At 49.2% G+C, this 68,710-nt stretch overlaps 5 protein-coding genes across 8 annotated transcripts in view; 3 read left to right on the top strand and 2 right to left on the bottom strand.

The window, feature by feature from the left end:
* The window catches only part of Zp1 (zona pellucida glycoprotein 1), a 6,371-nt gene extending 6,166 nt beyond the window's left edge, over positions 1 to 205 (top strand). Inside the window, exon 12 of one of the 2 annotated variants that reach the window (XM_032895350.1) lies at positions 35 to 205. In XM_032895350.1, coding sequence (XP_032751241.1) covers positions 35 to 147 — 113 coding nt within the window. In that variant the 3' untranslated portion in view covers positions 148 to 205. The remainder of the gene's footprint in view (positions 1 to 34) is intronic. The other variant, XM_032895351.1, reaches the window with a different exon arrangement.
* Positions 206 to 8,421: 8,216 nt separating this feature from the next.
* On the bottom strand, positions 8,422 to 19,193 carry Prpf19 (pre-mRNA processing factor 19). Of its 2 annotated transcripts, none has more exons than XM_032891641.1 (16): positions 18,937 to 19,193; positions 16,760 to 16,909; positions 16,524 to 16,600; positions 15,325 to 15,466; positions 15,156 to 15,229; positions 15,001 to 15,063; positions 14,248 to 14,289; positions 14,076 to 14,150; positions 13,728 to 13,803; positions 13,454 to 13,563; positions 11,619 to 11,774; positions 11,339 to 11,408; positions 11,058 to 11,143; positions 10,650 to 10,820; positions 10,409 to 10,514; positions 8,422 to 8,932 (listed from the first exon to the last, which is right to left on the bottom strand). In XM_032891641.1, the coding sequence occupies exons 1-16, from the start codon at positions 18,953 to 18,955 to the stop codon at positions 8,835 to 8,837; spliced, it is 1,515 nt and encodes a 504-aa protein (XP_032747532.1). In that variant the 5' UTR covers positions 18,956 to 19,193; the 3' UTR covers positions 8,422 to 8,834. The 2 variants fall into 2 exon arrangements, with proteins under 2 accessions (XP_032747532.1, XP_032747530.1); XM_032891639.1 differs by having other exon boundaries at positions 15,325 to 15,523; positions 18,937 to 19,168.
* An 11,189-nt stretch (positions 19,194 to 30,382) lies between these two features.
* Tmem109 (transmembrane protein 109) lies at positions 30,383 to 41,006 on the top strand. The gene is made up of 4 exons (XM_032891636.1): positions 30,383 to 30,572; positions 37,282 to 37,526; positions 38,991 to 39,093; positions 39,530 to 41,006. The coding sequence occupies exons 2-4, from the start codon at positions 37,290 to 37,292 to the stop codon at positions 39,919 to 39,921; spliced, it is 732 nt and encodes a 243-aa protein (XP_032747527.1). The 5' UTR covers positions 30,383 to 30,572; positions 37,282 to 37,289; the 3' UTR covers positions 39,922 to 41,006.
* An 857-nt stretch (positions 41,007 to 41,863) lies between these two features.
* On the top strand, positions 41,864 to 53,458 carry Tmem132a (transmembrane protein 132A). Of its 2 annotated transcripts, none has more exons than XM_032891638.1 (11): positions 41,864 to 42,107; positions 44,403 to 44,617; positions 44,900 to 45,118; positions 45,724 to 46,055; positions 47,244 to 47,393; positions 47,708 to 47,906; positions 48,005 to 48,148; positions 49,622 to 49,824; positions 50,925 to 51,198; positions 51,532 to 51,723; positions 52,132 to 53,458. In XM_032891638.1, exons 1-11 carry the CDS (start codon positions 42,020 to 42,022, stop codon positions 53,182 to 53,184), a joined length of 3,069 nt encoding a protein of 1,022 aa, XP_032747529.1. In that variant the 5' UTR covers positions 41,864 to 42,019; the 3' UTR covers positions 53,185 to 53,458. The 2 variants fall into 2 exon arrangements, with proteins under 2 accessions (XP_032747529.1, XP_032747528.1); XM_032891637.1 differs by having other exon boundaries at positions 41,977 to 42,107; positions 47,711 to 47,906.
* Slc15a3 (solute carrier family 15 member 3) lies at positions 53,374 to 68,101 on the bottom strand. The gene is made up of 8 exons (XM_032891635.1): positions 67,122 to 68,101; positions 62,522 to 62,817; positions 58,008 to 58,155; positions 56,939 to 57,046; positions 56,327 to 56,495; positions 55,348 to 55,506; positions 53,972 to 54,127; positions 53,374 to 53,661 (listed from the first exon to the last, which is right to left on the bottom strand). The coding sequence occupies exons 1-8, from the start codon at positions 67,677 to 67,679 to the stop codon at positions 53,507 to 53,509; spliced, it is 1,749 nt and encodes a 582-aa protein (XP_032747526.1). The 5' UTR covers positions 67,680 to 68,101; the 3' UTR covers positions 53,374 to 53,506.
* Between the last annotated feature and the right edge of the window lie 609 nt (positions 68,102 to 68,710).

The raw sequence follows: 68,710 nt of genomic DNA, 5'->3' as shown, positions 1-68,710 counted from the left end.
GCTCCAGGCAACCCTCCCCCTGCTTCTCTGACAGGTTCCCTCAGGAACTCCGGTTCAAGACCCTTATTCTGGGTGCTCCAACTGCTGGCCCTCACCCTAGTCCTGGGGGATGGTGTCTTGGTGGGTCTGAGTAGGGCCTGGGCCTAGAAGTTCTGGGAAGGCACCGGAAATTAAATGGGCTCAATAAACCATTGTTTGAAAACTGAAAGCTGATGTGGGGAAGTTATTTACAAAACCTGATGTGTGTCTTTTCCAAGAGTGTGGGGTGTTTGAGGAGGAACAGGGTCTTCTCACTCTACAGCTAAGACTGGTTTTGAACCCAGTGATTCTTCTGCCTCAGCGTGCTGGGATTACAGGGGTGAACCACATGAGAAACTTGTTCCTGGGAGTCAGTAGTGTCCTCTCAGAATCGTGACCCCTATTATACAGTCACGTTATATTTCACCATTTATGGCAGCTTCTCTGTTAAATTACCACAGAGGTGAGATGTTCCTGTCACCCATGATGCCACAGCCACCATCACAGTGAGATGCAGTGCCACAGATATGTATAAGCTTGTGCCGAGTGTATACCAGTAGAGCATGTATATGCAAGCATACACACAGTACAGAATACTTGACTACATCAAAGGACTGAAAACTGACTTACATATTCCCTGTACTACCTTTTTAACCACTATTTTAATCTTTTAACTTTTTTTTAACTTGTACATGTAGAGGTCAGAGGACAACTTTGTGGAGTCATTTCTCTCCTTCCCCCTTGACACGGGTTCTGGGAATTGAACTCGGGTCACTTGCAGAGCAAGTGTCTTTATGTGAGGAAGTCACCTCATGACCTCTGCCACTAATTTATAGTGTAACTCCTGCTTGAAACAACTAAAACCGGACATTCATGCCAGTAGGTTACTCGTGTGTAGCTTTCCAGTCTCAGGTTTACCACATTCCTGACTGGATCAATAGGCTACAGGAAAACCGAGCATGGTGACCCCTGCCTTTAATCCCAGCAGGGGCAGAGCAGGCAGATCTGAGTTTGAGGTCAACATGGTCTACTTCTGACTTTCTGTACAGCCAAGGTCATAAGACTGTCCCAAAAAACTAAAGACTACGTGGAACAATTGACAAAACGTTTTGTTCCTAGGGGAGAGGTGCACATGTGTGGGAGTCAGAAGACACACTATGGGGTCAGTTCTCTCCTTTTACCTTTAAATGAGCACAAGGGATGGAACTCAAGTTGTCGGTTTTGTTTTGTTTTTTTGTTTTTTTGTTTTTTTGTTTTTTTGTTTTTGTGGGCTGAATCCCACTAACCCACACAATGATATCTAATGCCATCCTCAAAGCAACTTAACATATGCCACAGCCTGGCATTTCTCTTTCCCAGGGCAGGGTCTGGAGAGAATGCCACTAGGCAAGGGAAGGTGGTCATTCAGGCACAACAGCAAAAGCAGAGGTGTAGGAGGGAACATTTAAAACCTGGCAGTCAGCAAATAGCAGCTGGGAGCTGATGGCCTGGCAGGAACTTATCTAGATGTGGGTGTCCTCAGAGCACCCGCAAAGCTGCCTTCCCGACCGGAGGAAGTCAGAAGTCCCACGGACAGCAGAATCGTCAAGCCTGAACTAACTCCCCAGTCCCACTGCATCCACCAAAGGATACGGGATGTACACAGCTGACTCCCAGCCTCCCAAAGCCAACCTATGCAGAGCCTACTGGCAGCACAGGGTAGCAACAGGCTGGCCTTGATCTTTCCTGCCACTTGGGAATAGCCACCATCCCATAGGTCAGGGCCAGGCTATGTTCTCATCAATCAATAGCATACTGATTGATGTAGGCTGGGAGGAAAGCCAGTTCAGCAAGGGATACAAGAAGAATCTGGAGAAGCTAGAGAAATCTCTGGGCCTCTGGCAGGGTATGAGCTTAGCTGCCACAAAGGCAACCAGCCAGCCACCCTCATTTGATACAAGGTCCCTTCTCCACCCTAGTTTAGGCTTATTCCACCTTTCCAGGATAAACATGGCCTCCAATACCTGACTCAGGGCATCTTTGCTTCTCCCTGGGCCTTGTGGCAGTTGTTGCACTTCCCTGAGTCTGTTTTATCTTGTTAATGAGACTAGTGTCTAATGCACAGGAATACCAATGCAAACCAGTTGATAAAGAGACCTAGAATCATGTGTGATACCAGCCAGCACTTTCCGGATATTAGCCACTGACTGGAATTTCTCTTCTTCATACTCCAAGCTATTGCTTACTTAGTTTTTTGTTTTTGTTGTTTTTAGTTTTGTTTGGGTTTGAGGTCAAGTCCACAACCAAGACCCGGCACTGGGAAAACTCCATTTTTTTTTCTTTTCTAGAAGAGGCAGCACACCACCAGGAGCGCACCAGCCAGGGCAGGAGACCAGATACTGGCCATAAAGCAAATGTCCCTTCTTGAGGCTGCCTCCCAGCTGTGCCTAGTGACATCATGGCCCAGGCCAGTGGAGGATATATTCATGGCAGGAGAATCAGCATGGCTGGGAGAGAAAGCTGATTCCATCAACTCCTGCCGAGCTGGAGTAGGATTGGCGTCCACACCGTTTAAACAAGAGCATTACTCACCCAACAGGTGCCAGAGGAGTCCCTTCCAAGCTAAAAACAGAACAGTAAATGCTTGAACCATTCTTTTGTTTCCTACTTACCACTGTGTATACACACTGGAGGATAAGGCATGGCATGGTGTATACATGGAGGCCAGAGAGTAACGGTCAGTCAGTTCTCTCCTACCTCTATATGGATTCTGGGGATCAAATCCAGATTGTCTGTCTTACAGACCCAGCACCTGACCCACTGAACCATCTTGCTGACCCCTTATGTTTTTTATTTTTTGAGAAAATTGAATTTTCCTCTTCCCTTTCCTCTTCCCATATAAACCCTTGTTCTTGTGTGTGTGTGTGTGTGTGTGTGTGTGTGTGTAATTATGAAAATGTATAATGTATATTTTGGAGAGCTCACAATCACCACTTAACTAAGCCAGCATCATCTCTAACTACATTCTAAGTATTTATCCTTCTTATTTTTTGACACAGGATCTGCTAGAACCGAGGCCAACCTGATGGCCTTGAACTTCTGAGCCTCCTGCTGAGATTACAGCCCTGTGCCTGATTTCACTCAGTACTGGGTACAGGTAGGGAAATCACTGTCAGCTGAGTGAGCTATGCTCCCAGCCCCAGTGCCTCATCCTGTATCATTTTAAGCATCTGTGTTTTATGGCTTTCTGTTGAACTAGGACACATCTGATCTGTTAGAGGAAACTGGGCCTATCACGTCAGGTATCAAGTGTGAATGCAGTTATGTAAGTGTGGACCTCTTGGCGAGTTGCTTTCTCAGAAGAAATTCTTAGATAGAACTCCTGGGCCAGATAGAAGCCACATCCCTTCTGACTGTGGGCTGAGATCCGCCCTCTCTGCCCCTCCAGATCGTGCACCAGAGGCAGCACTAAAGTGATTCTGCTGTTAGCTTTGCATTTCCATAGCCACTTGCATCTTCAACCTGCTGGGGTCCCTCTCCATTTCTTTGTACATAGAGCATTCAGAAACACAGAGGCTTTGAACTTGTTCATCGTTCCCAGCAACTGGCCATGGGGTTTCCTTCGTGTCCCATTTCCCTCTCATTTTTATCTTTGACTATGGCAGACCTCCTGTAGAACCATAAACATACCCATTTGCCCTTTGCAGCTCTTATTTTACCAGTGCAATGGTTGCTCGGTCCATGAGCACGATTTCTGATAGGGAACTTTGTACTGAATGAAATGGTTTACAGGTTCTGTCAATACCTCCCTCTCCTTTGATAGGGAGGGTTCTGTGGACAAAAACACGTAAACACCACAAAGCTCTCTGCAAAACTAGCTTTCCTACACTGTCAGCACTGTGAGCTGAGTGAGCTATGTTCCCAGAGCCTCATCCTGTATCATTTCAAGCATCTGTGTTTTATAGCTTTCTGTTGAACTCAGTCTCGATGGTGGAAGACACATTCCTAGATACCAAATCTTATGAATTGAGCTCAGAAACAGGAAACAGCTCCCCTTCTTCCTCTCATTTCCACCTGGTAGCCTGGGCCTATGACAAGGGAAATCAGAGCTGATGGGGAGGAAGGCAGGCCACCATTCCTGAGGAAGAAGCAGGGCTGCTTGCAGTCCATCAGATTTCCTCTTCCTGCCTTTCGGCCACAGCTACAGGAGACCCAAGGGTTCCCTGCCTCTCCAGTCTCCCCAACAAGGCACTGAGAACACATTATCTCCATGTGTTTCCATAAGGAAGTGAGCGAGGGCTGACCTCAGCTCAGTGGCTATCAGGTAAAGGAACTTGCTACCAAGACAGCAAGCGGACTCCAGTTTGGTCTCTGGGACCCACATGGTGGGAGAGGACCAAACCCTGCAAGCTGTGATCTGACTTCCACACGTGCCATGGTGACAGGGCGCATACCACACACATATAAGATAAAAATAAATGATATAAAAAGGAGTATGCAGAGTTCACTGCTGCAGCCTAAGATATGTGGCTTCCATCCAGGCATTCCTGCAGGAATGCTTAATGCAAAAGTCCTTTTCTGTTGCAATAATGGGCAACACCAGACCAGTCTTTAAAAGTAAACAACAAAAATACCAAGTTATCTTTTTATAAGCACTTAAGTCACTGTTGAACTAATGTGAGGGGGGAAAAAGTCACACAGATGGGATGAAAATAAAAACCAAAACCTCTGGGAAGTAAACAGCTTCTAATTTGGGAACTCTGGGGGCAGGGGCACTTCTTCAGAATCCTGGCCATGTTGACATCCGCCTGGATGAGAACAGGGGGCCTGCCAGAGGCAGAAGTCTAGATGTAGACCTCTGCGAGAGGACACTGCCGAGCTCAATCCAGAGTTAGGGCAATGAGGAATCTTGCCTGTCTTGGTGCTGGTGGACTAAAAGAACTGCCTTAAAGAGAACTGTGATCGCTCTCTCTCCAATGTGCCCGTCCAAATTCTTAGTATGCAAGTGGGGAGACAGAGGAATCCTTCCAGCTTCAGTCCTGGCTGATCTGCTTCTTCATGCCTCCCTGGCTCGACGGATGAGCTTTTGGTTTTGTGGCGCCTGCTATTTGTTTTTCCAAGATAGGGTTTCTCTACGTAGTCCTAGTTGTCCTGGAGTTCACTCTGTAGACCAGGCTGGCCTTGAACTCAGATCTGTCTACCTCTGAATGCTGGGATTAAAAGTGTTTACCACCACACCCAGCTGGATTGATGAGTTTTTTTTTTAAGATTTATTTTATTTTATTTACTATATATAAGTACACTGTAGCTGTCCTCAGATACACCAGAAGAGGGCATCGGATCTCTTTACAGATGGTTGTGAGCCACCATGTGGTTGCTGGGAATTGAACTCAGGACCTCTGGAAGAGCAGTCGGGTGCTCTTAACCTCTGAGCCATCTCTCCAGCCCGATTGATGAGTTTTAATGTCAGGCTTGAAGATGGAGAAGTTAGGTCAACCTTAACACCACGGGTGTCAAGCACTGAGGGTCACTGAAACTGTTACTAGCAGCCATCCCGAAGCATGGCAACAGTCACTAGTCACCGAGGGGTACCACGTGCTCACTCCTTGCAATAGCTCACTTAGCCCTCAGGTAGGCACCACACAGGACTCAGGAGTCATTGTAAAAGGAGTTAGGAGTCAAACTGAGGCTTGATGCAAGAGATCATACTAGCCATGACCCTACACTCCAAGACCCACAGAGGAGGTCATTAGCGGTCCACTGCTGTCTCAGCTTTGTCTCTGAAACTGTGCTTTAAAGTCCCAATTCAAGGCCACGTCTCAGGACAAGAGGCTTCTCTGACACTCACCTGCAGAAGGGGACTAGCACCGCCTGCTGGCTAGAGGCATGCTTTGCAGGAGCTCCGCCAAGGTACTAGGTTAGTTGGTAGCTAGAGTTAATTTCCCTGCCCCTAGGTGACCATGGTTGGTGCTTCAAGTTCAAGCAGTGTAGACAGACTGTCAGTTCAACAGCAAAGGAGCATGGTTTTGAACATCCAGAGGCTTGACTGTTCATAGGGTGGAGTAAGCACTGATTCACATCATAGCAAACACATTCCCTTTGGGCACCTGGCTCTGTGACGCTCCTAGACCCTAAGTAATAGGATTGGTGTGGTCCAGGAAGATGGAGCCCTTTAGGATCCTTGAAGCCCCAAATGAAAGCTTGCTTTTTTAGTGGCATCTTCCATCAGAGTACTTGCAACCACTACCAAGAAACCCAAGACTAGGCCTGTTGACTAGGAATGTTCCCTCATACAAAGGGTAGGTGGGGAGAATCACTGGACCCTCAGTTGATGTCCAGACATTTGTTCCTACACTTCCTGGCAAACTGTATAAAATTCTGCCCTAATTGCATGCGATCTCACTGTCCTGTGAAATACTCTACAAACTGTGCCCTATTAGGAGGGGTGGCTATTTGTTTACTTCTCTGGTGTATGCCAGGACTCCCTACCTGTATTGTGGGACATACACACACGTCCCACAATTTCAAGATGACCATGGTGCTGTGCCCAGAAAGGGTTCCCTAATCTTGTCTCTCACCATCTTTGTAGGTGGATCATAAAAATGCACATTACCATCTAACAGAAATTGCTCAGTAACAGAAATTGCTCAGTGGCTTTGCACTGGCCAGCTTTAGGGACCAGCTTAGGCCCAGGATGTCCCCAGGCATCCCCTCCCGCCCCCCTACATTGGCACTCCACTACCACCTGCAGACAGCTGTTATCGGCTCATCTCTAACTTTGCTGTTGAAACTTTTTATTTTATATTTACCTCGTTACTAAAGAACTGTAAGACTCAAGTTTTTAAAAAATCACTTTCACTGGGCAGTGTTGGCACATGCCTTTAATCCCAGCACTCAGGAGGCAGAGTGAGTTCTAGGACAGCCGGGGCTATACAGAGAAACCCTGCCTCAAAAGAAAAGAGAAAACTGCTTGAGGGCATGTTAGACCAGAGCAATCCTATGAGAAGTCATAGCTTCTTCAGTCCAAAGTGGATGTCAATGTCAGGAACTCACCCATCAGAACTCAGCAAACCACTGGCCTTCATGGCCAGGATGCCCACTGACCCTAGCATGCTCACTGCTGCTTCACCAGTCTAGAGCAAGCTCCGTCACAGCGAACTATCTCTCAGTTACCTCTTGGTCCATTTACTTTAAGTCCCTGTATTCGTAGGGGGTGTATACATACGTACACATGCATGTAGAGGGCAGAGGATTACTTTGAGTGTCATCCTCAGGAAATTCTTTTGAAATAGGGTTCTTAGTTTAGAGCCCACTAACTAGGCTAGTACAGATTGTGTGTGAACTCCCAGGATCCTTGTCTCTGCCTCCCCAGCACTGGTTAAAGGGCTCACCATGCCTGGCTTTTTACAATAGGTGCTGGGGACTGAATTCAGCTCAGGCTTGCCTAGAAAGCACTTTATCAACTGTGCCGTCTCCCCAGCCTGTAACAGTTTACTGGATACACTTCTGGGGAGCAGTGGGCTGCACAGTAACTGCAGCAGGTGGTTTCTCTACTATAGATCTTCCATCCTGGCAGTAAGGTAAGTCTGAATCTCCTTGCCCACAGGACGCCCTGACAGAACATACCCAGTTGCTCTGTTGCGTTGTCAGGACTCCCTAGCTTGCCCTCACCCCTCTAGGTGATTCCTCACTTCTCAGATCTTCTTTTCCAAGAGCTTCTTTGTGGACTCACCAACACTGCCCCCACCCCTTCCTCCCTCATCTCACTACACTCCTAGCCTCAAAACAGGCTCCCAGTGCCAACATTCTATTGGGGTGGCCCTACTAGGGCACTATGGACCCCTGGGCACAGCTAATGGTAACTCACCCTTGGACAGTGGCATGTATCTCCCACCCACACACAGCTCCCTCACCTCAACCTCAGAACCTTCTTTCCTTCTACCTACGGCTGTCCTCCTCTCCTCCAGTACCAGGTAACTCCTACATTAATCTCCTGTTTATCATCTAATGTTTTATTTATTGTGCTCTAGCTGTCTGCCCAGGGAACAGCTCTACTTCAACAGATTAGCTGCCAGTCAACAAAGTCTTTTTGGTCAAGCCATCCAGGAATCAGTTTATATCATCTCCCTCTGAAGGATTACCCTAGCAATCCACTCACAGCAACCATCAGCAGGTTAAGGCTAATCTTCTAGCTCCCCGCTACCTTTCAGGCTTGTGTAAGAGAAGCCAAGCCAGGCAGCTAGCACAGCACAAGTGACAGGGGCACTGGGAACAAGGGCAAGGCCTTCAGGATTGGAGACTTCTGGCAGACAGCTTTTAGGTTGCAGGGGAAGTTTCCTGGTAGCCAGTGCTCCACACTGTGCTCCCTCTCCCATGACCTCCCCGAATCAGGGTTTCTGGCAGACAGACACAAGAAGCTGACTGTTTACTGTGTGGCTTTTTTTTTTAATGAAACTAGATCACTGCTTACAAAAACCTGCAAGAGCCCTCCTGCCCCTCCCCTTCACAGTTCCCTTGGCTCACCTCCCTGTCTCAGAAGAGCTGAAACAGAGCAGGCATGGAACAGCTGCCACCACTGGGGGAGGTGCTGGACTCCGACTCTGAGCATTTTACAGGGTGACAGTTCCTCCACGTCCGTTCCCTGGGGCCCAAAGGCTGCATGGATAGCAGTGTTCCATGTGCCCTGGCTCAGACCATCATCCAGACCAGAATGAAATGATGTAAATGTCCCCCCCTACCAGACCTCCCTCTCCTCCTAAAGTCCCACCCCCCACCCCCACCCTCTAACTCTAACCCACTACTGAGATGAGGCCCAGAACTGTGACAAGGCATAGGGCCTACAGACTGTAGAATTTGAGGCTCCTGTCCATGCCGGTTGAAGCGATGAACTTGGCGTGGTGCCCAAAGGCCACTCCAGTGGTCAGGCCACTATGCTCTGAGGAGAGAAGGAAAGGGAGTGTGAGAAGGTTGTTCCTTCAGGACTGAACAATGATTTTGTTTGAATAGCATGTTCCTGGCACAAACCCAGACTGCACTTTATGGCAATCCCCTCAACAGCAGGATTCTGCACACTATTTATCTTTAGCCAGCACTCAGCACCTGGCAGGAGGCAGCAATCTTTGTTGGGTGAATGAACATCTGAATACTAATCCCGCTCTCATCTGAGATTTTGGGCAAGATTATTTCAATCTGGCTGAAAGTCTTGGCATGTATGTTTAGCTTCAGCTCATTACTTGGGCCTGGAATAGTCCATTAGCCTGTTCTAGCTCATAGGTGTCAAAGTTCAGGGCACGCAGCACAGGGCTAGATCCAGAATAGACAAAGCTGAGCTATCCTCTTCACAGGACTCCGACAGTTGGAGAACATATCAGATGTAGGATAACACTGGAGCTTCAAAGCTCCCCAGAGAAAAGCCCTCTTGCGCTCCTAGCTGGCCCAAACTCAAGGTGATCCTCTAGCGTCAGCCACTAAGTGTTGGGATTACAGGTATGAACTACCACACGCAGCAAGATCCCCACCCTAAAGATTGCTAACGCAACTCAGGGCCACAGGGGGACTCCAAGGTGAGAAAACCTCTTGCACAGCACTGTGTCATTGCCCTTGAGTACTTGTGTTGGGGCCTGAAGACCTGCTACTGTGGGAAAGGCCCTGAACTCCATCTCCACACAAATCGAAACAAGCGTACCGAATTGCCTTCCATCTGTTTTTCCCAACTTGATGTATAAGCTTCATTACTCATCCATGACAGCCCCCAATAAAAAGTTCACGAAGAAAAGAAAAGGCCAGGCACTGTGGTGCACACCTTTAATCCCAGCACCCAGAAGGCAACAGCAGCGTATCTCTGTGAATTTGAGGCCAGCCTGGTCTAGAGTGAGTTCCAGAACTGCCAATGCTTGTTACCCAGAGACACCCTCTCAAAAAGCTAAAATAAATAAAAACTTCATCACTGCCCATTACTTCATTACTGTTCTTATTCATTACGCAAATCAAGACCCATTACCAAATATACCATAAAACACTTCTAACCTATGGGTGTCATGCACTTTCATGTAAGCCCTCATGATCCCCACTAAGTGTCTCTTAATGTATTCCAATTTTCCTGGAACACCAGAGAGATCAGTTTGCTCAACACACAGCTTGGGAGAGGCCAGCTAGTAGCAGTATTCTGGGACAAACAGACTCACAAGTACTTTTCCTAGGCCACAATGCTCTACTCCCCCAGCCATAAGTAAACACTACTGGGTGGGGATGGGGGTTGAGAGCTCAGTGACAGAAACCTCGACTGTGTTCTAGTCCCAGGACAGCAAGACGGGAAGGAAAGCCTATCTAAGCCAAGCCCAGAGCTTTATCCCCACTTCTCGCCAGAGCAGACACACAAGGCCCTGGGAAGCCCCAGGCAGGCGTCCTCTACCTGTAAAGTGAAGAATCTCTGTCCACTGTTTGCAGATGTAGATCTGGACATCTGTACCCCCAAGCGCCAGGTAGGTGCCACTCTGGTCAAAGATTAGTGACTTCACCTGCCAAACCCCAAAGAGAGGCAATTACACAAATGAACAGGAGACACGAAACTGGGAGCAAACAGGAGCGGCCTGCATGAACTCAGAAACTATCGCCGAGTAAGGAGAAACAACTGAGACTGAGGAGGAACACACCTCAAAGTTGTTGTCTAGCTGCAATGTCTTGAAGTTCTTCAACTTGCGTAAGTCCCAGAGCTTGACTGAGGAGTCATCAGCTGCCGTGGCCAGGTAGTACCCATTCTCAGAGAAGGCAATGCTGGTAATGGGGCCGGAGTGGCCAGGGAAGTTCGCCACATTGGTGCGTTCCTGCAGGTGGGGGTTGGGCAATAAAACAGCATTCACTGGTCAAGACAGGAAAAAAAGCAGGGCTTACCAAACTCCTATTGTGAGATGTCCTATATATCCACAGTTCCTTGATCACACTTATGCCACACAAACGGAGCTAGGTACTCCTCTCCCAAGCCCTGAGATAACTCAGGGCTTGCCATCACAGCTCATAAGTTCCTTCTCCTTTGGGCCCCAGATGAGGCCTGCATGTCCTACCTTCAAGTCCCAGATCTTGATCTGGGAATCCATGGTTCCTGTTCCAAAGATGAGGCCATCAGGGTGGAACTGTGCACAGGTAAGAGCTGAGGAAAGGGAAGAGGTCTGCAGTCAGGAGTTTGCGGGAGAGTGAGAGCGCTTCATTCCTCACTGGGCCAGCACAAGAGTGGCACTACACTACTGCCAGTGGTAAACAGTCTTTAGAACACATAAGCAAATGACTGAACGAAACACACCAACAAACTGCAAACAAAAGAGCTCAATGCCTCTAGGCCACTTACAGCAGCCGGAAGTCTCATCTGTCACCTTGGTGAGCACACGCCCTGTCTGAATGTCAGAGAACGCCCAGTACTGAAAATGAGATGAAAGAAAAAAAAAAAAAAAAAAAAAAGCCAATGAGAAAGTGGGTCTTGTGGTCTTCAAGACAGATCCTACTTCAGTATCCCCTTGCAGAGTTAGCTCCCATAGAGAAGAAACATTTCCCGAACTCTGGGAACCTTGCTGCCCCCTCCTCCCGGGATGAGAAAGCAGCTTCCTCAAGGCCCCTGACTGTGACTGCACCTGATCATCAGAGGAGCTCAGTAGATAGTCTCCAGTGGCATGGAGGCTGAGTCCTGTCACCGCACTCTCATGGGCCCGAACAACCTGTACACAAGAAGTGTTTGGGACGGACCAAATCCTGATAGTAGCATCAGGGGACGCAGAAAACACCAATTCCTGAAAGGAAAGAGAGCAAGAATCAGAGTCCAAGAAGTGAGATGCATTTTAACACTTTTCCAGAGTGATGAGGACAGTCACAACTGCCAGCAACTACTTCTAGCCCAGTCCTGCCTGTAACCTTCTATCTAAACAACAAAGTCTGGGGCTGGAAAGAGGGCTCAGTGGTTAAGAGTGCTGACTGCCCTTCCAGAGGTCCTGAGTTCAATTCCCAGCAACCACATGGTGGCTCACAACCATCTGTAATGGGATCTGGTGCCCTCTTCTGGTGTGTCTGAAGATGAAAGTGTCATATACATAAAATAAATCTTAAAAAAACAAAAAGCAAAACAGAGCCTAAGAAAGCCAAGGAAGAAAGTGCTGCTGAAGCAGCACCAGGCCAGGCGAGAGCTTCACTACTTAGTAGGACAAGCAGCAACTGCATCAGAGAGCACTTGGGGCCCATTTTCAGGCTGGGTGAAATATGGCTCGTATAACTGAGACTGCAGTCGTGTGCCGCCTGCAGCTAAAGATGGCTGTAATAGACGGCCCAGATGGGAGCAGCACTGAGCCTAAAGGAAAGCCATGGGCCCTGTTCCTTCCACTTAGACCTCAAGAGCAAGTTGATTATCCAAAAGACTTGGGGCAGAAAGAACTTATTTAGTTTCCTTAACAAATTATTCCAACTAGTTAGGATAGCAACAGCTAAAAGATAAAAGCAACTATTCTTTCATTAACACATTTTCATAAAAGCCAATAGTGGCACTAATATCAAATAAATAAGAAAATAGTGCTGCCAATTATACCTAATTTTTTCAGTTTGTCACAGTTGTGGTGGTTTGAATTAAAAACGGCCCCCATAGGCTCATGCTTAGTCCCCCAAAGTGGCACTATTTGAAAGGATTAGAAGGATGCTGCTATCAGAGGAAGTAGGGTGTGGGGTGTGGGGTGTGGTGGGGTCAAAGGCCCACACCAACCCCAGTGCTCTGCATGCATGCTGCACACGTATCTGTCTGTCTCCTTTCAGCTATAGCTCTCAGCTACTGCTCCAGTACCATGCTTGCCACCTGCTCCCTGCCATGATCATGGACTGACCCTCTGAAACTGTAAGCAAGCACCAGTTAAATGCTTTCTTTTATAGGAGTTGCCACGATCATGGTGCCTCTTTACAGCAAGAGAACACTGACAAACATAAATTCCTCTATTTCTCAGTTTCCTTTTTTTAAATATTATATATGAGTACACTATAGCTGTCTTCAGACACACCAGAAGAGGGCATCAGATCCCATTACAGATGGTTGTGAGCCACCATGTGGTTGCTGGGAATTGAACTCAGGACCTCTGGAAGAGCAGTCAGTGCTCTTAACCGCTGAGCCGTCGCTCCAGTCCTACATCTAAGTTTCCTAACATATGAAGAAAAGACTACCTGGGAGGCTGCTCAAGTACCTGAGGCAGCAGCATACCAAAGCCACTGTATTCTATGAAACCATTAATCTCATCTAATAAGCTACCTTTATCCTCTAAATCAAGGGTTCTCATCTATTAGAACTCACACAACTTTCAACAGTCTTGGGGGTCAGCATGGGAACATCAATCCCTGTTTCACCAAAACACTAGAGGTTGGGCAATTAGTTCTGAGACTCAAAACCACTGGATCTGGACTTAGAAATAAGACAAGGGTGACTTCGAGAGTGTCTTACCTGAGAAGGATGAAACACCACACTGGTGACCTTCTTGGTATGGCCTTTGAGAGTGGCCAGGATTTGCTCAGTACTCTTATCAAAGACAACAACGTTTTTATCTGCCCCACCTGAAGATGATACAAAGAAGACAAAAATGAGGCAGGCCTTAAAGTATCCCTGGGCCACAGAAGGTCTTTCTGTCCTTAAATCCATGCAAAGGACCAAGGGGGGTTATACCTTCCCTGGGTCCTGCCATCCCTCATCTTGGCTGTCAGGCCAGACCTAGACTCACCAGTAAGAATCTTGTTGGTATCTGAGGGACACAGGTCCAGAGCGAGAATCCCAGGAATGCTAGCACTGTGTAGCCCCTTTGCAGACAGAGACACATGAAACCCAGTCACAGCCAAATCCAAGCCATACAGGTCCTCCACTCCCCTTCCCCACACCCCTCATTTTCCTCCCCAGCCAGGAAAGAAGAGTGAGTTCTATTCCTTATCCACCCAGCTTGGCTGGCTGCCTGGATGCACCAATTCCCCCCACTGCATGGCAGGACAGAAGAGCAGCCAGGGTGAGACACTCTGCCAGGGACCCAGGTAGCATTTCCCATGACTCCGCAGGCTGGCCACCTTCAGCCACTTACCACATGGGATGCCACCTGCCGGTACTTGCTGAGCTCTTCAGGCTTCACCAGCTCCTCAGGGACAGTTTTTCCTCTCTGAGAAAACAAAAAGCCCCCAAGAGCAGCAATGAAAGCAGGCTTCAACGAGCCCTTTCTCCAAGAAGGTGGGTGTTCCCAGCAGGCAACAACTCACCTTCTTACGCTCCGTGGTTAGTACAGTGGCCTTGTCTTGAAGCTGTGGAGAACATAAATAATTTTGTGACACAAAGCACACTGGGTGCTAGTCACATCTGATACATCACCAAAACACGCCATCTGCCAAACTGTGGGCTAAAAGCTGACACACCTCCACCCCCATCTTATAAGGTGAGGTATCCACAACCTTATGGTATAGCTGAGAAACTGAACATCAAGAGAACTCCCTTGCCACAGCAGGTAGGGACAGGAACCAGGTTGTAGTGCTCTAGGCTACAAACATGAGAACTCAGATGAGCGCTCACACTCCGTTGACCCACAAATGGAGACTACATCCAACAGAACCTAGCTGTAGTCTGGAGTCTGCTCTGCCTCTTCTCAGCCGTCTGACTTGCCACCTCAGACTCCTCATCTTATACAAAGATAACTCTTGCCCTAAGGCAAAACGATCAAAATCTATAACGAAATGACTTAATATCAACAAGGACTGCAATAACTGCAAGAGCTAAAAACTTCCCTCATAGGTAATTAAATCTTTCCCACAGTAAGCCTACGAAACACACACCCCTCATTCTATTCAGAAGCCAGGGAAATGAGACACAGGAAGCCAGACTAAAGTAAGTGTCATCAGGAAGCTCTTGATTGGCAGTACAGGCTCCTCTCATTGCCCACTGTGAGAGTCTTACAGGCCCCCAGTGCCTACAGTACTAAGGGAGAGACTGCAGTCCCATCAGAAGAGCACACAACTTACCTTCTGGATAATCTCAGGGGTCATTCCCACAAGCTCACCCAAATCCATGGGCTCTCCTGCACCCTGTAGAAAAGAAAGGGAGAGTAGGAGGGGCTCACAATACCAAAACTGTCTGTGTAAGGGACAGCTACTGGGGCCTGGAAGGGAACACTTACCACAACACTGGGCTGTGAGCTTGGCACAGCCTGAGGTACAATAAGACCAGCCTGTGGTTTCAGAGTAGCCAGAGCTGAGAGAAAAGATGAGGTTAGAAATGGGACATAACAAAGCAGGGCCAGCAGCAGGGCCAGAAGAGGGCGGGGAGCAGCAGGGAACACCAGAGACCTTCTCGAGCAGCAGTGACCTCCTTGGTGAGCCGGGCAATGACTCGGCAGGCAGCATCGTGCTGGTACAGAGCGTGGGACAGTTCCTGGCGGGTTGTCTGCAGCTGCTGGCGAAGAGTGAAGCTGTGCAGCATGACTGCATCCTGGGAGAGGGTAGGCCACTGTGAGGACTGGGGGAGAGCCGGAGAATTCGGCCAACCCTAGAGAAGAGGACACCACCTCCTATTCTACACTGAAACCAACCTGAGCTACTCAGAGACCCAAGCCAACATCTGAGTGACCCTGAATGCCCTGTACGACATTCAGGCTCCTACCCCATACCACACCCTGAACACACACACAGAGTGAGAATTAGCTCCTTCCCACCCCAACCTTTGCAATTCACCAGCAAATCACAGGCATTAATGTTATCACCTCTCTGAAAGGAAATAATTATACTGCTGTGATTATTTACTGGCTATCCTCAGCAAATGCAGAGCCCAGTAATGAAAAAGGGTCCCTGGTGTCACAAGGCAAATATGTCGACTGCATTCTACTTACAGAATCCAGATAGACAAGACTAATGAGTGTCCTGTAGTCAGGAAGTCAAGTCTCAGAGACTGAGCAGTGTGTCCTAAGTCACAAAGGCTGACAGTGGAGAAAACTTTGGAATCTAGGTCTGCAAGAGTTCCAACAACCAGGCTCCTCTTGTATTGCTATCCTGTTCCTCACAAATGAAATAAGGCCAGCACAAAATGAGGGGGGCTGCTCAGTGGTACAGGGATTACATTAACCCTGTGTTCATCACCCCCAAGAGTCAGGCCTGGTGGTTGGCACTTATAATCCTAGCACTAGAAGGCTGAGGCAAAAGGATCAAAGTTTCAGACTAGTCTAACAAAGCGAAGTCCTATCTCAAGACAGTAAGAGGGCCTGCAGAGAGTTGAGAGCCCGGAAATTAAGAGCACTTGCTATTCTTCCAGAGGACTCAGATCCAAGTCCCAAACCCCACAGGGTAGTTCACAACTGTTCATAACTACAGTTCAAGGGATCACACACCAACTCCTACCTCCCAAGCACCAGGCACGTAAGTCATACACAGTCATACATGTAAGCAAAAGGCCATACACAACATAAAACTACATTAAAAGAGGGAGGGAGGGAGGTCTCATCTGTTCAATCCTCAGGTCCTAGCCCGGAGGTGCATTCTTTTCACAGACTCACCCACTCATCCTGCAAGGCTTTCAGAATGGCTGGGATGCTGGTGGCAGAGGGAGGCTTGGGCCGGATTGGATGAGCAACTGCCAAGAGAGGCAGCAAAGCAGGTATGAAGAACTAGAACCCGGGAACTCTTCCCCTCCCCCACTCACAGCCACCATCTTCTCCACCAGATTGGCACCACCTCCCACTCTTGAAGGCTGAGCTGAGATGGCCTTGGACCAAGGCTATTGGGCAGGCACCTTTGATGTCGATGAGCTGCTCCTCTGAGAGAGGCTGGTTGTTGATAGGATCTGTGCCATTCTCTGCAATGTACTTCTCAATGAGTCGCCGCTCATACACATGATTAGAGACAGGGGACACGCATGGGTGCTCTGGCACTTCGTTGGAGACTATAGAGAAAGACAGGTAGTGAACCACAGGGTAAAAGGAGACTCTTCACTGTGTCAGCCCCAACAAGACCCTGTCCTTATTCAGCTATCAGGAAGCAAGGTCTGTGACAGCAAGCCTGCCTGTACTTGGTCCCACAATGCTTGCCAACTACTTACCTAGAGTCTCTGGTCTGCTGATAATAAAAGTCAATAAATAATAACTGCCCAGATCCTATGTGCCAGTGCGGTATAGAGTGGTCGGTAAGCCCTGCCCATCTCTTTTTTGAACCCAGATGACTAGGCACATGACAAAGAAGTACACAGAGCACAACTCAAACTTCTGTCATCCATCGGGAGCCCGAGATGGATCAACAGGAGAAATTACAAAGCCACGTGACAAGCACTGATAAATTAAAAACAAACAAAAACCTTCCATTGCTCTGCTACTACGTGCCAGGCAGAATTCTATTCTAAGCGCTCGACAGAATAGTCTGTGTACCCTTGAAGATGGGCCTTACAGCTGTCACTGACCTCAGGACAATGCAGAAGCGAAGCAGACACTTGATAAACATCAGAGCAGATTAAATAAGTGCAAAAGTACTGGGGCTCAGAAAAGAATATCCCAAAGTATGGAGCCTTGGGCATGCCAAACTACCAAAAAAAAAAAAAAAAAGGCCTCAAAAGCAAGCTGAGAACCAAGGTCTCTCTGACCTTCTCAGACCCCCCTTGCTTCTCTACCTTCCCCTAAAAGAGACAACTGGATCACTCAAGCAGACAAGTGAAAGCTACCTCCACATCAGACTCTTCTGAAGGCCGCTCTAAGATAGTGACTTATCACATCACAAAACAGCTCTTATTCATCACATAATTCTATTCGCCCTCCCATAGGTTGTGAGTCAACAACCCAAGGCTTCAAGCTCCTATCCTTCTCAGTGGCTTCCTTTAGAGTCACCTAATTTTGCAGGACTCCATGCACATGTAATTAAGTATGGATTTGTTTCAGTACTTAAAATCTGTATTTTTGTATATGGCTTTCCTGTCCTATTCTGTAGGTTTATCTCACTACTCAACAACTGAAGCTTTCTGAGAGCTTTCCCTCTCCTACCAGAGGAAGGATGGCCCTGGGCATGTAAGAGTGTTGTCTCAAAGATGAAAAGGAAACAAATCGTTCATAAATACTTTGCAAACTGGTATTTCTTCACTATGAGACTTCCTTTTCTGTTTGTCATTTCCCTCCTTCCTTTCCCTCTTTGAATTAATGGCAACGTTCTGAGAGGGAAAGAGAGAAAGTGAGGAAACTAGTAATGGAGTAAACAACTGGGAGAACACCCGCAATGCCGTAATACAACACCCAAAGACAAGACCGTATACTGCATGGGAAAACCATGGATCCAGGCTCAAAAAACCGAGCTCCATGGCTTAGCTTCGTCGCACACCCCTGGATAAACCCATTCTTCAAGACTTCCGACACCCTCTGTAACACACGGATCTTTATTTCCTTTCAGACAATTCTTGTAAGCATAAAATGAGATCACCGTTTGGAAATGCATCGTAAATCAATACAGGTTTTCTAAACATTCGCTGTTTTCATTAGTCATACTGCGCGAGGCTAGAAGCCAGACACCTGGCTTCCAGCCCTGGTCTCAAAGTCACTGCATGATCTCTGCAAATCGGAAACTCCAATTCCTAAGCGAGGTTTCCCAAGCAATATCCATTGCAATGCTTTCAATTTTGCAGATGGGGAAACTGAGGCCCAAACCCGCTAGAGCCCAGATCACAGTCGGAGGCGGATCCTGGACACGTCCTCGGGTTTTTGACACCAAGAGCTGTTTTTCACTGCACCAGCTCCTCCCCCCACTTCTGCTCAGGCCTGTCTCAGCTCTGTAAAACGACGCTGGCTTCAAAAGACCCCTGAGACAGTCATTCTTCCCAGCTACGTGAATTGCGCATCACTGCGCAAATGCACCCTGCACGCAGGGCTGGGGGCTCCAGGGCCCGAGCCACAGCGGCCGCACACGCTCCCGCCTCCCGCCGCAGCCAGCACTCACTCGAGCAGATCAGGGACATGGCGCCGTCGTAGCGCTGCTGCCAGTCGCCTCACAGCGGGTTCCCGGACTAGCTCTGCAGCCTCCGCGGGCCACTTCCGGTCCCCCGCCGCTTCCGGAGCGCTCGGACGCGGGTAGACAGCTGCCCGGCGTGGCGATGCTCGCACAACTGCTTCACGTGGGGAGGTGGCCGGTGGCGCGCCTCAGCCTTCTGCAGCTAACGGAAACTGCCCTTTCCCAGCATGCAACCGAGCAGGAAAAGGCCCGCCTCGGAACACTCGGCTGTTTCCGCATTGGCTCGGCTTCTTCCGGCGAGTTCTCCAAGAGGCCTGAGGCGGGAAGGAGAGCAGAAACTACATTTCCCATGAGGCTGCGGGGATCTTAAACCTAGGAATCTGGCCAAGGCTGTTTTTGAGGCGGAGCTGCTGTCACCCAGGGAACACTAGTCTTTGAAATGTTAGTGTGCAGGTCAGATTTCTCAGGAGCTTGTAAAAAAGCAGATTCCTAGGGTCTGCCTTAGAGAGTCTGTAGGTATGATTCTGAGCCTGTGTTCCTTGGCTGCCTTTTGAGAAACAATGTGATCCCGTAAATAAAGCACAAATGGGTAAAGAAGCTAACACTGTCTAGGTTCTGTCTCTTGCTCTGGGAATTTGGGCAAGTCCCTGGCTTCGTTGCCTGCTACGTTTTAAATATAGTCTGTTTTCTAAACTCGAGGGAATTTAATTCCTGGCGTTTATGTGAATATTTAAAAGAATGGAAAGTTGATGTGTTTGCACAAGTCTTTAAGCACAGGCACTGAGCTGCAGAGCCAGGCGGATCTCGGTGTTCAAGTCCAGCCTGATCTGTACAGCGAGTTCTAATCCAGGACAATCAGGGCTGTGTAGAAAAAGCATGTCCCAATAAACAAATAAACCATAAGAGTGGAAAGTTAACACGACTATGGTGTTTTTCTGTGGTTTCATTTTTGTTTCTGTTTTTCAAGACAGGGTTTGTGTGTGTGTGTGTGTGTGTGTGTGTGTGTGTGTGTGTGTGTGTGTGTGTGTGTAGCCCTTGGCTGCCGTGGAACTCAGTCTGTAGACAAGACTTGACTCAAACTCAAAGATCTTCCTGTCTCTGCCTTTTGAGTGCTAAAATCAAAGGGATGTGTCATTACTATCCGGCTTAACTGTGGCATTTAGAGGTGGGATCTTTGGAATTAGAATAGGACATAACAAGATCCTGGTGGGGTTCTTATAGGGAAAGAAAGTGAACAGGCACAAATGCATGAGTTGACTTCCATAGTTGTGACACCAGAAGAGGCCCTAGACAATGCCTGTGTCATTCCCTGTGAACCTTGTGCTTCTAGAACTTTGAGCCAAGAGGGCCCTCTTTTCTTTAAAGTAGCCTGCCTCCGATATTTGTTAGAATAACGGTTCCCTGCCACCTACCAACTGTTTATGTTTTCTCTAACAAAGACCAGACCGGCCGCTGGGCCTGATACCTGAGTTCAGTCACCAAGACCCACGTGGCAGAAGGAGAGAACTGACTTCTGCATATTATCCTCCAACACACACACACACACACATACACACACATACACACACACATACACACATACACACACATACACACACACATACACACATACACACACACACTAAAATAAATAAATAGTCTGGGCTTGGTGGCACATTGAGAACTTACCTCAGAAAAAAAGGTAAGTAGATAAATTAAAACTAAAATGGAGTGAGTCACACTGGAGTTCCATGTTACCAAATTAAAACTAGCTTTCTGACCTTCTGAGAAACCAGGACAGAAAGAGGCAAAGGCCACATTTTCTAGCCATGCCAACTGCAGCAAGCATAACTCTGTTCTGCCTGCCATTGTCCTTATGAAAAGTAAGCAGGAGGGATCTGATCTATTAACCAGCTAGCTCTGTGTTTCCCTCCTCTTCTCCCAATCTCCCAAGGAAAACATACTCCGTCCTTTTCCTTTGTTTTATTCCTGCTTCCTGTCTAGGAAATCACTCCCCTCCAAGCCGTCAGAACACATTCTGGCTTACGGAATGAAGTTTTACCCAATTCTAGAATCACAAAATATAGCCAAGGTAAACCTTGAATGTGATCTAATTGGTCTAAGAGGCAGAAATGAGATGAAGAAAAAAACTGCCAACATAGATTTCAGTCTATGGGATGATGGGCACATAAACAATAAGAAGAAAATTCCAGACAGGGGTAGGTGCTCTAAATACAAGATAAATTAGAGTAGGTTGAGAAGATGGTACTGGGGATTGGAGGGGCGACTGCTTTAGGCAGGGTATGGGAAAGGTATGCCCCCTGGAGAAATGATGTTTATTTTTAGCACTTGAATTTTATTTTAGTGTGTATGTGTATGCATGTGCCACAGCAAATGTATAGAAGTAAAAGGAGACCTTGAGAGAAGTGGTTCACTCCTACCATGTTGGTCTTGGGATCGAAGTCAGGTTGTTAGACTTGACAGGAAGTTTCTCTCCCCAGTGAGCTGTCTTACCAGCCCAAAGGGTGGCAACATTTTTGCTGAGACCTAAATAAAGGACATGTGTCAGTTCAGAAACCACAGATATCTGATAAACCAAGCTCCTACCGTCTCACCTCATCTTCCTCTCAGCCACACTGGCCCTTCAGTGGCCCCAGCAGTCCCTGCAGTAGGTGGCTCAAAATGTTTATGTGGCTTCCTTTCATCAACTCCTTCCCCATCTCCAGCCCTGGCCAGACCCTCCAGGGCAAACCGAGGCCTCATCTTAAGTATTGCCCCCTCTGTGGAACCTTTCTTAATCTCTGACAGGCTTTTTGTTTTGTTTTTTGCTTAATTAGCCAACCCATTTTGAGTAACTATTGTTTTAATTAATTTTTTTAGACCATCCTCTTTGGTATCTGGGTCCTCCTTGACTAGACTGTACTACTCTCTGCTAGTTCTCAAGAGTCCAAGAATGTGACCCCAGAGCCTGGAACTTAGCAGGGACATTGTCACTATTGTTTATTGAATGGCAAGCTGCCTGACAGGCCAGGCATCTCGAGTATTTAGATGTATGGTAGGAAATAAGTGAGTCTAGGTGGGGCCCCTGAACACAAGGTGATTAGACTAGATTGATCTGGCAACCAAGTAGTATTTGATTGAGTTTTGAGCTGATAACCATACTTCTAGAAATTTCCTGTGAAAGATACATACTATGGAGTTTGGAATAGACTAGTATTATATATCTATGGCCTCTGAATCAAAGCATTCCCTCAAGAAGGTGCAGGGAGGGAGGAAGGAGGCCTTTAAGACTCAGGGAACTAGCAACAGGTACCAGGCTCGGTATCTGTAAATTCAGAATGTTACAGGATTTCCAAAGCCTCTCCCCACTGTTATAAAAGCAGTAAATCATTTGGGGGAGAGAAAGGACTCTAGTGGAATTGCAAGTTGATCAGGAAGCAGCTTTTGTGAATTCTCCCTCATAGTGGGGTGGGCTTCTTAGTCATGCAGTTGACTTTGAGTCACCCATGGGCCCGTAAGTGACATCTATAAACTCACTTCTTCAACAAGCTAGGCTTGAGTGGAGTTGTTTCCTCTGTCTCCCCCAGGAGAAGTCACATAACTCGTGGAATAAAAGAATGAGACCTGGCATGTTGGAAACCTGCCCTCTCAACAGTGTTGAGAGAGGGGACCTTTAGGAAGGGACTGGGTGGTGAGGGTTCTGACTGCATAGATAACAAAATTACCAGGTCAGTATTCAGGAGTGGCTTTGTTATAAAAACTTGTTTGGTGGAGATAGAGTCAGAGCTCAGTGGCAGAGTGGCCTGCCTACTTAGTGCAAGACGCTGGGCTTGATCCCTAGTGCCACAAATATAAAAATCAAAAACACACAAACAAAAACAGGGCCAGTCAGATGGTTCATCGGGGAAATGCATTCGGTGTTCAAGCTTGACGCCCAAGTTCAATCCCAGCTCCCACATAAAGGGAGCTGAGAGAACTAACTCCAGAAAGTGGGCCTCTGATCTCCAATATGCCCAGAGTGGTATACACACAACACACATTCATCCACACAGGCACACACACATGCCCGCACACGCACCTGCATGCGCATACACACATGCACATTTTGCTGTCTAGCACATTGCTTTGAGTTACCATGTAATTCTCTGTCGTGTTATATGTTGTAGCACTCTTCAGGTGCTGGAGCTGTTCCTGGATTTCCTAGCCTCTGAATACAAGAGCTAAATAAACTTTCACTGTTTTATAAATAGCCTCTGGTGTTAGCATTCCTCCTAGGCTCCGCCCTACAGTTACCTGGCAACAGTAGGTATGTCTGACTCACTATAAAAGGATCTGTTTGGCCCCTCCTCACTCTCTTATCCTCTTACTCTCTTACTCTCTACCTCTTCTCTTTCTCTCCCTCTCCCCATGTCCCTCCCCCTCTCTCCACGTGTTCCTGAAGGCTTCTCCTATCTATCTATCTATCTATCTATCTATCTATCTATCTATCTATCTATCTATCTATCTATCTCTGTCTCTCTGCCCCTACTCCCTCCTCAACTCCCCTTCTCATGTCCTAAGTAAACTCTATTCCACACTATTCCCGTCATATGGCTGGTACCTCAGGGGGAAGGGATGCCTTAGCATGGGCCCCGCAGAGGCACCCCCTCCCACCTCACCATACCACACCTCTACCAAACATATCCTGGCTTTTTCTCCTTCTTTTTTATAACACACAACATTTGATATTCTGTTACAGCAGCAAAAAACAGACAGACACCTGGTGATTAATTATTGGTACCACGTGCCTCATAGATACTGTATTACAAATTGGTGATATCACATGAGCGACATCAGACCTGTGTTTATTTATACTAGGGAGTTTATCACTGTGAAGTGAATGGGGAATGTCTAGAAATCGGGGAAAAGGGAGTCTCTTGAAGTCTTTTCAGTTTCAAAGGCCAGCTCCTCCGGGAATGGAAAGGATTGAGGTTATAAAGGAAAGAAAAACTTTTACCCTAGTAAGTCCTAATAATTGAGCCTATGAAATAAAATTATGATAATTAAATAGAAGTAAACCATTTTAAATTATATATACATATATATGTATGTATAAATATACCTATACTTACATACATATACATATACATATACATATACATATACATATACATATACATATACATATATGCCAGAGTCCCATGAAAATGTAACAGAGAAGGTCCAGGGGAATGAGGATTTGATAGTATCTTGGTAGGGAGTGAGGGCTTGATGCTTCTGGGTATGAAGAGGTGACAAGAGATGAAAAGAGAAAAAACTGAACTTGGGCTAAATACTAAGGAGTGGGGAGGCTGGGGATGTGTTTCAGAGGCAGAGGAAGAACACTTGCCTCACTTGCTAAGACCATGAGGTTCAGTTCTTACACACACACACACACACACACACACACACACACACACACACACAGTCTCTGAGTTCAAGGTCGTCCTTAACTACACAGTGAGTTGAGGGTAGCTATCTCAATAAAAAGAGAGAGGGTGGGGGGAAGGGGAGAAGGAAAGAGGGAGAGGGAGAAAGTTAAATTGGCAATATGTCTTCTTTCCTGTGAGGGAACCTTCCCAGGCTGATTGGCTTTCCTGGCAAGGGACTCATGTCAAAAGGATACCTCTATGGGGGTGAGTATCTTTAGGCCAATAAGGGCACTTCAGAAAAAGCCCACACACATACTGGGGATGGGTAAAGGTGACAAGAGACAGGGGGGCCTGGAGTCAAAGAGACATTGGTTCTGAGCCTGCTTCTGTAGTCTATGGTTCAGCATGCCATACTGGTTCATTAGCTGTTTTGGGTTTTGGCCAACGTGATATAGGTTAGAGTCATCTGGGAAGAGAGAAAATGCCTCCATCAGACTGTCCTGCAGGTAAGTCTATGGGACATTTTATTAATTTATGATAGAGGTAGGAGAGGCCAGCCCACCGTGGACATTGCCATGAGCAGGTAGGTGGTCCAAGTGTATATAAAATACAGGCTGGGTGAGTCATGGGAGCAAGCTAGTAAACAGTATTTCCCTATAGCCTCAGTTTTAGTTCCTGCCTCCATGTTTCTGCTTTGAGTTCCTGTCCCGACTTCCCTCAGTGATGGACTGTGATTGGGGTGTGTAAGTAAATTCTTCCCCAAGCTGCTTTTTGGGCATGGTGTTTATCATAATAGGAAGCAAACTAGAACATGTGCCAAAGTGCCACGCTTTGGTGAGTCATTTTCCTGATTTCTAACAAGGATATTTGGTTTTGGAATAACCAAAAGAACCCTGGAGGTAAAGGTATGTGCATAAAACGTTGTGAGTCCCTGAAAGTGGAATCTTATGCCTTGTTCCCCCAACTGGTATCCCTAAAGCCAGAGCTGCTGCTGCTTAGGAAATATGGAGACATATTGCCCCAAATACCCAAAGTATCTCTGCTTTTCAGGAGAATCGTTAACCATGAGTGTGGCCTGAGAGCAGAGGATTAGGTAAGGTATCAGGGTTTCTTAAGCAGCTGACAGAGAGGATTAGATGACTTTGTTCCTTTTCCTGTGTCAGTGGTGGCAGGAATGAACAGACAGTTCCACACTGTCATTCAAAAAAGCTTGAGGGGTTCCTTTATTCTTTTATGGATTTTAAAAAATATATACATCTATCTATCTATCTATCTATCTATCTATCTATCTATCTATCTATCTATCTATGTATCTTTGTGCATCGGTGTTTTGCCTGCATGTGTGTCCGTGTGAGGGTGTCAGATCCTCTGGAACTGGAGATACACACAGTTGTGTGTAGCTGGTCTTTGATACTTTGTGAGTTCTTCTTTTTCCCACCCTTTATTCTCCTCCCCCACTTCACCACCTAACACTAGATAGAAGAGGAAACAATGACAGAGGAGAGAGAGGAATTAGAAAAAAATCACCAAATCTAATTTCTTTCCATTTGTTTCTTCCTTGACCATGACTACTAACAAACCACAAACAGCCCTCGCTAAATGACCAATAACCACCTCCACCTATCAGAGGGCTCCGGCATTTATACACCCTCTGAAAAGTTCACAGAATTCCAAATGTCACACAATTGCAGAAACGATCTGCAGTTGGCAAAAACGTGCTTCTGCTAGTGCATGAGGCAAATCATAGTCAGCTGTTTCAGACAGTCTGAAGCAGTCCCACATACCTACACCTGGGATTAAAACAAAAGCACATTCTTATGATATTTCTGTGTTTTTAAAGAAACAATTCCAAAATTGTCACTACAGTTTCCCCCTCCTGCTTTAAATCATTAATTGTGCTGTGTGGAGCAGGAAATTACAGACATTTTCAGTGGAATAAGCACTTATGGTTCTGTGGTCAAGGTTTTTAGAAAACCTCTCTTACTCTATTTTAATCATTATCAGTTTTGATGGTATCCACGGCTTTTCATTTTCTATAGAAATATAAAAAAAAATCCAAGTCCCTAATGCAAAAGTTTCACTGGCTTCCATTCTGATATTAACACATCCTTATAGTATATAGGCTGATTTAATCCCACAGTCTTTTTCTATAATGTCTCTCTGCTGCTGTTGTTCCCTACTGAAACAGCTCCTATTTCTGCTGCTTCAGGGCTCCAAGCCAGGCCCCCAAGGCCGTTTCCCCTTGATAAGAAATTATTATTATTTCTTATCAAGAAGAATAATTATTATTATTACCTTTAATATCTCTTTTAGATCTACACTCCTGAGTCCAATGGCAGCCCTTGCTGCATTGCATACACACCCTGGGAAGCCTAGTCATTCTTTGTTTGACCTTTAGGAAAACCACTGCCCCTAGGACTGACTCAGTCACGTTTCTTGTGCAAAGTACTGTGTTTCTTGCAATTAGCACGCTGGACATTTTGAGATCTGAGGCTTTTGGTTAGGTCACAGTCTCTTTGAACAGTATTTCCCAAACTGAAACACTGGCCATTTTTATGCTAAGACCTCCAACTGTAGCTTGACCTATGATATTAGCATGGCACATGTTGAACCAGTATCTGTCATACCCCTTATCCATTCACCCATAGGTGCTGCTTGGGCCTTAATAGCTTTGTTACAATCAGTATTTGCATTTTCAAATGCCAAGATTTCTATCAACACTTGTCATGTGTCAGGGTCTAATACAGCTTTGTTCACAGCTCAGACTAATATTTGTAAAAAAAAAAAAAAATCAGTGACGACTTCTCCAGAGCCTTGTATATATAACTTTTGTAAATGAGGTGGACTTTTCCCCAGGCCCCTCAACTTTGTTCCAAGCTCTTAAAGCAATTAGCGGCATTCTACATAGTAGCATCACCAAATTGAATCTGCTCTTGTATATCACAGTACCGATCTTTGACTATATTCTTTCCCCTTGCTCTGTTTCACTGTCCAATATTCACAGCTTCTTCCCTCCAACATGTTAAGCACTGCAACTATGGACTGGCCTCTAGGACAGCTGTCAACGACCCCTTCCAGTCTTGGGGGAAAATTCTATTTTGAGTAAACTAGTTATTTAGAATTTGTTTCACACAGGGCGAGTGCATCCCATATGAAGTCATAGCCTCTTTAAAAAGGGTTAGATCTGTCATTTCTATAAGGATGCCATCCTATCTTGTCATTACCTTGTTCCACACTATTAGCGGGCATATGCTGTATGACTACTAGGAAAACTGATGGTGATCTTCTAACCAAAGGCCACCTCTAACTCTGGCAGTGCAGCTGGTTTAAGATTAACCCTCCTTTCAAAACAGATTATTTCATCAGATTTTCCTCCCATTTTTTTTTCAGCTTTACTCTGACCTGACCCCCACTCTGGTACAGTTTCTTTCTCTCTTCCCTCCTGTGGGAAGGAATGTGTTAACCCCAGGGATGTGAGCATGGTTTTACCAGCTTCAGATAGTTTCTGAGATTGTGTGACATTTGGAATTCTGTGAACTTTTCGGAGGGTATATAATGCTAGAGCTCCCTGATAGGTGGTTGTGGCTGTTGGTCACTTAGGGAGGTTGGCTGTGGCTTGTTAGTAACTCCAAAGAAGAAGCGAAAGGAAAGAAATTAGATTCATGGATTTTTCTAAGTCTTCTCTCCCTTCTATCTTTGTTTCTCTCCTATCTACTGTTAGGGGGTAAAGTGGGGAGGGGGAGAACCTACCATGTAGCAAGGACCATTTACAAATGGTCTACCTCCCACTCTCAGGGTGAGTCATGAGGACGGAGAGTATTTGTTCTCTCTTCTCCAGTGCCCTCAGTCCCCAAGTGTGTCCACCTCCACTTGCAACCTCTCTAGTTGCCCAGTCAACTCTACAACCCTTTCAGAAACAAGTGAGCAGAGTGACCCCTTTTGTTTCCTATTTCAGCCACTTTTTGTTTCTTAGGATGCTCAATTTCCACCCACAATTTTAACAACTGCTCAACCAGTTTTCCAAACTTTTTTGAAGCAAAATATACAAAAAAGAAAACTTAAAAGCAGGAAATCCCCTCTGGGAGCAAAGTGGGGTTTATCCCAGCAGCAACCATGATAATTTTTTTTTTGCTGGTTTCTTAAAAAAAAAAAAAAATCACTCCTTCATCCCTTGCCCTTTCCCCTACTGCATTTGAAACCCAAGATCTCATTTTATCCTTAACTTTCAAGCCCCACTTTGGGCACCACTTGAAACTGGTCCTTGCTACTCTGTGGGAGACAGACAGACTCACACACACACACCAGTGAAAAGAATGACATAACCAGGTGTTTACACAGGACTCTCAAGAGAGAGTCACAATGAAGTGTCATACCATCAGCTCATATAGAACGTTCTGGCAGCTCTCAAGTTACATCTTAAAAGGGCTGCTAAGAATTGCTTTTATCCTTTCCTCACTTTCTGATACGTGACTGGGTTAGGAACATAATCTAGTAAAATATAACCACGAGCCACTAGGGTTGCACCCTCTAAGGGAGGGCCAGGCCAGGTCCTTCTTACTGTAAATGGGGGTCTCTAGCGAAGTTCCTAGAAACTTGTAGGTTTACAGCTGGGAAGAGAGAACTCGTTCAGTAGTTGTTGTATTGGCATCTGATGCTCAGCTCGTGGGAGGCTTTAACCAGACTCCTGAGTGAGGGCCTCCTTTCCCTTCCAATGTCCTCAAACACTTCCATTTTTCTGTCCTACCTCAATATGTGTCCCTATGTTAATTTCCCAAAAGGTACTTGCGACCTAAAACCAAGTCTAGAAAGAACCCAGAAACATCACTCCCACCCCACCAATCCTGAGATCTTTTTTTCATTGAGGCCAACTGAAACTGGGAAAAGAAATTTCACAAGCAAATGTGAAGTTACAACTATTAGAAGACCCCAGAATGAGGACCCTCCCAGTACTGATTCTGGAAGGAAGACTCCCAACTGAGAAGCACAAAGCCATCAAAGATACAGATGAAGAGAGATGCACCTGAGAAACACCTGAAGGAGAAACGAGTGAGGTGACAGACTGGGCTGAAGGAAAAATTAAAAGGGTGATGCAAGGAGGGGCTGGGGCAAAGGTTGATTCTGGGGAAGGAATTTTACCATTAAAGGAGACTGCCTTGGGGCAGCCAGAGTGATGGGCATTAAAAACAACGGCGACAACACTCAAGCAGGTGAGATGCTACAGTAGTGAAGGTGCTTGTTCACCACACCTGACAACCTGAATCCGACCTCCGGGATCCACATAGTGGGAGAGGACTTCCATGGGAGTATTGTAGTGAGCACATGCATAGAATACATAAATACATGTAATTTGAATTTTTATGGGCTGGAGAGACGGCTCAGTAGTTAAGAGCACTGACTGCTCCTCCAGAGTCAAGTTCAATTCCCAGCAACCACATGGTGGTTCACAACCACCTGTAATGGGATCTGATGCCCTCTTCTGGTGTGTCTGAAGAGAGTTACAGTGTACTCATATAAATAAAATTTAAAATTAAAGAAAATTTTACATCTCTACGTCTACCTCATCCACAAAGCTACCCCAATGTTCTAAGGTTCTTAAAAACAAAACAAAAAAACCTCGGGTCACCGGGGTTGTTTCCCTTTCCCTAACAATTATAAGCAAAGCTATGGTGGTCACCCACACATTTAGGGTGAGGCTTTGCTCTTTCCCAGAGCGGATGAGTTTCCCCAAGACCATACACCATTAGTGTGCCCACTAACACCTTGTGCCTTTTCCCCCTTCGGCGCCTTTTTAAGCGTGAAAGGTTTCTCAATTCTCCATGTGCTCGCCAGCGCCCCGCCTTAAGAACTACACTTCCCGCGAGGGAACTGTGCGGCCCTAAATGCGTTGCAGACTCGGATCTGCACCGAATCCTGTAACAAGCACCAACTCTACCCATGCCACAGCCTCGAAGATTTCTTTCTTTCCCCTTTCCTGCCAAAGGCTTCGCTTCCGTTCCAACTCCAATTTCCGACGCCATTCTTCTCTTGGAAATACTTGGGAGGGAAACCACTACTACATGCAAACTGCAATGGAGCGAGCAGAGCGCATGCGTCCACGGTGCTTGCTCCAGCAGCAGCCTTGCCTGCCAGTCTCCCCAGTCTGCCGCCCCGCGCATGCGCAGACTATAAACCAACTCCCAGGGGAGTTGAGGCGCTGGTTTGGTGGCGCGTTTTCTAGCGAAGTCCCACGTGAAGGATAGCGGTGGCCGGAGCAGGGTGAGTGAGGGCCGAGACCGGGGCTGTGGATGCAGCTTAAGGGACAGATTTGCAGGAAGCAACAGGGCGGAGCCGCGAGGCCTTGTGAGCCCGAGTGGGGAGGGGTCGAACGTGGAGCGTGGGGCTTAGCAAGCCTGGGACCCAGATCCTCGTTGCTATGCAACCAGGGGCGTTGTTACTAGGTAACCCAGGAAGAGAGTGTTTCCCGGGATAAGTGGGTTCGAGCACTGAGGTCCAGTCCTCCGGAGGGAGCAGCTGCCAGATTTGGGGGATGAGGCCAGTGCTGAGCTGCACACCTCCCCATGGTCCAGCCTCCTGCCACCTCAGTTGGAGCCCCGCTCTGGGTACCCTGACCTCATGGGCCTCGCCGCGACGCCACAATGGAGTGTTTGGCAGGGGATGCGCTGTTCGAAATAGCACATGCCACTGCCCCTGTCGCCTGGAGTCTGGGCCTTGGGAAGGGAGCGGCAGGGCTGCACCCCGCCTTTGCAGACACCCTGCCCCACAAACAGTTGCTGGGTAGCAGCTGTCAGGGGTTTAGCTAGGGCTGCCTCCAACCTGCCAGAACGCTGACTTCATTCTCCTTAGTGGTGACTTCGCCACGTTTAGGACCTTCTAGCTCAGCTGTGCTTCTCATGTGGCTGTCATATATTTGGACTGACTATTCAAATAACCTCCCCCCACCACCTCTCCATGTCTTTATGTCCTACACTTGTGGCTTCTTGGCAGGGCTTCTGATACTCATTTAGCAAGCACTTAGTCATTCTATGCTAGGTGTTGGGGATTCCAAGAAAAGTTAATGTGTCAAGTTGGTCTGAGAGTTGCTGGGAGGCTGTGGGGCAAACTTTGAACACAGTGCTTGCCCAAATTATTTGACTTCTTGAAGCAACCCTTAACCCAGTTTCAACAGACTTTACATTTGAGGAGATTGAGACTCAGATAGGTGAAGTAACAGGTGTAAAGGTAGAGGCAGCTGATTTGTGATGGACTTGAGCCTGTGTCCTTTGTACAGAGAGCTTTTGGGAGGCCTTGCTTAAAGCAGACTTTTCTCTGGGTTGCTGACCTTTTGCAACTGCTGTCTGATTATGCTTCAGGAATCCCGAGGAGCTTTTAAAACAAAACAAAAAGGCTGAGCTCCTCCCTGGGAGGGTCTGAGTGGGTTGCCTGGGTGGGGCAGACATCCTTGTTTAACTGGCTGTGCCGGCAGACCAGATGGACAATCCAGCACTGAGGAGTGTAGAGCCACTGGACAGCTGTGAGTAGTGAAGGAACAGTTGGGGCCAGCAGAGGGCACTGAGTTAGTTCCTGCCCCGTAGTGATTTACATTGTGAAAGGAAAAAGAAGAGGAAGGAGTCCTGACTGGGGATAGTGTGGACAGCCCCACCCCACCCTGGCAGAGAAAACCACAGCTGAACAGTGACGTCTCACCACCATAGTAAGTAAAGCAGTTCCCCAGCTGAGACTTCCCTCCTAAGCTGTCTGAACAGGGGTGGCCAGTCTCAGTACTCTCTCTTCTTACCTCTTGGTGTGTAACCTGCAGGTGGGTCATCTCCTATATGAAGGCTTTTCTTGGGAGGTTTGGGTGTCTTTGGCTTTGAGCTAGATGGTAGTTAGTGGACCTGTATGCTCCCACGGGCAGAGAGCAGGCGATCCCAAGGCATTGTGGGAATGAGAAGAGCAAGCCTGAGCTACTGGACTTGGGGATATAGTCCCCCACTTCTGTTCTAGGAAGAATGGGGCATCATGATGACTAAAGGGCTGGCGAGATGCTCCATGGGGAAAAGGCACCTGCCACTAATCTGGTCCTGGGACCCACATAGTAGAAGGAGAGAACCAACTTGTTCAAGTTGGCCTTTGGCTTCTACACATGCAGACAACACACTTGTAGACACACGCTGTTCTTTTCTTTTGTAGCTCAATGGTAAAGTGCTTGCTTACCCGATAGCTCTGAGTTTGATTTCCAGCGCCCCCCACTCCCCTCTCCTGTTGGAGGAAACAGAAAGTTTCAGACAGGCTTCCATTTTGCAGAGGCCAACGCTGTTTGTCTTAATGACCATAGCATCTTTCTGTATTAATATTTTGATGAGGGCTGTATGTACCTCAGTTGGTAGGGTGTTTGCTTTTAGGTACAAAGCCCCGGGTCCAATCCCTAGTGCAACCCACAGGTGACACACACCTGTAAACTCAATACTTAGAAGGTGGAAGCAGGAGGATCAGGAGTTCAAAGTCACCCTCCGCTGCATAAGGAGTTCAGGCTAGCCTGGGCTAGATCAGGCCCTGGCTTAAACAACAGCAAAACTGCAACGTTCTTAATGAGCCGTGGGGAAACATGATGGTGGTGGGTCAGATTCATGTTGCCTGAGCTTCACTCAAAAAAAAGGAAAGGAGAGGAACTGGTAAAGAGAGTAGCTTGCCACTCTTCTTCACACCCAGCGCTCTCCGGAATCCTGTGAGATTCAGTTTCTGGCACACTTCAGCTCACCTGGATGAACGGTGCTGGCCTGGCTGTGGAGGGGTTAGGTCAGGGTCCCCTAGACTGGGGCAGATGGCTGCTTTAAGTTGAAGTTGGCACAGAGAACATAGCAGGCTGCTATGGGAGTTGCAGCTCATGTCACCCTGACCTTCTAGTAGGGAAGAGAGGACACCTGATTCCTCCTGTTGGAGGTCCTTGGATATAGGATCCAACCCAAGATAGCAACCTGGCTCCTTAGGGCCCCAGTCGTGATCATGACCCAGATAGCTTAGGCACCAACCCATGTTTTCCACATCTCCTAGCAGTGGCAGGCAGGGACCATCTGGCTCTTGATTTGTGCCAAAGAGTAGACGGTTCTCTCAGCTTGAGGCTCTTCCACTTGAACTGTGTGTCTTGCAACTCCACTTGACCTTACAGGCTTTGGGAGGGGTGTCTGGCAGCTGTTTCTGGTCCAGAAGCTACCCCAAATGTAGTATTTTTAGAAGGGCTGTGGGGTTTTTTTTTTGAGCCTTCTCTGCTCAAATGGAACATCTTTCTTTTCCCTCTGTGCTGTCCAAATGACTCTAGATTTGTGGCCAACTCCCCCACTACCCTGGTAAGAACAGACACTTCAAAACCTGGCCTGTCCACCACCTTAGAGCCTTATCTCAGCCTCTACTCAGTGGCTGTAAATCACAGAAACTCTCTGGAGCTGCAGGTGTCTTTTTGAGCCCGAGGTAAAATTGGATTTACCAGAGCCTTTTGACATTTCTCCAGCAGAGTGGCAAAGAAGAAGGAGTTCTTCTACCCACTCCCTCTTTGCTTCAATAAGTTGGTGCTTGCCGAGTCTTAACTCATGTGTGGCATCATGTTTTGGATGAGATCAGAGCACAAAGCACAAGGTGCTTGGGCAGATTTTCACTGTAATTCCCAGAGATGGTTAGTGGATAATCTGTTATGTGACTTTATAGATAACTTCTAAATTGAACGCACTTCAGCACAGAGGTTGTGGGCAAAGAAGGAGTGCTCAGTAGATGCACCTGAATTCACAGCTTGGTTTCCCCACACACTGCCCGTCCTTCCTTGATTTCGTCATTGGGATGACAGTGCCTACCTGATAAGTATCTGTCAGATTGAGAAAGGCAGTGCATGCAAGACCGTTCCAGTGTCTTGCTTTTTATTCCTGATAATCTTTCTTTAAGGGCTGACTGTTCCTGAACTCTTTGCTTATTTTGGCAGTATGAAGTCGAGGTCATACGTCAATGGTGTGATATAGTATGCGTACACACACACACACACACACACACACACACACACACACACACACACACACCAGCAGTTAGCTTTCCTTCCTTGCTCAGATCTCATCTATCCCTTATAATTTAATGCATGGGAAGTTACCTTTTGTCAAAACCATTAGCCTTTTGCTTGGCTTCCTGCGTCGTCTCCAGAGGATAAAGGGTGAAAACAGCCCTTTCAAATATACCTTCCATGTCAATAACTATTTTTAGAAAGCTCCTTAGATAACCAAAAGATTGGAGAGAGCAGTTGCTGCCGGCGGGACCAGCCATGTCTTAAAGGAGTTGATACCTCTCAGGAGGAAGAGGGACCATGGATTGAGTGGATTCCAGTGGCCAGAGATTTTGTTGATCACACATATAATGAAATGTCTAGGAAAATACAGAAAAGACCAGGTTTAGAGAGCTTCCCGATCGATAAACATATGGAGACCCTCTGAGGGTACATAGATAGGGCTTGGAATCGCTGCACTCCTTCTCCCAGACCTGGTGCTACCATGTTGACAGCTGGTATCCTTTATAATAAATGTTTGTGCTTAACCAGGGGGCCTACGTGTTTCTCTGAACTCCACTCTCTTTAGCCACTTAATTAAGCCTGACAGAGGGGTTGTAGGAGCCTTGACTTGTATTCAGACAGAGCACAGATAAAATAAACTAACGTTGGAGACACAAGCCCCTCCTCCTATTGCTCAAAAGCAAATACTTGGGGGAGAATTGGTGGGAAAGAAACCAGATTCATTCAGGGCCTGCCTCTGAGAAAACGGGGCTGTTGGCCTCAAGTCTCCATCTTATATAAAGGGGTTTGTAGAGAGGAGGGTATGGGGTGGGGATGCTCCGTGCATAGTGGGGTCTTCTCACCTGGGGCATGCAGCCCCATTTTACCCACTCTGGCCAGAATGTCATGATAGACCTTGACTTCAACCTGCTGTGGCTAAGTCCTGTAGTTCCTAGATAGACAATACTTGTCTCTAAGTTAGACTCTGCAGCCATTTATATATTTCGTATTAGTTGAAGCACAGAATTAAGAAACAAAGAAGAATATTACACATCCTGATATAATCCCAAATTCACCAGATGTTATGGATTCTATACATGTAAAGATTATTTAAGCGGTAGTGGGGGCATATACCTTTAATCCCAGCACTTGGAGACAGAGGCAGGCGAATCTCTGAGTTTGAGCCAGCCTGGTCTGTAGAGTAAATTCCAGGACAGCCAGGGCTACACAGAGAAAACCTGGCTAAAAAAAAAAAAGAAAAAAAAAAAAAAGATTATTTAGCAGTTTATACCTGTCTGTCCTTTTAAGGATTGAACCCAAGGCCATGCAGATGGTAGGCAAGCCATCTGTCACTTAGCTACCTGTCCCTAGCAACAGTAAATATTTTAATCACTGTGGTACTGCTTCTCTTCAGAGGTTAGTAATGTGTCGGTGGGCAGAAGAATGTGAACTAACCTTGGGAAGGAAAACCCCCTATAGAAGGGTCACATTGTATAGGTGAGATCAGCAAATCACTGGCCATAGGAATTAACTCAATCAGTAGCCACCCTTCCTCCTCAGAGAGTCTCAACCCCCTGAAAGCATGGCTGGTTGCCTTGGTAAATTACCTCTCTAATCCTGTGGTTATCTAGGGAGTGCTCTAAAAATGGTCTTATTATCATGAAAGGCATGTTGGAAAGGACTGTCTTTCACCCTTCATCCTCTGAAGATGTTGCAGGAAGCCAGGCTGACAGTTTGACAAAACTTATCTTTTTTATTCTTTCCATGTATTAAATTACATGAAATGTGTGAGTTCTAAGCCAGGAAGGGTAGACAAAAACCAAACTGCTGGTGTGTGTATGTGCAGGGGTGTGTAGGTATGTTTAGGTGTGCTTATATGTATGTCTATATGTATGTACTATATCATAACCATTGACACAGAATGACTTCAACTTCCTACTCCCAAATAAGGCAAAAGGATATGACTCAATCTCCAGGTCGGTAGTGACAGAACCTAGTTGAATTAGAAGATGTCAGTGGAGAAGGGATTGCGTGCTTGCTGAGGATAAGAACAGAACAGAATGCCTTGCACAGGTAGTCACTGAATCTTATGTTGACTATTGAGTAACAGTGGGAGAGAAACAGAGTTTGGCCTTAGAATGGCTCTCAACTTTGTACAGTAGAATCATTGAGGAGCTTGTGTCCACGACAGAGACACACAGAGACAGTGTCATCAGAGCCAGTGTGCTTAGACACAGACACTGAAACTTGATACCACTTTCAGGTGATGTCACTGAGCAGCCCCAGTGATCCACCGAATACTGATCTCCCACCGACGGTAGGATTTGGAAGCAGAGACTTGGGCTGAAATCCTTCTAAGCCCAGTGATCTTATACAAGTGCTCACCTGCCGTCTCTTTCTTCACATCTGTGCCCACAGAGGGCAGGAGAAAAACCACTATACATAATGGCCCCACAGTGATACTGTTGCAAATTCAGTCTTTCTTGTGTCTCTGTTAACCAGTGAGTACTTATTTTATATTGGTTTACAGAGTGGTAATCCTACTTGTGTGCTATTTTTAAGTTACTTTTTCCTGTCATCTTTGGCTTAAGTATATTATAAGCTTCTGAGAATGAAGCCTTTAGAGACATAAAAGTCATTCATGGCTGTGGTGCTTAAGATGTAGAGACAGGCCTTCAGAATGACAGACTGCAGTGACATCTTGGCTACTGGAAGGCACAGGGTAGCACTTGCTGGTGTACTGATCTGGTAGAGATTACCAAAGAGGGAGCTGTGAATCAGATGGTTGTGCCAGCTCAGATTCCAAGTCGTGGGTCATCTTTTTTTGGCAAACAGCTAGTTTTAGGTTTGGCTAGGATGTTTGCTGTAGGCCAGGGGTGAAGAAAGGCAATAACAGATGAGCTGGGAGAGTAAAAATGTCCATGGGTTCTGGCTCACTGCCTACGTATGGCCCTCTCTTGACAGATACAAACATGGCAGGCGCACACAGCAATCCATTATGGAGCAGGCATCTGTTCAAAGCTGTCCTAATGGTCCTAGGGGCCCTTCTCCTCGTCCACTCAGCATCAGCCCAGACTCATCGAGAGTTTGCCTCACCTGGCCAACAGAAGAGGGAGTCCTCAGCTGATATTCTGACCGAGATTGGCCGATCTCTGAAGGAGACGTTGGATACCTGGCTGGGGCCAGAGACCATGCACGTGATTTCAGAGGTAAGGAAGGTTGTGCCTGCAGTGGCTGTGTGCAGAAAGAAAAGGAGAAACACTATTAGTGCCATCTCACCTTGTCACCATATCCTTTCCGTCCTAGTTCCTGCTGCTGAGAGCCCGGCCTTCCACAAACACAGCCTGGCACTCCTGACTCTTTTGCAGGCTGATTTCCTGGTTCTTGCTTTCCAGGCTTTTTGCACCACCCCGTCTTCCTTGAGGCTTGGTCCATTTGACCAGAAAGGCTACAAAATGAGCTACCCTTATAAACTCATGTTGATGGGTACCCACAACATCTGACTTGATCTGAGTCACACCTGTCATCTTGAATTGGCAGAGCACAGAGATCTGAGTCCCAAGTCTTCACCTGTAAAAGTAAGGTGGGGCTCATGAAGGGCCTGTGGCAGGATCGGTTCTTCCACCCAGTGCCATTTCTACTTGGTGTCTCATCCTTACCACCTAATAGTTCATACCGAAGTGCCAAGCCAATGGTTTATAAAATCCAGAAGATAGGGCTGGAAAGATGGCTCAGTGGGTCAAGGGTTTACTATGCAAGCATGCAGACACGAGTTCAGATCTTCAGAACATATGTAAAAACTGGGCCTGGTGTGTATGTCTGTTTCCTCCAGCAAAGGAAAGTGGGGTGAGCAGAGTTAGGCAGACACCAGGAACTTGCTGGCTGGCCGGACTAGCAGAGACTAGAGCCCCAGGTTCAGTAAGTGACGCTGTCTCAGGAAACAGAGAGGCTGGAGAGGTAGCTCGGCATGTATGGGTGCTTGCTATCTTGCAGAGGACCAGAGTTTGGTTCTCAGCACCCACAGGTAGTTCACAACCAATTGTCACTACAGCTCGAGGGGACCCAACATTCTCTTCTGGCTTCTTTGGTGGCACCCCCACCACTACCACCACTTATTCATACAAAAACGCACAGACACATAAATGAAAATGAACTCTTTTGTTTAAAAAAAAGCAAGTAGAGAGTTGAGGAAGGCATCCTGACGTCAGCTTCCGGTCTCCACGTGGTCCTATGTGGGTACACAGGCACACACACACAAATCCTAATGTAGTACAGTCAATCGACTCCTTTTCCCTCTCGAGTCCCAGCCTTGCGTGGACATTTTTCCACATACCCTAATGATTTCCTAGGAGATTTGGAGGCCTCCAGTTTCATAGGGCAGCTACCACAGGGTCGTAGTGATTCGCCCATTCACACACAAATGCATGTCCTGCCACCCCCAGAACAGCTCAGCTGACCAACTGATGTCGGTCTTAGATGTCCTGGATTCTGGGTCAGTGAGGAAGTATGGCAGAAAGGTCCCTTCACTGGACTCAGTCAATGGACTGCTCACCCAGACCCATGTCCACTGGGGAAGAAACAGCTCAGAGATTTCCCTGCAGGTATTGTCCAGACTGTGAGGGCCAGGCAGGAAGAGAAGAGCCTCGCTCATGATGGCTTTGTCTTTTTCACAGACCCTGCTGCAGGTGATGTGGGCCATCTCATCAGCCATCTCTGTGGCCTGCTTTGCCCTGTCTGGGATTGCTGCCCAGTTGCTGAGTGCCCTGGGGCTGGATGGTGAGTAGCAGAGAATGAATGAGCTAGTCAGGGCCGTGCCTGACCTTGCTGTTGGTGGGGTTTATCTGTGTGGGGTTAGGCATTCCCCCAGCTGTTTGCAGAAGTTCCCAGAGGTGCAGTAGAAGGGAGAGCTAGGGATTCTAACCACCGTACCAGGGCTTTACTTACGTTGAGCATCGTGCAAAGGTGTACGTACTGTCTCCTCTGTTAACCATAGCCCATGGAGGCACATACACTGTTCTCATATAATAAATAAAACTCCATTTCCGCAAGAGTTGTAGTCTTTCAGGAGTCCTAAGCCTGGAGGTTGGGATTCAAACCTGTTTCCCAAGCCTGGAAGGATGCAAGGCTGTTGGTCCCTTCCTCTTCACTATTTCTTACCCCCTCTGCCCTTACCACATTCCTAGATTGCTGACTCTGTCCTTTTCCCTTTCAGGCGAACAACTCACCCAGGCCTTGAAGCTCAGCCCTAGCCAAGTCCAGACCCTTCTACTGTGGGGAGCAGCAGCACTGGTCATCTACTGGTTGCTGTCCCTGCTCCTAGGCTTGGTCTTGGCCTTGCTAGGACGGATCCTGGGGGGTCTGAAGCTTGTCCTCTTCGTGGCTGGCTTTGTGGGCCTGGTGAGGTCGGTGCCCGACCCATCGACCCGGGCCTTGCTGCTCTTGGCCTTGCTAACTGTCTTTGCCTTGCTGAGTCGGCTCACTGGCTCCAGGAGCTCGGGGACCCACCTAGAAGCCAAGGTGAGAGGGCTGGAGCGCCAGATAGAAGAGCTTCGAGGGAGGCAGAGGCGAGCAGCCAAGATACCCAGGAGCATGGAGGAAGAATGACAAGGGTGTCCCAAAGTGACACCCTCACCGTACCAAAGAGCTGAGCTGCCTCTGGGTCTCATGGCCCTCCTTGCAGCACCCCCCCTCTCCCTTCCCAGCCCTTTCCTTGCCTTGTGTTGGAACCCTTCACACCCTTACCCCTGCGCTAGCCCCTAGCTGAGAGAAGAGAACCTGTCCTCTGCCAGGTGCTCAGTCAAGGGGTGGCTCCCAGCCTGCCTCCCCCAGGGCGGGTTGGAGAGACCTCAGCCCTGGCTTCTGCTCTCAGCCAGCACCACTGCCACTGATCTCCCGTGATATCAACCTTCTGCTGCCTGGCTTCCTTTCAAAAGGCCTTCCCAGGCTGACCACACCCTCAGCTCCTTTCTTCTTACTCCTGGCCACACTACCATCCCTAGTCCCTTGAGGCCCTTATGTCTCCCTCACTGCACAGCAGTGGGAAGGGGAAGGAGATTTGAGACCTGAGGATAAGGGAGGAGGAAACGGTCTGGAGGCCTGTGCACCTATGTTCTGTTACAAGTGCCTTAACAGGAGTCAGTAGCACCCTCCAGTTGTCCCTTGCCACACTGAATATAGGAAAGTGTGCTATGGCTACTTTGTGTTCAGAGTGAGCTGTCCTTTGCAGAATCCCCACTCCAGCAAACAAAGCAAAGGCTGGGGCCCTGCTGTAGGGAAATCTCCCTTGGGGATTTCAGGAACCTTGAAAAGGACAGGAGGACCTGCTGTCTTGCAGTTTTACTCCTGTCCACTCTGCCATCCAGGAGCAACCCTTGGTCAGTGTTGTGTCCCAGTAGCTGTGAAGGGCAAGGTCTTGCCCTGATCTGTTCTGCAGGGCTAGGAGGGAGCCTGGCACTAACCCCTCTTCACCAGGGCACTTGCTCACTCTTGGCCTTGGCCTTTATGGCCCTGGTGGAGGGAGGTGTCCTATGCCAGGTCCAGCACAAGATGTGAAAAATAAATGTCTATTCTTATTGATAAGGTTTGATGTGGAATCACGGCTGCAGTGATATATTTTTATCAGCGCTTGGTGGTTTTAAAAAAAGTGCATGCTATTTTATTATCTTCTGAATAAAATGTATTTACTCAAAGTCTCTGCTGCCAAACTTTCTTCTGTGGGGGCAGCCCAACTTTTTGGACTTCCAGCAGGAATCTGTTGGAAGGAAGGGAGGGCTCAGGAAGGCAGGATGTGCCTGGTACCCCTCCCTCTTGGAGGGAGGCATGCACCCTCTTGTAAAACTTGCGGATCTGCAGCAGTGTTGGGACTAAAGTTGCCCCTTCCTGCAGCGCTAGCCTGGGGAACCTGGAAAAACTGGCTTTCCCTCCCAGACTCAGGAATTTACTGCAATAAGATTCTCCCTGTGGCGCCAGGTGGTTCTGCTGTTTTGTGTAAGCCCAGGCATGTTTCTGTTTCCTTTTCTTCTTTAAGTTGCCATGGAGATGCCAAATCTTCTGGACTTAATCCCAACACTACCTGGGGGCAAGGCTAGGCGGGACCGGGAGTCAGGACCCCCTCAGAAGGGTTGACCGGCCTGCACCCTTCACCCTTGAGGCTCTGGGATGGGTTTGGTAATGAAACACGCTTTCTTCACCGATGGCGGTAGGTTGCCATCTAGCCTGGTTTGGCCTCTCCTTTTCTGTCCCAGCAGCTCTGTTCTCTATGTTTCTGAATTCTAGATGCCTTCACAGGCGAGATGCTTGTGGGGAGGGCATGAAGCAGAGGAAACGTTTTTGTTTGTTTTCCTCCTTGATCATCAGCTTCCAAGTGGAATCCCAGAACTCACCATGTGCCTCCCGGGCAGAGGGCATCAATTTGCTTAGTCTCCAGGGATGCTGCCTTCCTCCGACCCTAGGCACGGGGGGCGCTCTGGGTTTGGGGATCCGCAGGGCACTAGGACCCGGCGGGGCGAAGGGGGACAGCCCATGTGCCTGCGTTCCCTCCCACCCCACTGCTCCCGCTCCATTGTCTGGGAACTGCAGCCGCGGGCCGGCGGCGCAGGAAACAGGCTGGCGGGAGCGGCGGGCGCGGGAGATGTGGGGCCAGATCGCAGCCACCTGAGCCGCGCGCCGGTTACCTGCCTTTGGTGGGAAGGAGTGCGCCTCGATGACTGAACGTGCGGCAGCGGCCCCTCGGGGGCCCTACGGTGCCTGGCTCTGCCTCCTGGTGGCTCTCGCCCTGGAAGTCGTGAGAGGTCAGAGGGAAGGGAGGGAAGGGGAGGGGCGACCTGGCCCTGCCCGGCCGAGGCCTTGCGCCAGTGATGCCCTCAAGCCTCTGGGCTCTGGAACTAAACCTAGAGCTATGCCCTGGAGAGGTCTAACCTTGGGAAACCGGCTCCCAGCCAACAGCCCTTTTGCCTTCTTCCCTATGCACCACCTGGATGCTCCTACCTGAGCCTAAGGTCTTCTCTTCCTCCCATCCTCACAAGCCCGGTCCCAACTCCTCTGCGAGCCAGCCCCGTCTCCAGCTCCGACATCTAACCCTCCTTCCCTGCTTCCCCGTGCACTACCACTTCCTAACCTGCTGTTTCCCAGAAGCCTGCCGGTTAGTCACAGGAATGCAAAACAACCTGTTTGCCTGGGACCCGAGAGATACGCTTCTCTCTACCTGTTCCAAGGAGATCTCCAACCTTGGAGTCTTCTAGGAGAGTCCCAGCCTTGCCTTACGAGCCCTCGTGGGTGTACCCATCACTGGGTAAGGGGCAGCAGCTACCGCGTACCTGACATGAGCTTGGATTGGAAGGTGAAAGATGCTATGGGAATTGGGAAATGGTGAAGTAGTCTCTACCCTTCTGCCCCCATTGAGGGCTGGACTCCCAGTGATGGGAGACCATGGGAGTCCGTGGGAGTCAGGCTACTGAGCATCTTGTAATTATGGAAGCATTGAATTAGAAGGTGGACTGGAACCACCCTAAGGGCCAACAGTCACTCACTTGTTACCTTTAGGGATACTGGCGTGCAGGGGTGTGGGGTGCTCTAGAGAAAAGCCCCACCGTCCCAGCTCAGCTGTGGAGCTGAGAGAGCTGGTTCTGGAACTTCTTTCAGGTCCCTGCTCCACACCCTGCAGAACCAGTGGGACTCCTAATAACCCCTCCACAGTGAGGGAAGGAGAGCTTTGTCATTCCAATCTCACTTAACGTATGATCTACCAAATTTACAAAGCCCTCCCCTGCCCACCGGGTTATGAAATACTCCCACCCCTGTACCAGTGAGGAAACCCCGGCTCCAAGATGCTAGTGACTGGCCCATCTTTCATGGAGTAGAGGTAGGACATAAAGTCAGATCTCTGCCCCCAGCTCCCAAACCTCTTCAGGGAGAGTGGAGGGAATTCCAGAATGAGTGAGACAGAGCCTGGAGTTGACATAATTCAGGAGAGGCAGCAGAGCCAGGCACATCGACTGTACTTGCGGTTCCAGGTACTCAGGAGAAATGGGAGGATAGTTCCCCATCTTCGAAAAGCAGTAGCAGCAAGGAGAGCTGGAACAGGGTCTCTAGCAAGGGGCTGAATGACCACAGAAGGCTTCTCTGAGGAGACAGAATGTGCTCTTGGCCCTGAAGGAGAGTAGGGGTACATACAGTGTGGAGCCCACGTGGCGTGCTGGTGTTGCATTGAATGGAAAGGCTGGGAAGCAAGTCGGTGAATTCCTTACTGGCCTCTCAGGTCCACTGCGAGGTGGAGAACCCTCATACATCATTTTCTAAATCCGTTAAGTGGAGTTTGTGGTAATAGAAGTTAATCCACAGAACTGTGTGAGACCGGAAAGAGTTAATACATGTAAAATTGAGTCAGTGTGGGATTAAGAGCTTGAAGAATTGTTACTCTTTGGGGATTATAGTACAAATCAATATAGCTGTAGTGGACCTTTGTGCTTTTTATGAATAAATATTCTAGCTCCTGATGGTTTGTGAGTGCCGGAACCCTCTTCATTCCTGAACCCTGAGCCCCAGCTAGGACTAGGGCTTGATCCCCAGAAGGGATCAAGTTTGGAAATTTGGTGTAGGTGTACCATGACAGTAATTAGACTTGGAGGGGGTGACCAGCCATGTCCACCAAAGGACACAGACACAGCAAAAAGGGTCTCCATTTCTACAGAGCTCAACTGGGAACCATCTTTTACTGAGTAGTTCCCAATGTAAGAGGAGTTCTGCCCTCCAAATGCCCTATCTGAGGCAGATAGATTGTAGGGATATGTGGAGGAGATGTTGAAAAGGCTCTGCTGGAGAGAGAGAGAGACAAGTTCTGTGTAAGTCATAAAGAAGGAATAACTGGGAAGTCTGATCCATGACTCTCAAATTCTGTCTACTTTTGTGAGGCTCTCAGTACCTCAGTCACCTCATCCGTGAAATGGGATGACTCCTCTACATCTGGGAGATGGTACATTTGTAGTCCATTTTACCCTCTCCTCTCCATCCCCCAACATGAGAATGAAGCCCAGTTCAACCTCTGTGAGTTCTGTAGCCATCCCATGTCTACCCTTGTTCCTCTCCAGTTGGCAGTAACCAAGATACCCTGGACCCCATCTACCTGCCAGTGGCCCTGGAACTCCTGGATGCCCCTGAACATTTTCGGGTGCAGCAGGTGGGCCACTACCCACCTGCCAACTCTTCTCTGGGCTCCCGCTCTGAGACCTTCCTGCTCATGCAGCCCTGGCCCAGGGCACAGCCACTTCTCCGGGCCTCCTACCCACCTTTTGCCACTCAGCAGGTAAGGATAGGGCCCAGGGACTCCCAGGCCAATGAGTCTCATGGCGGGGGCAGGGGCGGGGGTGTCTTCTCATTCTCCTATCTAAGCACCAACAAGGGATTGGGCACATTAGGATGATGCAGATATACATAGCTTTTCCCGTTCTCTGCATAGGAAGACTGAGGCCTCTAATCTCCTGCTCACTGAGATTAGAAGCCTGAAATCCCCCTTTCCCAGACCTGACTATGGTGTCATCTGCCTCTCCACCCGACTCTGCAGTTGACCGTGCTTGTTCTTTCCCAGGTGGTCCCTCCTAGGGTCACTGAGCCCCACCGGCGACCTGTCCCTTGGGATGTGCGGGCTGTTTCTGTGGAAGCAGCGGTGACTCCAGCAGAGCCCTATGCCCGTGTCCTCTTCCACCTCAAAGGGCAGGATTGGCCACCAGGACCTGGCAGCTTGCCCTGTGCCCGACTACATGCCACACACCCTGCAGGCACTGCTCACCAAGCCTGCCGCTTCCAGGTGAGCACGCTGCACCATGCAGGTGAGGTGCCAGGGTGGAAAGGAAAGGACTCTACTACAGTCTTGAGAGTCTAGGGCCATTGCCACCTGACTCTTTTGCTTCCTAATAGCCCTCAGAGAAGGTCTCCTGAGGATTTCAGTCCATGGCCCATGGCTTTGGACTCATGTCTCTGAGGCCCCAGTTCCCACCTCTAGGGAGCTGGAGAAGAAAGAAATGAGACAGAGGTTAGAGTCACTGGAACAGAGCCATTAATCTTTGTGAGTAGTGATGGAACTTTTGTGGGTTCTGTTTACACTACTGCGCAGTTGGACCCAAACACCCACTGGAGAGAACTGTTTCTTGCTCTTGATATTCCGAGCTCTAGATAAGTCCTGGGATGTGGTAAAGATCACCCCATTTTGCTCTGAGTCTGTTCAAGAAGAGTGACCTACAGAGTAGTCTGACACCTAGACCTGGTGAGGGGTCCCTAGTTTATGGAAGCACCTAGGAGACATCCTAGACATCCTTGGTTCTGCCTTTCATAGGTTTTTCCATCAATGGGAGCAAGGCTCCTTCCCACCCTTCACAGGGCCAACCATAGCCTTTGCTTTCATTGTGTTTGCAGCCATCTCTGGGTGCCTGTGTAGTGGAACTGGAGTTCCCCTCTCAATGGTTCTCCCAAAGTGCCACCACAAGGGCCGAACTGGCCTACACTCTAGAGCCTGCAGGTGAGGGCCCTGGGGGCTGTGGCCCTGGTACGGAGGAGGAACCGAAGGAGCAGGCTCTTCCAGTGGGTAGTGTGGAGCTGCACCCCGAAGACCCCCCACAGTACCAGGAGGTCCCTCTGGATGAAGTGGTCACTTTACGTGCACCCGATGTGCCAGTGAGGCCTGGCCAGCTCTTCACTGCCACCCTCCTGCTTCGACACAATTTCACAGCCAGCCTTCTGACTCTGCGGTGAGTACTAGGCCCTTATGGGTGGAAGAGGTAATAGGGGCTTAAGTAGGAAGATAGCAGGTTTCTAGTTTTCCTGCGGTCTCACTGGAGCTCTGGGTCTCCACCAACCGTGAGTTCTGCATAAAAGTCCCAAGCAGAGAATTTGCGAGATACTGTGTTGGGCACAATCCAGAAGAAGAAAGCCTCTGTGGGATTTCATGTCCTGGGGTAGAGGAAGCAGGAGAGGCTTAGAGCCTGAGAAGCGTAGTGTCCAGTGCTGGGTTATGCTCAGAGATGATAAGATCGCTATCTGTCTGGGCTTGAGTATCCATAAGTTTCTTCTACTTGCTGCTCTAGCTGAGGGGGTCCTTTGGACAAAATCCATTCTTTGCCATCAAAGACTCCATGCTGTAATCCTTTTCTATAGGAAGTTACTCCAAAGCATCCTCTCTCCTACCCAGTGAAGCCGGCAAGGATGTATAATGTAACTTCTCCTCTACATCTGTAGGTCTGTGGGAGTTCCGCTCCACGTGTCCTCCTATTTACCTCTTATACCTACTCAGTCTCCTCCATCCACTGAATCCACAGATCTTACAGTACAAGTCCTGTGTCTCCACACTGGTGTTGTTGCACAGAAGTGTGCAAGGCCCCGCCCCCATCTGTACCAAGGACTGGAGGAGAAAGCATGAACTAGATTAGACATAGTGGGGGTGTGGATGCTCAGCTGAAGCTATGACAAACCTTGAGGACTTGGGCCAGAGTAAAGGGAAAATTATCCACCACTTCCAAGAAATAGTGTTTAGGAAGAAAGGTAGACTAGGCTATGGATGTGGCCTGGGCAAAGGCCTGGGGACATGCATATGAGCTGGGCTAGGATGGGATGACTCTTGGTGTGGCCCAAACCCACAATGTATGAAGAGATGTCACTGCCCCTATTGAGGCTGAGCCAGGGCCTGGAGGCTCTGGAACACCAGGCCTGGGCTTCAGCTTGTGGGCAGTAGAGAGTTATAAAGGGCTTTGGGGGTGGGTAGAGCATGATATGACCTGTCTTGAGTTGGGGGCCTTTTAGGAAGAATAGAAGGAAATTCCCATTGGAACTGGGAAGGCCAGAGGGGACGGGGGATGACATCTCTAGCTCTTCATCTGCCTTCCCGAAGCAATTGGTAGCTCAGCCTCCATCTTGACCAACAACCCATACCCTCTTTGCAGGATCAAGGTGAAGAAAGGGCTGCAAGTGACAGCTGCCCGCCCAGCCCAGCCCACCTTCTGGACCGCTAAGCTGGACCGCTTCAAGGGCTCAAAGCACCACACCAGTCTGATCACCTGTCACCGCACTGGGCCTGCAGGGCCGGATTCCAGGTGCCTTGAGAATTCTAGCCCTAGAGTGTTGGGGAACACGGTTGGGGATCTGATGGGGTCCCACCCCAAATCATTTGGGGACCTAGATTAGTGGTTCTGTGGATCTTAAGAGGGGTCTGCAGGCCAAGTTGGGCTCTGTAGCCAGGATGCAGGCTTAGGCTCTGTCACTTTTCACTGTGATTTTGGGGGACTCACATTGCCCGCTGTGCCTTGGCCCTCTTGTCAGTCAAATGGGAACACTTGTAGAGTCTACGTCTGAACCCAGGCGGTACCTGGCAGCTGGCAAACACTCAGCTCATCTCTCTTTTTGCCAGTAGCCCCCTGGAACTGTCCGAGTTCCTGTGGGTAGACTTTGCGGTGGAGAATAGCACCGGTGGGGGTGTGGCAGTCACTCGACCTGTCACGTGGCAGCTGGAGTACCCAGGTCAGGCCCCTGAAGCAGAGAAGGACAAAATGGTGTGGGAGATCCTGGTGTCTGAGCGGGACATCAGAGCCCTCATCCCTCTGGCCAAGGTAAGAGCCTACCCTTTGTGCTCAGCCCCACTGGATGCCTGGTCCCAGAAACCCCAAGAGGTGAGAGCCCTGGAACTAAATGCCCCTTACACCCTCAGGCTGAGGAGCTGGTGAACACGGCTCCGTTGACTGGAGTGCCACAGCGTATCCCTGTGCGTCTTGTCACTGTGGACAGTGGGGGAGCCCTGGAGGAGGTGACAGAGCACATTGGCTGTGAATCAGCCAATACCCAGGTCCTGCAGGTGAGTCGCTGTACTTGTTTCTGTGAGTCTGCACAGCCAAACAAAATGTAGCTTTGTTCCTTCCTGCAGTGTCCATCTCCAAGAGAACAGCTTCTCAAACACAAACATCATGAGCAGGGACATGATGGCAACTCTTTTTTTCCTACCCGAATCATCGTCTCTGTAAAGAAGGAACCCTGAAAACTCAGCCTTAAGCTCTTTTTAATCTTTAATTTCTTGTTTTTTCACTACAGATTTTCTCTGTGTAGCCCTGGCTGTCTTGGAACCCACTCTGTAGACCAAGCTGGCCTTGAATCAGAGAGATCCTCCTTCTTCTGCCTCCCAAGTGCTGGGATTAAAGGCCTGCGCCACCACTGCCCAGACTTGAGCTTATTTTCACATTTATTGTCCAGTCGTCCATCTTGGCCTTGGCCCGGGAGCTAAGCTGGAAGACTACATGTGCTTTGGAGTCTGGGAGGGTTGGGGGAGACCTGTGTTAGTTACTTTCTCACTGCTGAGACAAAATGTCTGACAAAAGCAGCTCAGGAAAGAAGGGCGTCTTCCGGCTCGTAGTTCAAGGGTACCGTTCATTACTCAGGGAAGGGAGAGTGTAGGAGCTGGGGCTCACATTGCACTGTCGTCAGAAGGCAGAGAGATGAACCCTGGTGCTCTCCCACCTGGGTGAGCTCCGTCTAGGGAGTTCCCTCACAGACGTGTCTCCAGATTTGTCTCCTAGGGAGTTCTAGGTCTTGTCAAGCTGACAGTGTTAATCATCACGACCCATCTTTGTTACTAGCTGTGTGGTCATGTGCAAGTGTCTTAACCGCTCTGAGCCTCCAGTCCCTCAACTCTAACATATTATTAGGTTGCTGTAAGGATTAAAAGTACCTAAGACAGTATCCAGCGATAGCGAGAAGTGAAGTATCAGCAGTTTCTGCTGTTGTAATCTGATGAATTAATCATAACAATCACTGTTGTGATGATGAGGGGTGGTTAAGAGAGTAGACGGCTTTCTCTGTCTTGAGGTCCTAGTGAGGAAGCATTGACCCAGATTCCAGACAGCAGTGACAGCACATTGGGGGCTCCTGGGTGGATAGGTGGGCCTGTCTAGCCCCTCTGCCTTCACCCACTTAGCTGTAGCTGGCTGTTAGGTGCCTCCAACACCAGTGTCTGAGACTGGCACCGAGGAGCTTAAGTTGTAAGTTCAACCCAGACCCTGCTAGGAGGACCCTGCTAGGCTGTGTGTGTTGCATGCAAATGGCCCAGCTCATCCCTTGGAGAGCCTAAAGTATGGCCCATTGTCCCTGGAATGGATTTTGGTAGTACGGCAAATATTTTAAGCTAAGAGCAGTGGGTCCCACCATTTAGCCCACCACAAAACACATTTGTGATATCAGAACTGAATTTGAGCTGTAGCCCCATTCAAGGCTGGAGAAGGTGATGGTGTATCAGTGCCTGTCATTTGTGTCTTAGCCCATCTCTGCCTTTCCCTAGGTATCTGAGGCCTGTGATGCTGTGTTCGTGGCTGGCCAGGAGAGTCGGGGAGCCAAGGGGGTCCGAGTGGACTTCTGGTGGCGCCGCCTCCGGGCCTCACTGAAGCTGACTGTATGGGCCCCACTCCTACCCTTGCGCATTGAGCTGACTGACACCACTCTTGAACAAATCCGGGGCTGGCGGGTCCCAGGCCCAGCAGAAGGGTGAGTGCAGACCTACATAAAATGCCCATAGGACTTAGTGAATTCCTTCTGGGACTAAAGGTACACAGCGGATACTTCCGTGGACCTAGGCTGGGGACTTGCCTTCTGCCCATCTAGCCTGTATTAATGACTTTCCATGTTGCCATGACAAAACATTTGACGAAAGAAACGTAAGAAACACGGGCTTATTTTTGGCTCAAAGTACAGCTCATTATGGTGGCCAGTCATAGTGACAGGAGTTTGGATAGCTGGTCAGGCCACATTGCATCCTAAGTCAGAAAGCAGGGAGATAGATGACACTGGTGCTCTTCCTTATTTGAACTTTTTATTCAGTAGTGGGACCCCAGCTGATGAAATGGCACTGCCCATAGTTAGGGTGCATCTTCCCACCTCGGTCACCCTGATTCAAAAGCTACCTCGCTATCATGCCCAGCGATTTGTCTCCTAGAGGATTCTAGATTTCTGTCAAGTTGACAGTCTTAGCTATCACCCTACCTTTGACCACTGTAGTGTAAACTGTCAACCTCCATATTCTCTCCCCCACTGCTTCCAAGTCTGCTGAAACACATTCAAATTCTTTTTGCCTGATTTTTTTTTTTTGAGAATGTTCACTATTCAGAACCTTGAATGGCCCCAAGCTCCATAAAAATCAATTACACTGGGTAGTGGGGAGGCTCACCAGAACCAGAGAGCAAGGATGAGGGGTACTGTGAGGAATGTAGCTCTTAGGCCCTGTAGGAACTGAGTTGTCGCCCCATTGCCTTGTTACCTCCCCACTCCAGAGGTACACAGAAAAAGCGGCGGCCAACCGAATAGACAGGCACATTTCATCAGTCCCGACTGGGAGCCGGGCGTCACTGACCTGAGCAGAAAGACCCAGAAAGGAGAGCATTCAGGACAGAGTTTGAAGAAGAGGAGGCATAAACCAATCTTGCTACTATTGTTATTTCATCATTTGTGCAAGGCGAGGCTGGAGCAAGGGCATTAAGCTTCATCTAGAACCTTTAGATGGGTAGCTGGGCTGAGCTTTATTGAGTTGGGAGTTTAGGGAAGGCGTGGTCTCCAGTGGGCGGGCCCCTCACTGACGCCCCTCCCCGCAGGCAGTTGGAGCCTGAGGCTGCTGCTGAGGAAGGTGAGCGGCGCTCGCGCGGCTGCCGCCTGCAGTACCAGAGAGCTGGTGTACGCTTCTTAGTGCCCTTTGCGGCTCACCCGCTGGACGGTGGCCGCCGCCTCACCCACCTACTCGGTCCTGACTGGTTGCTGGATGTGAGTCACCTCGTGGCAGCCCATGCCCATGTGCAAGATCCTCGCATAGCCACCTTGGAAGGTGGCCGCATCCTAGTGGGACGAGAGCCTGGAGTCACCTCCATTGAGGTGAGCTGCCACAAGGGACACTAAAGAGCAAGACTCTGTCCCCTTCTCCCAGGGTACTGGTGTCCCCAGACTGTTCATGGTTAGGTGTGAAGGCTGCAGAAGGGGCTTACCATGGCTGGGGAGAATAGGTGGGCAGTCTGGGAGGCGTGCTGTAGGTGTGACGGGCTGGGGTATAGGTGTGAAGGGACCAGGCCTCTGGACAAAGGACAGTCCTCGGGTGTGGATTGGAGTCTTTAAGTGTGTTAGAGTGTGGAGATAATGATGCCAAAACAGGGTACTTCAGGGAGACCATGTGTGGGAGACACCCCACTTTCAGTTGCTTCCCACTCTTAGGTTCGATCCCCGCTATCTGACTCCATCCTGGGGGAGCAAGCACTGGCTGTGACAGACGACAAGGTCTCGGTGCTGGATCTGCGAGTGCAACCGGTGATGGGCATCTCACTGTCCCTGAGCCGGGGCGTATCCCACCCTGGAGAGGTCACAGCTACTTGCTGGGCTCAGTCAGCTCTTCCAGCCCCAAAGCAGGTGATGGCTGGGGGTGAGAGAGCATGGGCAACTGCTATAGATGGGAGGTGATGGAGGAGGAGGATGGGAGGAAGTCCTGGTCCTTGGACCCCTTGCTCTAGGGTTTTCCAAATAAGGACTACTTCCCTGTGAGGTAGTGAGTTCTCTGGCTGGAAGTGATCAAGCAGTGTCTGGCTGGAGTATGGCGTTGGGAGGTTCATTAGGTTCTCCTGAGGACTCAGACTCCTGGGCTGAGTGGCAGACAGGTGATTGACACGCGTCCCCTCTCTCCCTGTGTTTTGTCCATTTGCCTGTGTCTCTGTTTCCTCCGTGCTCTTTCTTCCGTGTGGCCTGTCACTGTGGGAGTGGTCTCTGTGTGCATGCGTGCGTGCCCTCGCGTGTCTCTGCTTGTGTCCGTGTGCCCTGCAGGAGGTGGCCCTCTCCCTGTGGCTGTCCTTTTCTGACCACACTTTGGCCCCAGCCGAGCTCTACGACCGCAATGACCTGGGGCTGTCGGTCTCAGCTGAGGAGCCCAGTGCTGTTGTGCCAGCTGAAGAGCAGAGAGCCCAACTTGGTGTGGTGGTGAGTGGCGTGGGTGCCGAAGGGCTGCCCCTACACGTGGCTCTGCACCCACCGGAACCCTGCCGCCGGGGCCGCCATCGTGTTCCCCTAGCCTCAGGCACAGCCTGGCTGGGGCTGCCCCCTTTGCCCACATCAGCTCCTGCGCTCCCATCCAGCCCTGCCCGGACCCCACCGTTCACAGAAGCCTCTGTGGAAGGAAAGCGGCAGGTAGCAGGTGATATGGGGAGCCATGTGGGTCCGGGCATTAGGAGCAAGTTTGAGCGGGCAGAGGAGGAAGCTGGGAAGGAAGAGAATGAGGCCAAAGAAGAGGAGGAAGATGAGGAAGAGATGGTCCCTGCCCCTCAGCGTGTCACCGACCTAGAGCTGGGAATGTATGCTCTGCTGGGCATCTTCTGTTTGGCCTTCCTCATCTTCCTGGTCAATGGTGTGGTCTTTGTGTTGCGCTACCAGCGCAAAGAGCCTCCCGACAGCGCTACAGACCCTGCCTCCCCTCAGCCACATAACTGGGTCTGGCTGGGCACCAATCAGGAGGAACTGAGTCGGCAGCTGGACCGATGCTCTTCCTCGAGCCCACCCAAGGGGGAGGGGGGCTGCCCCTGTGAAAGTGGGGCAGGAGGGGATACTTCAACCGTGGCTCCCAGTGCTTCAGAGAGCCCTGCTGGCTCCTCGAGCACCCTGGCCCGCAAAGAAGCTGGGGGACGTCGGAAGCGAGTCGAATTTGTGACATTTGCACCAGCACCCCCAGCCCAGGAGGTGCCTGAGGAGCCTGTAGGGGCCCCGGCTGTACAGTCCATCCTGGTAGCAGGTGAGGAGGACATCCGCTGGGTGTGCGAGGACATGGGGCTGAAGGACCCAGAGGAGCTTCGAAACTACATGGAGAGGATCCGGGGCAGCTCCTGATACCCCAGGCCTGCCAGGTGCAGCTTTGCCCAGCAGCTCAGGCATGGGGACCAGTGGGATATCTGGCTATACTTCTTGCCTGACCCTCATGCTCATCCTCTGGTGCTTGTTGATCTGAGTCCCCTGCTGGGTCCCCTTAGGGACCCCATCCCAGGCCCTTTCACCCCCACCCCTTGTCATGGACTATGGTCAAGAGGGAGGGCGCATGCCCCTTATTTATGGGAACCACTTCATTCTAATGTTGGGTACAGAATAAATGATAAAAGAATGGGCATGGCTGGTACTGCTGTGACACTCTCTATCAGGGTGGGTGGGGACCATTTCAGCCCCTGACTCTGCTGGTCGAGCTCTGGGAGTCCGGGTCCTGACGAGTCCTCTCATAACGACCAGCAATCCAGAGAAACAGGACAGCTGTGACAGCCTGAATGCCGGCTAGCAGGAAGAAGTAAAGGTCCATACGGCAGTTGTTGATGTTCCCTAGGGACAGGAAGGATGGGTTAGTAGCTAAAGTGACACTCCAACTGGTGTGGTCTAAGAGTGCTGGGGAGAGAGCCCTCTAGTATCTTAACTCCCCAAGTGTTTCTTGGTGTGTATCTCCTTCCTCTATTTGAAGGCTTGAAGCAAACATCAGGCCAAAAAAAAAAAAGACCACTCAAGCAGTAATGGCTGAGTTCTAGAGGCAAGAAGGCACCTCTGAGGGCCATTGAGTCTAAAGCATGGCTCTTCTTCCCATCCCTAAGTCTTCCCCCAACCCTGTCTTCTCTGGGGAGGGTCACCTCTCACTCACCGAAGTCCTTGGGGCAGTACATCCAGCCTCCAGGAAAGGACAGTAGGGCCACCAAGCCAGAGCCTAGCAGTGAACCTACCCCCGAAAGGCAGAAGAAGATGCCCATGATTGCGCCCTGCATGGAGCGTGGGGCTTCCGAGTAAGCGAACTCCAGACCTGTGGGACAGAGAGGGAAGTGACTGGAGCTTCAGGGCGAGCAGAGATGGGTCCAAGCGTGGGGAATCACACTCCTCCAAGCCTCTATTCTATCTCCCTTGGATGGCTGTGGCCTCGTGGCTGGCAGCACCCGCATACCTGTGACGTGGTGCACGTTATCTGCTCTGCTCATCCATACCCGACGAAGCACTCACTGCCCCTGGATACCATCAGCACTACCCAGAGCTCTGACTATTTCCCTTCCTCCTGGGTCCCCCAGTGATGAGGATGGATGACAGCTGAGACAGCAGCTTCTTCAGCTTCTCCCCCACCTTCTGCGCCCACCTTCCGTCCACACCATCACCAAACCATTTCCATTCAGGCTCTAAAACACTTTCCAAGTGGAGGCCTCCCTTTCTATCCCATCTCTCCTGGGCCCTGACCTCATCCTCCACACATGGCTGGATGGGTCTCTGAAACTTCTTAGAGGCTTCCATTCCTGTCAGACTGATGGGAGGAAGGAAAGATGGTCTCAGGGGAAGCGTCACCACCCAGGTTCAGCCATTAGACCCACTGTGACTCTGCAACCCACGCTCTCCTCTCCAGTGCCATCCCCCTCACCTCACGTCATGCTCCTGGCCCATTCAGTTATCACTGGGTTAAGGTCCTTGCCACACTTGCTGACATCAGCTTTCCCAGAAGCCCGTCTGTTCCTCCCTGCCTTACCCACAGCCCAGCCACTCTACAATTCCCAGGCCAGCACCAGTGCTTTTTTGCTTGCAACTTGAGTTTTACATCACGATGGAATGGAAGAGGCTACCCACTGCTTACAGTCCTGCTGGAACAGGATTGGGAGTGCGTGCACACACACACACACACACACACACACACACACACACACACACACACACACAGAGACCTGAGTTCCAGAAGCGAGGAACGCCCAAGCCAGGGGATTATTGAGGAAAGAGGCAAAGGCAAAAGGCAGACCGTCCTCACACAGACATGGGGATACGTGGACAGGGCCTTCTAACCTCCAACTCCACAGGCTCTGTTGTAGCACTGGCTCAAGCCTGAACCCAGGGCTAAAAAGTCCCTCAAACCTCATGGAACAGACGCAGACCTCATTCAAAATCACTGCTCCCTTCCACACAAAAGCCACAGTGCTGTGCCCAGGGTTCCCTCCTGGTCTGGAGGTACACCCAAGCAGAGCCCAGAACCAGTGTAAGAACCCAGTGTACCTGGGATGCTGGCAAAAATCTCACTGACCCCGATGAGCAGGTATTGGGGGATTTGCCACCAGATGGACAGTGGTGCCGCGTAGTATAAGTCCTTCCCAATCAGCTGAGGCACTGTCTGGTTGGCAGCAATGTACTGCAAGCGCTCTTTTTCCAGGACTCCTAAGGGGTTGTGGGGGTGGGGAGCAAGAGAACAGTCAGACCACCCCAGGCAGCTTAGAGCTTGAGTTCCAACACCCAAGCCCGCCACCTTGGAAGCTCAGCTAGGTCTTGTATTTCGTAGGGGTTCTCCTTAAATTCAATCTGTTAAGACATTCTTTGCAAGTGAAGAAAGTGAAACTTGGGTTGAGCAATCAGACTCAGACAGGTGAGTCTCAGAAAAAGCCCAGACTCACACAGGTGATAATGAGTTAGGGCTGAGTCAGTCCCAGTATATCTGGTTTTCAAGCTGGCCTACTTTCCATAAGATCACATGGCTTCTCTAGGGCAAGGTTAGGTATCTGTCATGGCAGTGTTTCCAGCCTGGATTTTTATCATCTTCTCCCCCTCAGTGCTTGGGAGACACCTTTGCCCTGGTGAGTGAATCACAATCAGATTGGACTTGCATTCCAATCCTGGCCCTTCCATTGGCTTGTTGTGCAGCCCTAGTCAAGTCACCTAACCCTGTGGAGATGCCATCCCCTTACCCAAGACACAGTAAACTCCCTGGGGATAAACTGCCTGAGGATGGCATAGGCCAAAATGCACAGCCGTGAAAGGGTCCAGTTTGGGTTGCACATGGGCAACAAGGCAGGGTTCACTTAGCTTTACTTTTTCCCTTTGTTTTCAGACAGTCTCATGTAGCCCAGGTTGGCCTTGAAATCCTGATCCTTCTGAGTGCTGAGGGCTACCACTGTGCACCATGCAGTGACTTTCGCTCTTCTACTGTGTGTCTTGAGGGCAGGACCTCTCAAGGTCTGAGTGAACACGAGGCGTCACACACCTGCCACGATGATGGAAGTGAACCCAAAGAACATGCCCAGCGCCATCTTCTGCAGAGCTGAGGGCAGCAGCTTACACCGCAGCAGCAGAGGATCAATCAAGTGGTCCTTGACAGGGACCAGAATCAGTATCACTGCAACATTGGCCAGCAGGAGCCAGGCTTCTGGGATCTGGGTGGGGAGAGGAGAGGCAGGCAAGCTGAGCAGAAGGAGCTCTGGGCTGGAGAATATCCCTAAGTAACCCAGGGCTAGTGGCCCGGTCTCCACACCAACACCCAGGGAACTCAGCCTTCTCGATTGTACGACTAGGAGACGGGATTATATCCAGGAAGGCAAAGAAGTTCTTCCTGGACACGAGTTCCCATCCTGAGCACAGCATGGGAAGGGGCTCAGGGACATAAGAGAAAAGGCAGTGTTGAACAGCGACCTGTGTGTGCACTGGGGCTTGGCGTTACACACGTCCCCCCACCCTGCGGGTGCTTTTCTTGGTCCTAAGCTTGCTGCCTCACTGAGGGAGCAGGGGTACAGTCAGCATCATTTCCTCCTATTCACACAGGACGTAGATTCTCACAGCCCCAGCTTGGCTAAGGCTGACCATGTACTTACTCCCTTACCCTGTAGTTACTGCTATCCGATCTCAGTGGCAAAGAGATGTTAGGGTTGGTGCGGAAGATGTTGGGGATATGGAGGTGGAGACCTTGTAGGACATAGGTGGACTGCATCTGTGGAGAGATGGAGAGGTTGGGATGGAGCTGGTCACTGAACTTCTGGCTTCAGGATGGATGCTTCAGGATAGACATTCCTTAGCCACAGCCCCGGGGCAGCTGGTCCTTCCCCAAGTCAGAGAAAGGCACCTCCAACCTACTTCTCATTGAGAGGCAGCTTGGGGATGGAGTCTTCTGGTGTTCTCAGGCCATGGGCAGTGCCCACAGATGATCCCAGACCTAGCTGCAGCCACTCCATATGCTCTTCCCCTTTGTGTCTCTAGGTTTCACGCAGGTGGGTATGGGTAAGTGTTTATTGAAATGGGAAACATGATTGTCTCCACTGGAAGTTAACAGTGAAGCCCAGCTGAGTGCTAAAGGTGGGCCAGTGGAGAGGTACTGACCTGTGCCACAGGGCTTTGGAAACAGCTGCTGGAAGGAATAGGTTTGGAACCCTCAGCCCTTAGCCCTCGCTGTACCAGACATTGCCGGTCTAACTGCCTTGAAATGCAGGAGTTCCATGAGACTCCTGGCAGGGGGCCATACAGGCAGTGCTCTGGGGTCACTTGGGTCAGCAGCCACTTGTCGACCACTGCAGAAGGATGTCAATGTCCTGGCAGCTGTTATGGACATCTTGCCCATAGCCCTGTATCTTGTGGGACAGTCAGTGCCACCCTAGACAAGCAGGCTATGATAGAGATCTTAGGCTCTCTCCAACTAAGAGGGTGTAGGTGGCAATGGCCTTGTTACCTGGGGGTTAGGAATGGATTAGGTTGCTGCCCTGACTCCACACATGTCAAAGCACATGCACACATATATACACTCAAATGTGAGTGAAGTCTAAACAGACACACACACACACACACACACACACACACACCATTACTCTGGAGAAGTAATGCTATGGGTTTCTGAGGCAGAGGTTGAGCCCATGAGGGGCTGGGTACCAGGCCCCTGGTCAGAAGGCAGAGATGCCTACCTGGAAATACACCATCCAGTAAGGCACAAGGGTCACCATCACAGGCAGGACCTTCAACAGCACCTGGAAGTTGGCCATATCTTCTTGTGGAGAAGGTCCAGGCTGGTTAGACCTCTGGTCAGGCAACAGGTGGGCACCTTCAGAGTTCCTTTAAGGCAATAGGGAAAGAAAAAAAAAAGACTGCCAGGACTTGACTCTCTCTAGGACCAAGGCCACTGTTTCTACCTCCACCATCTTCCCAGGATCCCCATTGTGTGAGGGGTGGGGATGGGGGTAGGGAGGGCAGTGAGATGGCTCAGCTGGTAGGGACACTTGCCTTTAACCTGAGTTTATTCCCCCGGGCCAACACAGTGAATGGAGAGGACCAAGTCCCAGATCCCCCTTACCCCAGACACTCCTCCCCTCCATTACACTGTTAACAACATTAGCAGCAACTCTATTACCCAGCAACTCTATCACCCCCACGAGTAAGGTGATCAATGGCACCCAAGCTATCACAGGTGGCCTCAGACTTATACTTCTTCTTATACAGCGTTTGGATTGGGGGTGGTAAAACCAGGATCAGAGGAAAACAGTCGGGGGGGGTGTTCATTTTTTGATCCGTGGCATCCGTTTACCACAAGAACCATGGAAATCCTAGCACACACCCAACTCAGAATGTGGCACATGTCTGGTGTACCCCCGTTCCCTTGCTGCTGACCCCAAGTCTATCCTGAGTGGAGTTAACAGTGAGGTAGAGAGCAGAGAGGCAGAGACGGAAGAACCATTACCAGGAGACCAGATGGACTGACCACCACCACGACCTTTACCCTTTGCCCTCAGGGTTTCTGAACCGTCCTCATCTGAAAGTCCTGAGCTGTCCTCTGAGACTCCAAATGGAAAATGTCCAGCTGGTCTTCTTCAGGGACAGCTGCCCTCAGCTCCTTCCCTCCCAGATCCAGTGCGGTTCCTTACCAGCACTGTGATCTGTTTCTCTTGCCAGATTCAAGCAAGCTTTGCAACATCTGCACCATGCCATGTTTTGCAAATGCAAGTCTCTGTAAGCCTTAAGAAGACCCACAGCTTCTGCCTCCCACCGTCTGAAACATTCCTCCTTACAATCCTGTCTTCTCACATCCCAGACACCATCCCCAAAGAAGTGCAAGCAACAGACAAGGCCACGGGAAGGGGAAACCGAGGCTCTCATCAGCAGTCCCAGCTGAGCTTTGACCTCACCATCTATTTCCACTGTGTGAGAATGTTCTAGAATCTAAGCCCTTCGAAGCTCCCAGATGACCTGGTGATGTCAAGAGCAGCAGGAGACAAGCCCTGCTAACCCTGGTTACCTGAAGCATTTGAGAGAGGATGAAAAGCTGCTGCGTGAGTCAGTTAGCTGTGGTGGGGTCTGTGAGGCAGTAAGAGCTAATTAAAACCACCAGACTCCTTGGCACCTGCACTTCACTGACTGCCCTTCAGCAACCACGCAGGCTGGGGAAGGCTGGTGCATCTTCCTTCTGCCCTAGATCCCACTGACCCCGGCTGGGACTCGGTCCAGCCAGGAATTAGAGACAGCTCTGCGTGTCATAAATAGCCAATTGTACATGATAGAATTTTATTCAACTGTAAGGAACAATGAAATTATGAGATCTGAGGAAAACGGATGGATACGGAAGGTATCCTATTAAGTGAGGTAACCCAGGCTCAGGAAGACAAATGCTGTATGGTGTCTCTCATGAGTGGATCCCAGCTGCTAACTATTGCTACACGTGCATATGATGTGTTATTGGACTTAGATGCTAGGAAACTAGAAAGGGGACCAAGAAAGGAGAACACAAGAAGCTTAAGAAAGGGGCTAGGAAGGGCGATAGAATGCATGTGATAGAAAGTGGGAAGGGAGGACGGGGCAGAAGGGCAGGGTGAGGAGTGGGGCAGAGATGAAGGGAAGGGCTAACAAAAACTTAGGGTGTATCAAAATGCCAGAAGGAAACCTGCCATCTCGTAAGCCAGTTAAAAAGACTGAAGGTACAAGATGGCTCCATAGGCTGAGGTTCTTGCCACTAAGTCTCACCACCCGAGTTTGATCCCCAGGCTCCATATGGTGTGAGAGAACTGATTCCGACAAGTATGATCTCCATATGGATGTTGTGGCAGGCACACACACGCACACACATATACATGCACGCACACACACACACACACAGGCACACACACGCACACACACCCACACACATACACATGCACACACATGTACACACACATGCACACACAGACACACATGTACTCACATGCACACACACACACACACACATGCACACATAGATATACACATGCATTCACAATTTTAAGAAGGAAAGAGAATGCCAGAGGACAGAGATGGTCTTGGCAGCAGTGGTGATGTGTTAATGGGATTGGCAGTAAAAATAAAGACTGCCACGGGGCTGGCAATGACAGCAGGATGGGCAGATAACATGACGGCCGCAGGGAAGCTTCCTCAGATATGATCTGAGTCTTTGGAGAGATGTTATCCTTTCTCGAGTCTCAAAGGATGACACAAGGTTCTTGGACAAGAAAAATATCGGGTACTCTCAGGATAAAGGGCAAAGAGCAAAGGTCAAAGGTGGAGCTACGGTTGACCTAGTTATTCTATAATAAACAACCCTGTTATTAAGTGAAATAGAATATTCAGAAAGCAATTGGCATGGCTCCTCCCTCATGAGATCATACCCGAGAGAAGTGGATTACCAGTGTCCATGGAAATGTTTGGTGGTCAACTTCCATCCTTTCCGTCCAGTCTTTAAAAACTTCATTTACTTAATGTGTGTGTGTGTGTGTGTGTGTGTGTGTGCATGTTTGTATGTGTGCATGTGTGTGCATGTATGTATGTGTATTTGTGTGTGTATATGTGTGTGTATCTATGCATATGTGTATATATGTATTTGTGTATGCATGTGTGTATATGTGTTTGTGTGTATGTGTACATGTGTGTATTTGTGTATATGTTTTGTGTGTATATATGTGTATATGTATGTGCATGCAGGCTGTTGTTCAGTTCATGAGCACAGGTATCTTAGGTAACTTTACCTGTCAACTTTTTGACACGGCTTAGAATCACCTGAGAAGAGAGTCTTAACTGACTCTTAACTGAGGGGTTGCCCAAATAAGCTTGGCCTACAGGAACATCTACAGGAAATTGTTCAGATTTTTTAATTGATGTAGGAGTCCCTAGCCCACTGTGGTTGGTCACCATTCCCTGGCAGGTGGTCCTGGGCTGTATTTTAAAAAGCCAGCATGAAAGCAGTGCAGAGAGCAGTAGTCCTTCATGGTTTCTGCCTCAAGTTCCTGCCCTGACTTTCTTCAGTGACAGGCTGTAACCTGTAAACTGAAACAAACTCTATCCTCCTCTAAGTTGCTTCCCACCCCCACCCCCTTTTTGTTACTCTAAACAGGGTTTCTTTGGGTAGCCTTGGCTGCCCTGGAGCTTGTTCTGTAGACCAGGCTGGCCTCTAACTCACAGAGATCCACCTGTCTCCGCGTCCTCAGTGCTGGGATTAAAGACCCGCATACCCTCACCGCCCAGTTTCTCTAAGTTACTTTTGATCTTGGTGTTTGTCACAGCAGATAAAATTACAACATTATATGTGCACTTTCCTGTGTAGGCTAGAGGTGACACTGAGTATCTTTCTTAATTCCTTCTCACCTATTAACATGTTTTAAAATTTGTGTGTGACAGAGGGAGAGGGAGGGAAGGAGGGAAAGGAAGGAGAGAGAGAGAGAGAGAGAGAGAGAGAGAGAGAGAGAGAGAGAGAGAGATCACATGAGTGCACATGGAGACCAGAGAACACCTGATAGAAATAGGGCCTCTCATTGAACTTGGGGCTAGGCTGTTGACCAGCGAACCAGCTATCCTTTGGTCTCCACTCCCTCCACCCCCAGTGCTGGGATGACAAGCATGTATGTGACCGGGCCTTACGTTTTACATGGGTTCTAAATTCAGCTCTTCATGTGTATGCCGCAAACACTTTAGAAACTAAGCCATCTCTCAAGCCATTGTGTGTGTGTGTGTGTGTGTGTGTGTTTACACAGGTGCAAATGTGTGCATATGCATGGAGAAGCCAGAGAATAACATTGGAACCTTGAGTCTTATTTTTTAGGAATATCGTCTGCCTTCTTTGAGATGATCTCAGTGGCCTGCAGCTCAAGGATTAAGCTAAGATGGATGTTCGGCAAGTCCTGGGGTGGGAGGTGGAACTCGGGTTCTCATAGTACTTGGAAGGCAAGCACTTTACTGATTAGGCTGTCCCCACAGCCCTGTCCTTATGATTTCTAGTTAAGGAATCACCCATAACCAACAACACCGGCACTGGCACCCCCATCATTTTCAGTTTAACCACCATCCCCAGTCATAATGGCTCCGACCCACAGCAAAGAAGGACTCATTCAGTGTCAGCCCTGAAACCGAACCAGAAAGCCAGCAAGTTGGACTTGTCCCCACCCCCATGGGGTGGTGCTTGGCAGCTACTTTTGCCCTTTGTTACCTGGAAGAGGGCCTCCGCCACCGCTGCCACCTGGGACAGCAGTTCTGGAACGCAAGCTTCAGCATAGATGACACTTGGCTGCCTGTTGGGGGCTTGGTGATGAAGACGGGTGTGGCGATGAGAAAAATGAAGAATGCCAGGCCCACGAGGCCCACGATGATGCTGTAGCCCTGTAGGAAGCTGATGTTCTGTTCGATGAAGGCCACCACCAGCAGGGACAGAATGGCACCCAGATTGATGCTCCAATAGAACCAGTTGAAGAAGCGGCGGGTGGCATCACGGCCGAGATCCATCACCTGCCATTCAGCCAAGGAGGAGAGTGAGGGAGGACCCAGGAGGTCCTCTGTACAGATACATCCCGCACGGATGCTTCTGGGGTCAGCAAGTAAGCACACTGCTAATCTCATATATATATATATATATATCTATATATATATATGTATATGTATATGTGTGTGTGTGTATGTTCATACACTCATTCATATGTGTTCACACATGTTTGCTTGTATGCATGTTTACACACATGTCCTGAGGGTGTTCATGCACATGTGTGGAAGTACATATGGAGGTCTGAGACCTGATATCAGGAATTGTCCTCAATTTGCTAGTTCGCCTTATTCAATGAGGTAGGGTCTCTCAATCAAACCCAGAGCTCACCAACATGGCTGGTCTCCTTAGCCAGGTTGTTCTGGGGATCCTATCTCTGCTTCTCAAGGCTGCAATTCCAGGTGGGCCACCAAGTCCAATGACAATCTGTGCGGGTTCTGGGAGTTCAGGCTCTGGTCTTCATACTCGCACCTCGAGCATGTTAATTGCTGAGCAATCTCGCCCATCCGTGAATAGAGAGCCAGTTAACAGCGCAAACACTTGCACACAGCTGTTTTTAATATGCTCATGACACACATTGTTTTTTCATTGTCACCAACTAGGACATACAACAAATGTCTTCAAAGCCGATCTGTTCACTTCTGGTTGATTTGTTCCTTTGTCTCTGAACGGCCCATGCTGTGTATTGCTTTCTTTTTTCTATCAGCGAAATAGAAGTCTCCGTTCATTCCACACTATTGATGACCTAGGCTGGCTAGTGAAAGATTAGACTGAGACTGATGGAGAATTTTGCCTGCAGCTTGAGTTGCACCCTGATACTGCGTGGAAGTCTGACGCTCTGATGTGCCTCCTCCCTTCTATCCACGTTCAAACAAAGCTGGAGAAACAGAGCAGCTGGGTGGAAGTGGTTCTAAATGCATAGCGCCCAGAGCAGGCTCCAACCTTATGGAAAAGCATCTTTCACAGACCCCTTAGCGAGGTCAGACCTCACCCCAGGATTTAGGTCAGTCTACAGTGGATCCTCCCACTCTGGCCTCCTGTCTCTGGCTAGCTGTACTGGCTGCATTCCCAGACCATGACCCCTAGATTTTGATTCAATAGCTCAGAAGAAGGATCCAGGCCCCTGCTTTTATAAAAAGTCATAGGAACTGAGGGTCACTTCTCAAATGAATCTATGCATGTGTGTGTGTGTGTGTGTGTGTACAGATGCATGCACACATGTGTTGGGGTTTATCTGTGTGTCTGCATATGTGTGCGTGTGCAAGTATGTTGAGGTTTATCTATGCATGTGCATGCATTGTATATTTGTGCATATATGCATGTGCGTTCATGCACAAGCATGAGTATGTGCATGTGAATGCATGCCCTGAGGTTTATCTATGTGTGAGTTTGCACTGGGGTGACAGGCATGTGTGTTTACACTGTGCGTTTGACAGGGCTTCTAGGATCCCACCTCAGGTCCTCGTGTTTTTGTAGCATGTATGTAATCTTACCCCTTTGTCCTTTCCCTTCCGTGCTGAAGGTCCAGCTTTGGGCCTCAAACGTGCTACACATGTGCTCTGTCACTGAGATACATCCCCATCCCTCTTTGACTTTTATTTTGAAACACATTTTCACTAAGTAGTAGAGACTGATCTTGAACTCACTCTGTAACTAATAGAGAATTTACCAGTCTCCTTCCCAATCCTCCCAAGTACCTGGGATTCCAGGCCTGCCATATCAGGTCTGGCTAACAGCCGTGCCCCAATAACCACCAAATCTCAGAATCCATCACTATCCTTCCACTCTTTCCAAACATGGAATATATATATTTCCACTTACTAAGAGGATTCTCCCATGCTTTCCTTGCAGCTGTTATGCCGAGGAAGAGATAAATGTTTTTCTCCTTATCTAAATGTAAAGCTATAATCCATACAGATGTTCTTAAAATTGTACTGCCTTGGGGATTCTATAAGGTACCCTTGGCCAATGAAGGGGGGGGCATAGCCATGTCAGCTTGTGGAGAATCCCTGCCTGGACCTTCAAGCAGAAAGTTGAACACACCCCATTATGAACAGCTACTTCCATTTATTAATTGAAAGTAAGTACACATGACAAGTGTAACTGGAAGGGAAAGACCAGGCAGCCCATGCAGGATATAAATGAGTCCTTCTAGCGCAAGCGAATACCTAGTGGAGAATGATGGATGGCCCTTCCTGAAATCAGCAAGTGTGCCGAATTCGCAGCTCCTAGGCATGGCTCTTTTCCAGATGGTGCCAGACTCCCCATGTCCCTAACTGACTATTTAATCTCCCAAACGCTACAGCAGCCAGTCCTGTGCTCGGCTATACCCAATCCTGCAGCCCCACCATCTCTCCACTGCAGTAGAGCCATCTCTAAAGAACTCGAATCCAATGAAGTCTATGCTGCCTCAGGGTAGTCCAGGTCTACACTATCCTAGGACCCAAAGACGCAAAAATCACAGGGATGAGGGAAGGGAAAGGAGCCCTTCAACCCAAGTCTGGTTTGAAGGCCCCACGGGCTTAGATTCAAGAATTCCAGCACAATGAATTTGTTGTGATGGTTTCCAACACAGAAATAATATTTATCATATACATAGTGATTTTGTGTTAAAATAACAATGACTGAACTCAAGAGATGACTCACTGAGTAAAGCCGTGGATGTTACATAGATAGGCTCAGTGGTCTGTTGTCGGGGCAACCAGCTCTTCCACCAGAAGGAAGAAGAGAAGAGATGCTTAGTAGCTGAGGCCCTTGGAAATATGGCAGAAAGACCACTGATGAGAGGGCAGGAGGCAGAGATGATCTCCTTTAGAAAATGTTTACAAGCTTGGTCCAGGAATCCCAACTGCTAGTGGCAGAGATGTAACCTGATTGGGGCTGAATTTTGATCAACAGGAACTACCTAGATTTGCAAGGCACTCATTTACATAGTTAATATTACCCAACAGAAAATTCTATATATAGCACCTTGTGCTAATCTCCCAGAACTGTACACCACCAATCTGAGCTGTCTTCTTTCATGGGGCACAAATCACATGCCAGGAAATGCCCACGAAGAGACTCATTCTAACCAAATGGAGACCCACACATCACTTCATCATTACCCTGTGCTGTAGGCAGCATAACAGCCACTTCCCAGCCTGCCATCCCTTGTGGCACCCTCGATAACAATAAACTTTCCTTTGTATTCAGTGGAGTAGGTTTGTTACTTGCCTGCTAGCCCCTGTTGATAGTTGGCCACCCCTGTCTAAGCCGAGGTTTCAGGGCAACTGGGAGTGGGTAAGTAGTGCGATATCAATCAAAGAGTAAAGTTAACAGAAGGAGGAACATTCCTCTCAGTGAGTCTCGGGAATCTGAATTCTGCCTGTGATTGTTCACACGGCGTGTGGTTGTTTTAATAATATCCTTTACTAGTGTATTTATTATCAACTCTCCTATTTGTGCACAGCTGCCCAAAACAGAGCCATGTCAGCGAGACTTTATCTAGTGCTGCTGGATGAGGAAAGGCTGGCTGGCTGCTGCACCAGCACCCAAGTACCAGTGACACATTCAGACAGGGCTCAAACTGGGACCCGAGACTCAGCTGCTTCACCGTCCCTCATGACCTGATCTCTGTCATCAGAAGTAAGTTGAGAGGCTACAACACTACCCACCTGGGGGATAGTTAAGAGGACCAAGTTAAAACACGAAAAGCAACTAGGCATGATGGTGGCTCACACATCATTTGAAATCCTAGCACTTAGGAGTATGAGTCAGGGCCATAGCCACAAATATGAGGGCAACCTGGGCTCCTTAATGAATTCTAGATCAATCTGGGTTACAGAAGTATGACCTTATGTTAAAACCACACAGACAGATAGACACACACACACACACACACACACACACACACACACACACACACCCTCTGAGGCAGACACGGCAGCACAGCAGCATTTGGGAGGAAGAGGCAGGAGGTTCAGGAGTTCATAGCTCTCCACAGGCATAAATCGAGTTGGAGGCCAGCATGGAATGATGGGACCCTGTCTTCAAAAATAAAAGCCAATAGGCCTGGGGCATGGGGCATGGCTCAGAGGGCCATGGGACTGTGGTTAATCCTACTGAGGCTCCTACATGACTCTCGAGTGAGCAGCCCATCTGTTTTCATATAAGGAAACAGATGTAAATAGAGAGAAGTGGTTTGCCTGAGGTCCTTCTGGATGCTAGAACCTCGATCTCAGGATTTCCAGTCCCCGTTGGCCTCCGTGGCACAATGACTCTGGACACTCACCTGGTCGGCCCCGAACGAGGTGAGGTTGCTCCTGACGGAGCTGGCAGCCAGAGCCAAGAGAAGCAACACTAAGTAGAGGGTGGTCGCGCAGTAGGGGCTGGACCAGGAGCCTTGGCAGTTTGCGGATGGACAGGCAGGTTTCAGTGGCAACTCGGGCATCTCTCCACAGAAGGATCTGCGGCCATCGTCGGTGATGGTGGTGAGCAACAAGCCAGTGGCAGCCAGGTAGAGCAGCAGGCTGAGCGAAATAGCAAGGAAACGGCCCAGGTACACGTCGGCCAGCCAGCCTCCCACCGGAGCCAGCAGGTAGGAGGCGCCTAAGAAGAGGAGTGTGGCCCGCGACGCGTGCTCACCATCCCAGTTGAAGTTCAAGCTGTTGAGGTAGAGCACGAGGTTGGAGGTGACGCCAAAGAAGGCAGCGCGTTCCAGCATCTCCACTAGCAGCACCGCAGCAGCTGCTGTCCGCCTCCACCGTCGGGGCCCCCACCGGCCTTGAGCCACCAGTGGTTGCCTCTCTCCGGACCTGCTCGGCTGCTGTTCGGCGCGAGGTGCGGACATCGTGGGCTTCCTGTCTCCGTGACCCAGACTCTTTCCTCTGTCCTCCCCTCTTCTCTCTTAACCCCAATTGCCCTCTTTTCTCAACCCTGTCTCCTTCTCTTTTTCCTTCAGGTTCCTCTCCTTGCAACCTAGTTTCTATCTCCACCTTAATTCTTCACCCTCTCCTTCCACTCCCAGTTCTTGTTCATCTACTCCGTGCTTTCTACCTAGTCGTCTTCTCTCCTTCCTCCACTCTGGCCTAGTCTACCCTCCCAACCCCACCCAACCATCCTGCTTGCTCCACTTCTCTATCCCCTCCCCCCTTCCTGCTAGTCTCCCCCTTTGGTTGCCCTTTCTCAATTGTTGTCCCCTTCTCTTATCACCTGGGCCTCAATGTCTCCCCTGGCCCTGCCACCTCCTCCACACAGCACTCTTTGCCTGACTGCTTCTCTTCCTCCCTGAGTCCCCTCTGGCTCTCCCTCCCAGCTTAGTCTCTGTCCCCTTTTCAGCTTAAGAAACTCTGGGCTTCCCCTTTTCACTGGTCCTGTGGCTGCCTACGTCACCCAGTATTTAGGAGAAATGAAAGTCTGTGGGTCACAGGGTCCCTTCTCATTCAGCTTTCCAAAAAATCTCCCTTCTTCTGGGCTGTCGTCGGCCCTCTTAGCCGATCTGCCGGCTTTCCCAGGGACAGGAAGGGAGTCTTCCTTTCAGTTTCACTCCAACCCGTTTCCCTTCCCATCCTAAAGCAGCATCCTCCTCTGCTAGTTTGATTGTCACTGTAGCTGGGGACTTTAGATGGGGCAGGCAGACACTGAGGGGTATCTTCTGCTTAGGCAGCCATGTTTGGAGGAAGGTCAGGATCCTTCAACCTAAAAGGAATGGTGACGCTAAGATCTGTACGCCGGATCTGTGAAGGCCATAGGCCATGTGGAGGATTTGGTGGTCCCAGGTATCCCTTCACAGATCTAGAGACAACCCCAGTAGGAGTGGGGAAGGGAGGTGAGAAGTGACTGGATCCTGCTATCTGAGCTCCAGGGCTCACCACAGCCTGT

The sequence above is a fragment of the Rattus rattus genome, chromosome 2, assembly GCF_011064425.1.
Source record: "Rattus rattus isolate New Zealand chromosome 2, Rrattus_CSIRO_v1, whole genome shotgun sequence".
NCBI classification, from domain to species: Eukaryota; Metazoa; Chordata; class Mammalia; order Rodentia; family Muridae; genus Rattus; species Rattus rattus.
The sequence above is the reverse complement of the archived record's forward strand: the minus strand, read 5'-3'. Positions and strand labels throughout refer to the sequence as shown.

What these genes read in the sequence shown, in the direction of transcription:
- Prpf19 (XM_032891639.1), bottom strand. An exon ending in TGGTGTTTCATCCTTCTCAG is followed by an intron (nt 11,775 to 13,453) that starts GTAAGACACTCT and finishes CTTTCCTTTCAG; the next exon opens with GAATTGGTGTTTTCTGCGTC. An exon ending in AGATGAGACTTCCGGCTGCT is followed by an intron (nt 11,144 to 11,338) that starts GTAAGTGGCCTA and finishes CCCTTTCCTCAG; the next exon opens with CTCTTACCTGTGCACAGTTC.
- Tmem109 (XM_032891636.1), top strand. Translation starts at nt 37,290, where the DNA reads ATGGCAGGCGCACACAGCAATCCATTATGGAGCAGGCATCTGTTCAAA. An exon ending in CCATGCACGTGATTTCAGAG is followed by an intron (nt 37,527 to 38,990) that starts GTAAGGAAGGTT and finishes TCTTTTTCACAG; the next exon opens with ACCCTGCTGCAGGTGATGTG. An exon ending in GAGTGCCCTGGGGCTGGATG is followed by an intron (nt 39,094 to 39,529) that starts GTGAGTAGCAGA and finishes TTTCCCTTTCAG; the next exon opens with GCGAACAACTCACCCAGGCC.
- Tmem132a (XM_032891638.1), top strand. Translation starts at nt 42,020, where the DNA reads ATGACTGAACGTGCGGCAGCGGCCCCTCGGGGGCCCTACGGTGCCTGG. An exon ending in CGCCCTGGAAGTCGTGAGAG is followed by an intron (nt 42,108 to 44,402) that starts GTCAGAGGGAAG and finishes GTTCCTCTCCAG; the next exon opens with TTGGCAGTAACCAAGATACC. An exon ending in CCCTCATCCCTCTGGCCAAG is followed by an intron (nt 47,907 to 48,004) that starts GTAAGAGCCTAC and finishes TTACACCCTCAG; the next exon opens with GCTGAGGAGCTGGTGAACAC.
- Slc15a3 (XM_032891635.1), bottom strand. Translation starts at nt 67,679, where the DNA reads ATGTCCGCACCTCGCGCCGAACAGCAGCCGAGCAGGTCCGGAGAGAGG. An exon ending in ACTGGATGGTGTATTTCCAG is followed by an intron (nt 57,047 to 58,007) that starts GTAGGCATCTCT and finishes ATCTCTCCACAG; the next exon opens with ATGCAGTCCACCTATGTCCT. An exon ending in CACTTCCATCATCGTGGCAG is followed by an intron (nt 55,507 to 56,326) that starts GTGTGTGACGCC and finishes ACAACCCCTTAG; the next exon opens with GAGTCCTGGAAAAAGAGCGC.